The sequence below is a fragment of the Medicago truncatula genome, chromosome 5 (assembly GCF_003473485.1).
Source record: "Medicago truncatula cultivar Jemalong A17 chromosome 5, MtrunA17r5.0-ANR, whole genome shotgun sequence".
NCBI lineage: Eukaryota > Viridiplantae > Streptophyta > Magnoliopsida > Fabales > Fabaceae > Medicago > Medicago truncatula.
This window is the reverse complement of record NC_053046.1, coordinates 19,330,257-19,401,084: the sequence shown is the minus strand read 5'-3', so window position 1 is coordinate 19,401,084 and position 70,828 is coordinate 19,330,257. Positions and strand designations below refer to the sequence as shown.

The 70,828-nt window shown below is 32.8% G+C and overlaps 9 protein-coding genes across 12 annotated transcripts; 4 read left to right on the top strand and 5 right to left on the bottom strand.

Annotated features, from left to right (window-relative positions):
* Positions 1–14,103: 14,103 nt before the first annotated feature.
* LOC11408928 (pentatricopeptide repeat-containing protein At1g26460, mitochondrial) lies at positions 14,104–20,963 on the top strand. Of its 4 annotated transcripts, none has more exons than XR_003012327.1 (8): positions 14,104–14,814; positions 17,041–17,263; positions 17,363–17,842; positions 18,123–18,329; positions 19,732–19,869; positions 19,955–20,143; positions 20,266–20,339; positions 20,477–20,963. XR_003012327.1 is itself a non-coding variant. In XM_003614012.3 (7 exons), exons 1-6 carry the CDS (start codon positions 14,234–14,236, stop codon positions 20,138–20,140), a joined length of 1,815 nt encoding a protein of 604 aa, XP_003614060.2. In that variant the 5' UTR covers positions 14,104–14,233; the 3' UTR covers positions 20,141–20,143; positions 20,477–20,963. The 4 variants fall into 4 exon arrangements, 1 of the variants encoding a protein (XP_003614060.2); XR_003012328.1 differs by lacking the exon at positions 20,266–20,339 and adding an exon at positions 20,219–20,265; XR_003012329.1 differs by having other exon boundaries at positions 20,219–20,339.
* Positions 20,964–22,622: 1,659 nt separating this feature from the next.
* On the top strand, positions 22,623–25,746 carry LOC11408927 (pentatricopeptide repeat-containing protein At1g59720, chloroplastic/mitochondrial). Its single transcript, XM_003614011.4, has 2 exons — positions 22,623–24,978; positions 25,410–25,746. Exon 1 carries the CDS (start codon positions 22,811–22,813, stop codon positions 24,506–24,508), a length of 1,698 nt encoding a protein of 565 aa, XP_003614059.1. The 5' UTR covers positions 22,623–22,810; the 3' UTR covers positions 24,509–24,978; positions 25,410–25,746.
* An 8,118-nt stretch (positions 25,747–33,864) lies between these two features.
* Positions 33,865–37,870, bottom strand: LOC11414021 (triose phosphate/phosphate translocator, chloroplastic). Its single transcript, XM_003614007.4, has 12 exons — positions 37,487–37,870; positions 37,126–37,197; positions 36,738–36,803; positions 36,541–36,619; positions 36,095–36,215; positions 35,505–35,600; positions 35,305–35,417; positions 35,127–35,204; positions 34,820–34,936; positions 34,595–34,694; positions 34,241–34,341; positions 33,865–34,142 (listed from the first exon to the last, which is right to left on the bottom strand). Exons 1-12 carry the CDS (start codon positions 37,744–37,746, stop codon positions 34,116–34,118), a joined length of 1,230 nt encoding a protein of 409 aa, XP_003614055.2. The 5' UTR covers positions 37,747–37,870; the 3' UTR covers positions 33,865–34,115.
* A 6,333-nt stretch (positions 37,871–44,203) lies between these two features.
* Positions 44,204–46,867, bottom strand: LOC11414020 (uncharacterized). The gene is made up of 5 exons (XM_003614005.4): positions 46,647–46,867; positions 46,481–46,553; positions 44,792–44,843; positions 44,616–44,685; positions 44,204–44,512 (listed from the first exon to the last, which is right to left on the bottom strand). The coding sequence occupies exons 1-5, from the start codon at positions 46,758–46,760 to the stop codon at positions 44,426–44,428; spliced, it is 396 nt and encodes a 131-aa protein (XP_003614053.1). The 5' UTR covers positions 46,761–46,867; the 3' UTR covers positions 44,204–44,425.
* Positions 46,868–49,474: 2,607 nt separating this feature from the next.
* Positions 49,475–51,705, bottom strand: LOC120580637 (serine/threonine-protein phosphatase 7 long form homolog). Its single transcript, XM_039834666.1, has 4 exons — positions 51,646–51,705; positions 51,053–51,486; positions 50,570–50,660; positions 49,475–50,451 (listed from the first exon to the last, which is right to left on the bottom strand). Exons 1-4 carry the CDS (start codon positions 51,703–51,705, stop codon positions 49,609–49,611), a joined length of 1,428 nt encoding a protein of 475 aa, XP_039690600.1. The 3' UTR covers positions 49,475–49,608.
* An 892-nt stretch (positions 51,706–52,597) lies between these two features.
* On the top strand, positions 52,598–55,158 carry LOC112422066 (uncharacterized). The gene is made up of 2 exons (XM_024784798.1): positions 52,598–54,260; positions 54,344–55,158. Exons 1-2 carry the CDS (start codon positions 52,598–52,600, stop codon positions 55,156–55,158), a joined length of 2,478 nt encoding a protein of 825 aa, XP_024640566.1.
* Positions 55,159–55,758: 600 nt separating this feature from the next.
* LOC11418088 (putative fasciclin-like arabinogalactan protein 20) lies at positions 55,759–56,886 on the top strand. The gene has a single exon (XM_003614004.1). The coding sequence runs from the start codon at positions 55,759–55,761 to the stop codon at positions 56,884–56,886; it is 1,128 nt and encodes a 375-aa protein (XP_003614052.1).
* A 1,518-nt stretch (positions 56,887–58,404) lies between these two features.
* On the bottom strand, positions 58,405–62,167 carry LOC11427779 (14-3-3-like protein GF14 iota). The gene is made up of 7 exons (XM_003614003.4): positions 61,890–62,167; positions 60,698–61,004; positions 59,951–60,038; positions 59,740–59,849; positions 59,503–59,651; positions 58,961–59,007; positions 58,405–58,743 (listed from the first exon to the last, which is right to left on the bottom strand). The coding sequence occupies exons 1-7, from the start codon at positions 61,960–61,962 to the stop codon at positions 58,738–58,740; spliced, it is 780 nt and encodes a 259-aa protein (XP_003614051.1). The 5' UTR covers positions 61,963–62,167; the 3' UTR covers positions 58,405–58,737.
* A 4,862-nt stretch (positions 62,168–67,029) lies between these two features.
* LOC11417609 (neurofilament medium polypeptide) lies at positions 67,030–68,418 on the bottom strand. The gene is made up of 2 exons (XM_024783819.2): positions 68,256–68,418; positions 67,030–67,754 (listed from the first exon to the last, which is right to left on the bottom strand). The coding sequence occupies exon 2, from the start codon at positions 67,595–67,597 to the stop codon at positions 67,061–67,063; it is 537 nt and encodes a 178-aa protein (XP_024639587.1). The 5' UTR covers positions 67,598–67,754; positions 68,256–68,418; the 3' UTR covers positions 67,030–67,060.
* Between the last annotated feature and the right edge of the window lie 2,410 nt (positions 68,419–70,828).

Sequence of the window (70,828 nt, the reverse complement as noted above, 5' to 3'; positions counted from 1 at the left end):
CTTTTCCAACTCAGCAGCAGAATACTCTCTAGCATATTGCAGTTGTTCTTCAGTAGGAATGAACATTGGCATTACACTAGGCTTGTCATCCTTAGCCTTCTTAGCTTTCTTAGGACTTGGCTCTTCTTCCCAAGCTCCTATCTGTTCAGCATATTCCTCCATGCGCTCCTGAGAAGTCTTTAAACTCCTTGTTTTCTTGTCCCTGATGGTTTGAAGAGCAGCTTCCCTAGCATCAGGCTTTTTGTTTCTTTGCTTCTGAACATCTTCAGAAGCAGGAACTTCTTCAGAAGCAGAAACATTAGCTTTTGCTTTCTTAGGCTTTGGTGCTGCAACCTCAACCTTGGTCTCTTTTCTTGACCTCTTCCCTTTAACTTTGAGAGGTGCTCCTCCAATCTTCTCAGGAATAGATGCAACACTGATGATCGTACTAGTAAGCTCAAAGTGAGCTTTGATGAACTGATACAGAACCTCAGGATTATCCTCTTTGGAGATTGAGGGGAAATCCGTCATTAGATCTGATTGAACAGTTTCTACAGCCAAATCCTCTTTGGAAGTGACTACATTATCAGTTAGCTTCATAGACATCAGAGTCTTTCCATTAATGATTTTTCCAACAACAGTTCCTAGCTCTTCATCTGAAGATACTCCTGTTTCTCTGAGATACTTCAGAAGCTTCCCTTGAACAAAAATTTCAGAGAGTAGCCTTCCAAAGGGAATCTGTGTAACACCCCGTTTTCCCAACGTGAAAATTTCATTTATTTAATCAGAGTAATTCACCTAAACGGAATGTCACATTCTTTTCTTAAAATCATAAACTGTATAAATAACTATTTATCCTTTAAAATTCAATAACTAAAAAGTCTTTAATACTTCGCAGCGGAAATTATTCAATAATCAAAACAGTCTTTGGCACTAAGGCCTCTTTATAATTATCTCATAAAAATCCATTCTAAAAACTTAGTCATAACTCTTCAGAAACAATACGTAAGGAATAGAAAGCAATAACAAATTCCCATCCCGTTACGTATCAGAGCACCTAAAGACACTTGAGCCACCACTCCTACTAATCATTAATACCTGCAAGTTACTCATACGAAGAGCAACATTTTCAAGCAGAAGGGGTGAGATTTCACAAAACAATAATATCAAGCATATAATTCAATAATTATATTTAACAACACAAATAACTTCATCTATTAGTAATAATAATTCTTCATGTAATAATTCTTAATAACTCAACCAACTTCTAATTATCATTTAACACATATTAACCAAATCGTAACAAACATAGATCATCACATCATAGTCATAGTTCATATATAGCATAACAACATCTTAATCCTAATTCATATACAACATAACAACATCGTTAATTCATAATAATAATTATTCATCAAACATCTCATTATCAATTCATTAATAAAAGACAACTTATCAATTTAACATAAACATCATCAAGTACACTTAACAACTCATAGATATCATCATGTAATCATCATCACTAATAACTTTAAAACAACACAATATAATCATCTCTTATTAATAATAATAATTATCTACATCATAGCATAAACATCTTCTTATAATAATATAACAACAACGTAACATGATATTCACTTAATAATAATAATAATTATATATACATCATCTCGTCATAATATAATAATATAACAACAACATAGCATGATATTCACTTAATAATAATAATAATTATATATACATCATCTCGTCATTATATAATAATATAACAACAACATATTCATCTTCTTGTATTAATATAACAACAACGTATTCATCATCTTATGAAAATATAATCAACACATACTAACACCATAATCAACATCATAAATCTTAAACATAATCATCTTAAACAATATCATCTTAAACATCATAGCATCTTTGATAAACAATTACCAAGTAATCACAACATTCGATCATCATCAATAACATAACATAATATTCACTTAATAATATTAATCATATATAGAACAACATATTCATCACTTAATAGTAACAATTATACACAACATCATAACAACTTAACAATATCATAATCATTATCTTAAACAACATAGCAACGTAACAATATCATAATCAATATCTTAAACAACGTAGCAACATAACAGTATCATAATCAACATGTTAAACAACATAGCAACATAACAATATCATAATCAATATCTTAAACAACGTAGCAACATAACAATATCATAATCAACATGTTAAACAACATAGCAATATTTTAGTCAACATCATATAATTCACATCGTATAATCTTCGTAGGTACTTCTTTAACAACACATGGGTAGAAGACAACTCGACAACTCATAGATGATAATTCATCAACAACGACCTTGACTCGACAAATGCGACAATGCAACTTAGACACTTATATGCATGTGGTACCAATCGTCATCATAAGTATTAATATACTTTTATCGTGCGGAGGACAAAGCTCCTAAAACGTGCGGAGGACAAAGCTCCTAATCGTGGTGAGGACAAAGCTCAATGAAATGCTATGCATGGACTCTTAACAACAAAACACCGTAATCATCGTAATCAACATATCATCATGCATCCAATAATTTGGAGCTAAACGTCATCATTTCATCATATATATAGACATCATGCACTTAGTTAAATAACAGCAGTAGCACAGTCAAGTCACACAACAACAGAGAGATATCAATATATCAATTGCAATTCACAACATAACAATATTAATGTGAAGCATCAACAACTTAAACATCAAACATCTTCCACATAAGGCATATAAATATTTCACATAACCAACAACAACAACATAGGCGACACATAAACATCTCAGGATATAACAATATCAAATGATAATCAACAACAACTCATGTAACTTAGTTAAATAACAATAGCAGCATAATCAGATTATATCAACAGCTTAATACCAATTCATTTTCAACAACTTCCTGATCATTCAATAATAATTTAAGTAATGCAATCAATCAATAAATCACATTATAAACACTTAGCATTTCAATATAGCTTCACAATTCACAATCATTATCTTTAATAGGTCACACTATGTACCTAAAGTTCATTTCTAACCAATCCAAGCAACTCAAGTCTCACAATGCACTAAAAACACTCAATTCTGGAAGTGCTCGCGAGGCGAGAGCATCTGCTCGCCGTGGCGAGTACAAGCCAGCTTTCCAACTAAGGTTGTTCTAGGTTCAATCTCATTCTAAATCATTCTCTAATCAATAGTAGGCACCTAAAGGTACTCAAAGGCATCTAAGGTTCAACTCAAAAGGCCGAAACACAAAATCTAACATGCTCTCTGCCTTAGCTCGCTATGGCGAGTAAGGTTGCTCGCAATGGCGAGCAATACCAAAACACTCGCGAGGCGAAGGGGAAGGCTCGCGTGGCGAGCGATGAAGGTCATCACTCGCGAGGCGAGGATCATCACTCGCCGTGGCGAGCGATGAACAGAAGCACGGGCAGACTACGGGTTTTCTCGAAAATCCATCAAACAACATGGTTCAAAGCCTAATTTCAATTCCAGAATTCATCTAAATCATTATCTAAGGTCTAAGGACAGTTTCTACATCTTTTTAACAAGTTTCCACCGTTTATTCATTAATTCTACAATTTTAACCTACTTTTCAATTCCTCAAAAACTCATCCTACATCATGTTAAACCTAACCATTGATTCACATACTTAATAGAATTGCAAAGTTAGTCTCACCCTTACCTTAATACACAAAATCGCAGCCCTCCTCTAGGTCTTCTCCCTCTTCTCTTGGCTTTTTCTCCCTTTTTCCAAAACTGGTCGTACGTACGTTATGTTTTTCTAAACTAGGTCTCTCCTATTTATATAAATCTTTAACCTACTTATTTTTCTCTTAAATCCAAATATTAATATTCTATCCCAATATATATATATATATAAAATGTTTCTATAGCAATAATAAATAACAAATATATCTCTATAACATATATATATTTCCATAACAAATCATTTATATTTCCATAGCAAATGACATATATACATTCCTAACTCAAATAACATATATTATATTTTTAAATCAAATAGCATATATATATATATATTTCTAAATCAAATAACATATATATTTCTAAATCAAATAACATATATATTATATTAATAAATATATAACATATATCATAACAAAATATCACTCATCAAAATAAATCATATAAATCACACAAATCATATAAGTATATTCTAAACTCATTTAAAATAATCAAATAATTAGAGAGGGCGTTACAATCTGCCTTCTTCCATTCTTTTGGCTTTCCTTCAGAGCCCAGCACATGTGATGAAGGATGTACTTTGGCAGATTTATTCTTTGATAAGTTGCAAGGCAGTACAAAACTACCTTGTGATCCAAATATGGATAATCTGTACCTCCTCCCTTTTGGAAAATGCATTCTGACAGAATTTTCTTGAAAACCTTGTGAACAGGTGATAGTTCTGAAGATTTTCCCTTAGCATTTCCTTGGAACAGGACTTCATTGACCTTGTCCTCCCACTGGCTTTTAACAGCATCCACCTGATATAAACCAGTGTTTTCACATCTGCATGCTCTTGCAATGATGTCTGCAGTAATAGTGATCTCCATTCCCATCACAGCAGACCTTATCTCAGTTCCTTCAAACGGTTTCAAACCCATTTCTGTTCTTGATTTCCCTTTCAGCTTAGGGTTTTTCTTTACCATCTTAGATTCTTCTTCTTCAGCAGTTTTTCTGTCGAACACTTCTGCTCTAACCCAAAAGTCTTTCACCAGATTCATGTAAGAAGGACCATTCAGCATACTAACGTATTGCATCATATGCTGAGCGGCAAAATAATTAGCAATGTCCATCCCATTCCTTTTCAACGAACCAAAATCGATGGAAGATTCCACTTGAACGTCCAATCTATCCAAGGGTACAGTCATGGTTCTTTCCTTTAGAACATATGATTGATTGGTGTTGATTCTGATAGATGGAACTGAGCTAGAAGATGCCATTAGATTGATTGAAGATGAAAAGGGTTTCTAGGGTTTGAGAGTTTCTTAGCAGAGAAGGTTTGAGACGAAATGAAAGTGTGAGTTGTGAAGTGAGTAGTGTGTGTTTGTTTAAGTGTATTTATCAAAACGTTTGTAATTCGGAAGAGACAAACAATAGCATTAATGACAAATTGGGGGCGCGTGCTAGTATGTTCAAAAGCATATAAAACATCATTGCCCTTTTTGTTATACTCCAATACAAATAGACCACGTCAGAGACTCTTCAGAAAACTAACCTTTGGGTAATGGGACAGCTGTTACAAAAAGTAACTGCCAACGATCCCACTAGCCTTGCTATTCAGAAGCAAAGAATACCGCTCCTGAAGTTTTAGTGCTGACGTCATCTTCAGAAGCACATTTTCCTCAGAACCTCAGTTAAGAGCTTCTGATGGACCAGATGCTTCTGAATGGACATCAGAACCAAACTTCTTATTCAGAGACAAGCAAATTTTTTTTAATCAGACACAAAGTGCATGTTCAAATTTTTCTTTATAAAATCAAATCTTTCTTTGAACATAATCTCTAATAAAATGGTGCTTGATCTCAATATGCTTGGCTCTAGAATGTAGAATTGGATTCTTTGACAAACAAATAGCAGCAGTATTATCACAAAAAATGGGAATACTGTTAGCATTAATCTGATAATCTTCCAACTGATGTTTCATCCAAAGTAGTTGTGTACAACAACTTGCAGCTGAAATGTATTCTGCTTTTGTTGTAGACATAGCAATAGTTGCTTGTCTTTTGCTTGCCCAGGATATCAGATTCTCTCCCAGGAATTGACAATTTCCACTGGTTGATTTTCTTTCAATCCTGTCACCAGCATAATCAGCATCACAGAATCCAACCAACTTGTAATCTAGGGATTTCCTATACAGGAGTCCAAGATTAGTTGTTCCTTTCAGATACCTGAAGATTCTCTTAACTGCAGTTAAATGAGATTCTCTAGGATCTGATTGAAATCTTGCACACAAGCATACACTGAATAAAATATCAGGTCTAGATGCAGTGAGCTATAACAGAGAACCAATCATACCTCTGTATAGCTTCTGGTCTACTACAGTTCCAGTATCTTCTTTGCTTAAGGTGCAGGTTGGATGCATTGGAGTGTTCATCACTTTACAATCTTTTAGCTTGAACTTCTTCAGAAGCTCCTTTGTATATTTTGTTTGATGAACATATACTCCTTCTTTACTTTGGTTGATTTGAATTCCAAGAAAGAATTTCAATTCACCCATCATGCTCATTTCAAATTCATCTTGCATTAACTTAGAAAATTCCTTGCAAAGAGATGCATTAGTAGAACCAAATATTATATCATCAACATATATTTGCACAATCAAAATGTCTTTCTTAAGAGTCCTTCTGAAGAGTGTTGTGTCAACTTGTCCTCTTTCAAAATCATTTTTAATTAAGAAATTACGTAGTCTATCATACCAAGCTCTAGGAGCTTGTTTCAAGCCATATAGTGATTTCTTAAGTTTATAAACATGGTCAGGATACTTAAGATCCTCAAACCCAGGAGGTTGTTTGACATACACTTCTTCTTCAATGACACCATTAAGAAAAGCACTCTTGACATCCATTTGATATAATATTATGCCATGATTAATTGCGTAGGATAGAAGTAACCTGATTGCTTCCAATCTTGCAACTGGAGCAAATGTTTCAGTGTAATCAATGCCTTCTTGTTGACTGTAACCTTGTGCAACAAGTCTAGCTTTGTTTCTGGTTACTTCTCCTTGTTCATTCAGCTTGTTTCTGAATACCCATTTTGTTCCAATAATGTTCTTCTGAAAGGGTTTGGGTACCAGATCCCACACATCATTCCTTTGAAACTGATTTAGCTCTTCTTGCATAGCTAATATCCAACCATCATCTGAGAGGGCTTCTTCAACAGTTTTAGGCTCAATTATTGAAAGCAATCCTATCACAGATTCTTCTTGTCTGAAGTGTGATCTTGTTCTTCTAGGACTATCTTTGCTTCCAATGATTAGCTCCTCAGGATGTGAAGATTTGTGCTTGAATTTTGGTTGAATAACCTGCTGAGTGTTATCTTGAATGTCCTCAGAAGCATTTTCATTCTGTACTACTGGACTAGGTTCTGCTTCTGAAATAGACTCAGCTTCTGGAGTATGTTCAGCTTTTGGACTTGATTCAGCTTCTGAATTCTTTTCAGTATCAGAAGGTTGATCAGATTCTGATGCATCTTCAGAATCAGTTGTACCTGCATTACTTTCACTTTGCTCTGGAGTTTTACTTCCAAGCTCTCTATCATCAAATTTAACGTGCATAGATTCTTCAACACAATGTGTTTCTGAATTATCCACTCTGTACGCCTTTGACCTTTCAGAGTAACCTAAAAAGATTCCTCTTTGAGCCTTGGCATCAAATTTCTTCAAATAGTCTTTAGTGTTTAGAATGTAACAAGTACATCCAAACTGATGAAAGTAAGAGATATTGGGTCTTCTTTCTTTAAAGAGTTCATATGCAGTTTTCTCCAACATAGGTCTGATATAGATCCTATTTTGAATATAACATGAAGTATTAACTGTTTCTGCCCAGAAATGTTTAGCTAAATTGGTTTCATGGATCATGGTTCTAGCCATTTCTTGTAAGGTTCTGTTCTTTCTCTCTACAACCCCATTTTGTTGTGGAGTTCTAGGAGAAGAAAATTCATGGAGAATCCCATGTTTTTCACAAAAAGATTCAAATGGCTCATTTTCAAATTCTCCACCATGATCACTTCTGACTTTCAAAATTTTCAATTCTTTTTCAGATTGTATTTGAGTGCAGAAGCTGCTAAACACTTCACATGCATAATCTTTACTTTTAATGAATTTTACCCAAGTCCATCTGCTGTAATCATCAACAATGACTAATCCATATTTACTTCCATATAAAGATGCAGTGTTAATTGGTCCAAAAAGATCAATATGGAGTAATTCTAAGGGTCTGGAGGTTGATACAATGTCTTTGGATTTGAAAGTACTTTTCACAATTTTCCCTTTCTGACATGCACCACAAAGTGCATCTGAATGATAATCAATGTTAGGCAATCCTTTGACAAGTTGTAACTTGCTAATTTTAGAGATTAATCTCCAATTAGCATGCCCCAACCTTCTATGCCATACCCACTTTTTATCATTCATTGACAGAAGGCAAACTACCTTCTGATCAGCCAGATCAGAGAAATTAATCTTATAGACATTCTCAACTCTTTTTCCCTTGAATGTAATGGATTTGTCATCCTTGTTGACTAGTGTGCAGTTGGTCTTACTGAACATGACATCATACCCATTGTCATAAAATTGACTAATGCTCAATAGGTTATGCTTCAGACCATCTACAAGCCAAACATTATTAATTGAAATGGAGGAATTACCAATAGTACCTGTACCAATGATTTTTCCAGTTTGGTTGCCACCAAACTTCACTTCTCCTCCATCTTTCATGGTAAGGGTAAGGAACAAAGCTTTCTCTCCAGTCATGTGCCTTGAACACCCGCTGTCTAGGTATCATGACCTTTGTTTCTCTCTTGCCCTTAGGCACACCTGCAGTTTTAACCAATTCAGATTTAGGTACCCATATCTTCATGGGTCCTTTTGGGTTAGTTCTGGAGGTTTTACTTTTCCTCCCTTGTACCTTGGGGTGAGTGCTGAGTAGCTTCTGATCATTCAATACTTTAGGTTTAACACCTTTGGGTATTGTTTTCTCAGAAGCAGTAACTGCTTTGTTCTTCTGATCCTTTGGCTTTAGGATTTTAGATTCTGGTTTAATCAGACTCTGAGGAACAGGTTCTGATCTTTTCAGAATTTTAATCTTTTGAGTCTTAGGATCAGACTTTGTCATAACCTTGGACTTGAGGTTTTCTGGCTTTGATGTAATCTTAGCCTTAGAACCAGAAGTTTCAGGTTCTGACTGAACAGCAGTTACAGCATCAGTATCTTCAGGCACAAAGGTGGATTTCAATCCATCCTTGATACAATCACAGTAGCTCTTGAGACTGTACTCTTTGGATTTCTCCTCAGAATATCCAATCCCTTTGCCATTGTTTTTGTATGTGCTGTAGATCATAGAAGCAACTTTGCTTCTGTCTATGCCAGCCATAATAAAATCATCCAAGGCAATCTCATGTTTATTGCCTGAACCTTTATCACATTTTTCTTCTAGCTTCTGACAAAGAATCTTGAGTCTATCTTCATATGTTGTTGATATGAAGTTAAACCCTTTGAGTTCTTCTTCAGAAGCTTTCAGTTCCAATAGAGTTGTTTTTTGTTGTTTCATTAAATCAACATATTTTTCTTTTAAATCTGTCAACTCATTGGTTCTGTGTTCAAATAGTGATAAGAGTTCTTTTAGAGAATCAACAAGTTCTTGTCTGGGAATTTTGGAATATACCTCATTTTCATCTTCTGAATCTGATTCAGCTTCTGATACTGCTTCTGATGATACTGTTGCCACTAACCCCATGGCTGCTTTTGCATCATCATCTGCTTCTTCTTTATCAGAACCAGATTCACTGTCCAAATCTTCCCAGGTCGCCATCAAGCTCTTTTTGATTTGCTTTCTGAATTTACTGGAGCTGAAGCTTGATTTCTTGGGTCTGCTTTTAGACTTCTCTTTCTGAAAATCAGGGCAATCAGCAATGAAATGTCCAGGCTTCTTACAGTTGAAGCATCCCTTCTGATCTTCTTTCTTGGAGTTCTTGTAGCCACCCCTCTTGCTCAAAAACTTCTTCTGCTTCCTTGCCAGATACTCAAGCTTGTTAGATAGCATAGCCATCTTCACAGATTGATCTTCATCAGAATCTCCATCAGGTGACTCTTCTTCAGATTCACTGGATTTGTAAGCTTTGGAAGATTTGGAAGATTTTCCTTTAGATGGTAGAGCAATAGATTTACTCTTCTTAGAGGACTCATGCTCATTCAGACTCATTTCATGCACCTTGAGGGAACTAACAAGATCTTCAACACTTAAAGTGTTTAGATCCTTAGCTTCCTCAATGGCAGTTACTTTGGGTCTCCATCTAGAAGGTAAACTTCTCAGAATCTTGCTTACATGATCAGAAGCAACATAACTTTTCTTCAGTATTTGCAATCTAGAAACTAAAGTTTGAAATCTTGAGTACATTTCTTCTATACTCTCATCATCCTTCATTCTGAAAAGTTCATACTGATGAACTAGCATCAAAGCTTTAGCCTCTTTCACCTTCTTGCTGCCTTCAAAGTTGGCGCAGAGTGACGCAAACATAGCCTTCGCAGTGGATTTGTCACTCATCTTCATATATTCGGTGCGAGGTATAGAAGCCACAATGATTCCTCTGATTTTGTGGTGCTTCTTGTAAAGCTTCTTCTGAGCAGGAGTATGTATTCTTCTGTCTACAGCAGCTCCTTCTTCATCTAAATCCAAGTCATCAACTCCATCTTCCAGTATGTCACATAGCTCTTCATCCAAACCCATGATAAAGCTGTACATATTTGTTTTCCACCATGAAAACTCTTCTGGATCTCCATTAAACTTTGGAGCTTTTCCAGAGTCTGTTTTCTTGTCAGCAGTATCATAGTCATATTTGACACTTGTGTATTTTGTAGAAGTAGTTGATTCCTCTCCACCAGACATGTTTTCCTCGGATCTTGGTCTGTAACACGGTTAAGCGCTATGATAACAGAGCAAGCTCTGATACCAATTGAAGGTGAGAAAAACACAAGAAGGGGGGGTTGAATTGTGTTTTCTTTTTCTCTCTAAAAATACTTCTTCTGATAAAACTTCAGAAGCAGTTTGAGAATGCTTCTGATGAAATGATCAGAATCAGATATGCAGCGGAAAAGATCAAAGCAGAGAAAAGAAAGACAAAGACACAAGCAGTTATCCTGGTTCCTTCCACAAATCGGAAGTAGTCCAGTCCCCCTTGCACTTCCAAGGAGATTTCACTATAATCACGAAGATTACAAAATGCTCAATACTCTCTAAGTATGAGACTACTCAAAAATGCTCAAGCACACACGCAAGAGTCTTCCAATGCTCAAGCACTAAGCAAGAGTCTTCTAATGCTCAAGCACGCAGGCAAGAGTCTTCTGATCAAACAAAAATACAATGAAATAAGTTTGACTTGAACACTTGATATACAATCAGTGGTGTTCACAATACAATACGATAAAGACTCTAGACTTTTGAATTTCTAAGATGTATCAAATCAGTGCAGAAATTCAGTGTGCTTTGTAGAATCAAATTGATAGAGTTTTGGCGCTTTTTAACTTGTGTATCTCTATCTACAATCTTCAAGTCTTCACTCCTTTATATAGAGGTGTGAAAGAGACGTTGAGATGATTTGCACGTCTAAAGAGTCGTTGAGTTCCTTTGATCATTCACCAGTAATCCTTTGCCTGATTTGGGTGTAGTCCTTTGAAGAATTAGCTTCAAATTCATTCCCATCTTGAAGGCACAAATTCTGCAGGCATAGCTGTTGTCTTGTCTTGTAGCGTGGACAAAAACAGAGTAGTGGACGTAGTGGTTGTACACTTGTACTTTGTCAACTTTGTTAACGAAGGACAAATACTCAGTGCTATCCAAATGACCGTTGATACCTCCCTTTCAATTCTTCGTTCTTCTTAGACGAGGTTGAAATGAGAAACAGCTACTTTGGATCTTCAGTTTGAATTTACAAATCAATTGTAGCTTCTGGTGTTGATATCGCTTCTGATGAAAACCTTGCTTTTGATGACCTTCTGCTTCTGACGAGCTTCTGCTTCTGATGACGTCATCACTTCAGAGGTACTCTAGCTTCAGAAGCACTATAGCTTCAGATGCAGTTTTCTTCAGATGCATAGAATTCCTTTGCTCTCCATTGTTCTTCCAAGACCTATTGAAATTACTTGACTAGCCTTTGGTCCTGTACACTTGAACAATTATTAGCAATAACCAATTGACAATTTTTAATACCTTGTTATCATCAAAACTCATTAAGGTTCATTGTGAAACACATTTTGTTCCAACATATATATATCAACGGTATAAATGTTTTAATCAAATCACTTAATAATGCTCCTTCGAAAAAGAAAAAAAAAATCACTTAATAATGCTACTTTTTTATGTTAGTTTATAAAATATGTCTATATAAACATGTGTAAACAGTGGCAGAGGCATGTATAGCATAGTGGATGCACATCCCTGCACTAAATTTTGTAAAATTATTGGTACTATATGTTTATATGTTGAAATTTTGACCCAGCAGCCTACACTCATATATCATCCAATTAAAATGTTAAAAGCTTTTCTACCCAAAAATAAATAAATAAATTAGAAGCTTCTATATTCCACTCACATAGAACACGGGACACACTTTCACAATTTCAATCACATTTATTTTTGTCTCACATGTAGTTGTTTCTCATACATAATAAAATTTCATTAAAAGAAACACAAACACTACATAGAATAAAATTTCATTAAAAGAAACACACCCTACATACAATACAAACAACGAACCTCTCTCATTTATAGTTTATTCCATTGTTGATCTTTTAAAGTTTAAACCCCTATGGTAAATTTTAATTTTATATTTCCAAATCTTATGATTTATAATTTATTTATTAATGTAATGAGACGGAACATATTTTATTAATTAGTTAAGCTTAAATTTGTGTTAATGGTGATACTTAAGATGCTCACTTCGTTCGGTATGTCTGATAACCAAACTCTATTGATAAAAAAATGTTGCGCATCGGTGTTGTTTCGCTTCGATTCAGTGTGTTGCATCCTCTATAACTGAAGTATCAAAATCTGCAATTATATTTTCTTGCGAGTTCTTTCCTCTAGTATGATGTATATTTGTGTTCATATATATATATATATAGTGGTGCCCCCACTATTTGTATTTTCTGGCTCCGCCACTGTGTGTAAAGAAATTGTATACCCTCCCTCTGTGCATAGGAAATTGATCACCTAGTATCATTCCCCTCAAAACGGGCACGGAGTATCCGTTTAAACTTTAATGTATATATAAAAGGAATATATAATTTGGATTGGATTTTATCTTCCAATTATACTCTTCATTTAAACGGTTTAAATTGCAAAAAAATTCTTTAATTTTGTATAATATTATTTAAATTTGTAATTAAAAAGTCTGTTAAATCTTAAGATAAAAAGAGCATTATAAGAAAATGATAAAAAGAGCAATTCCACTAAAATAGGAACATAGGTTAAATATTTATTTGATTATGGTATATTTTAAAAAAATAAATAGCCAAACACAAAAAAATTAAAATTCGCATAGCGTTAAGTATGATAGAAAAGCAGAAAGAAGAGCATCCACTAACGAGTTTATTTCAGATTTCTTAGATAAAAAGTTGATGTCTCACACTTTCTAAATAATTTTTTTTCTCCAAATTGTACGTCGGAGAAAACATTAAAAATAGAAATAGATCATCAATATAATGAATGATAAAATGTAATAATCGACCAAATCAAGAGTTTTACATTAAAATAGTAACTAACTAAACATAATCCCAACACTGAGAGAGATAGTTAGTTATCCATGGTAAGCATTACTAACACAAAAGAAGAAATGAATGGGAGAATCATTCAAATCTTGAATCAAAACCTCTAATGCTCACCAATGGTGAATACATGTTATATTTTATGTTTTATCTAAAAGTAAGTCTATGAAATGCAAGATATATCTTAATTGTGTTTTACATATATTTATATACAATTTTAAAAAAGTGCATATTCACATAGTTTATACCTTATTTTTACTAGCTTATAACTTAATTTGATAAGCTAATTCAAGAAGCTGATAACTTATAATTTTTTATCTCAATTTTACCCTTGTCATCTTGAAAAATAATACACTAGTTGAACATATATATTTTTATGTCATTTCATAATTTAGTTCAACCACTAGTTTTATCTAAATTTGTAAAATCAATTATCTAGCTTATAAGTTATCTGCTATTTTTTACCAAACAAAGTCATAAACATTACCTCTTCAAAAAATATCAATAAAAGGGAGTGCTAATAGAACTCATACCACATTTCTTACAATAACCCCATCTTAGGCCCAAATCCTAATCAACCATTTCATTTCATTTCATCATTCATCACCTTTCCAAACAAAACAAACCCTAAATTCGTTAAAACCCAACAAAACACACTTCACTCCACTCTCTCAAGCTCCTCATCAATGGCGTCACAAATGTCGATTCTCTATCGAACGCGTTCTCTTCTCACAAAACCCAATTTCACAATCAAATCAATCTCAACATTCCCATATCTCAATCAAGAACCCGAACTTGTAGACCCCACACCACCACCACCAACAGAATCATCACTCCCACCAAATCCAGCGTCAGGATCCCCACTCTACAACGAAAATTGGCGCAACCCAGTTCCAAAAACTTCATCTTTAACCCAATTTGGTCATTTCACACGCGCTTCAGTTTCTGAAACCTATGATTCCAACGCGCTTTTGAATGTTTTTGGTGATTGGGTAGCTTCACAACGTTGGGGTGATGTGAAGGAAATGTTTGAAGGATGGGTTAGGAGTTTGGATAAAAATGGGAAACCTAATAAACCTGATGTTAATTTGTTTAATCATTATATTAGGGCTAATCTTATGATTGGTGCTTCTGCTGCTGATTTGCTTGATTTGTTAGCTCAGATGGAACAATTTGATATTTTGCCGAATACAGCGAGTTTTAATTTGGTTCTTAAGGCTATGCATCAGGCTAGAGAGACTCTTGCTGCTGAGAAGCTTCTTGAACGGTTAGATTGCATTATGATTTGTGATTTTTTATTTTTGTTTGTGTTGTGGATTGAATATCAAATCGGGTTGCTTGTTTTTAGTTTTGAAATCGTTTAATTTAGGATCTCATATGGTGAAAAGCTATTGGTTTACTGATTAAGAGATTATTTGGATTGACTTAGTAGAGTTTATTGGCTGGTATAAGTGCTTGTTAGACGATTTGGAAGAGCTTATGGTATGTTCATAAGATGTTTTCAGCTCATTTCCATAAGCTCTCCATGATAGCTTATGGTCCAGGTTGGATAAACAGCTTATTTGCAGCTTATAGCACAAATGCTTATCATGATAAGCACTTATGTATAAACTATTTCTATATCAAAACATTGAATAAAGTTAAATTGTTTTTGTAAAAGTTTAAAGCTATTTTCATAAGTTATCTTCAAGAACTTATGAAAATAAGCTGAAACAGCTTATGAAAAATATCATAAGTTGTTTCCAAAAGTTCTCCTAAACAGTCTCACTAAACTTATGCCAGTAGATAGACTCAAGTAGCCATTCAAAAGTTCTCCCAAACAATCTCACTAAACTTATGCCAGTAGATAAACTCAAATGAGCCAACCTAAACAGGCCCATAGTTTATAGCTTATATTATAAAAGTTATAATTCATTTTACGTCTTGTTAAAGAAATAGGAATAGCTTATACATAAATGATATGCATTTGTCCAAGAAGGACTAAAATCAATTATGCACATATATTATAATAATTTAACTTTATTTTATCTTTTGTTATAAAAGTAGTGTATAGATAAGCACTTATATGGTAAATGTTTACGCTGTAAGCGCTTAAGTTTTTTTTCTAAGCATTTTTAAACAATTTATGAGTATTTTTTTAGAGGATGTTATGATTTATTTATGTGTGTATGTAAAGGTTAATATGAGTGTTTACATTGTTTAATGTGAAGTCCAAATAATTTATGAATGAGCTCTTCTATGGGTGCGTTTGTTTGAGCTTTAAAAAAAAAAAAAGATTTTATGTTAAAAGAATCTAGAGATTTTAAAAAAAATCTGAAGTTATTTTTGTTTGCCTACAACCCATAAAAATCCTTTTTTTTTTTAAAATGAGTTTTAACTTGTACACGTGTTACCTCCTTGTTGTTGAAAAAGATAGATTTTGAGAAAAGCTAATCCTAATAGCTTTTCATTTTAGGATCAAAATAGATTTTTTTTGATAAAATGATTTTTCTAAAAATCCTAAACAAACATTTAAAAATGAAAAAAGTGATTTTTTTAAGAAAAAAATAGTTTTAGTTTGAAAAAATCTTTAACAAACGGGGCCTATATGCTCTCTTAGTATTTTGTATGTTATATTTACCCTATTTGATTAGTATTTGGTCTGTAATTGGCAGAAGCTCAAGCTAAATGATTTCCATATGATAAGCTAAATGATTTCCATATTATATGCTAACTTCTTAGTTTCGTTTTCTTTTCCCTGTAGCTAATTGTATGGTATGAAATGAATATGCGTATGATTCACACTCTCCAGTTTTGAAGTAATTGTTGATTTCATTAATAATAGGAAAATAACTGTGATTGTAAAGTATTTTCAGTTTTATAGGGAAAATGGTTGTAACAAATAACAATGTTAAAAAAATAGTTCATGGGTTGGCCATAACACTAACTAAACTATTTGTTTCGTCAATTGTTGTTAAAATGAAAATAATTTCTCAAGATTTGGTTAATCTTAACGGTTCCTTTGATTATAATCTGTGTCTTGCCTTTTCTAGAGGCTGGTATAGAGGAAAGCCCACTTTTAGAAGTCAGGCTCTTAAGAGTTAAGAACGATAACTTTAAAATGGTAATTTCATGTTTAATTCCCGGCTGACATTGGACTTACGTTTATGTGCTAATCTCATCGGATTTGGAAGAACAAATGTGGTTCTTTGTCATTTGTTTGGAGGTGAGCCAATTCCTTTAAGCTAGGTTTTTACGAAGGGATAGCCTCCACTTTAAATGGAGTTTTGCTTCCTAAACCTAGCGGAATGGGAGTATGGGACTTGCTCTTGCATTGTATCTACCTTTTATTATTATTGAACAAAAAAGTTGAAATGCTAATAAGTATATTATCCAAACCAATGTCAAAGTTATTCATAATTTTTTATTGACTCAAATTGTTTGTCTGTATAATTTGCATGTGTGTAAATTGAAAATTTTCTTCTTTATGCATCAAGCTGCGTTTTGTTATCAGGATGCTGCAATCTGGAAATGAAGCTTTTCCTGATGATGAATCATTTGACTTGGTCATTGGAATGCTCTTTGCAACAGATCAGATTGATACTGCATTCAAATATATAGATTCAACTCTAAAACATGGCAACAAGTTGTCAATGGATTTATTTATGAAATGTGTGAGGAGTTGTGTCAAACAAGGAAGGCTTGATACGTTGGTGGCAATAATTGAAAAGTGCAGGGTGAGTGGTTAATTTTGTTTATGCCTGATGTATTTTTCTCTAGCAGATTCACTATCAACTTGTCATTGTTTCTATATGATTTCTCATTGTTGTATGCAGGCAACAGATCAAAACAAAGCCCTTTGCCCCTCCTGGAAATTGTGCATTTTCATAGCTGAAGTTGCAATTCGAGCGGATAATAGCAAGTTAGCCTATTATGGCCTGGAGTTTATGGCTCGATGGATTGTAAAGGGTGAACGTGCAAGACCTCCTGTGTTGCTTTCTGTAGATGAAGGTTTAGCCGTGTCAGCTCTGATGACTGCAGGTAGAACCTATAATTCTGAGCTGCTAGGAGCAGCATGGGCTGTTTTGGACCGTTCGTTGCGTAAAAAGAAGCTTCCAAATCCAGAATCTTATCTCGCAAAGATATATGCCCTTGCATCATTGGGCAATCTACAAAAGGCATTTGGCACTCTGCATGATTATGAGTCTGCTTATGGAAATTCTGATCAAGAAGCTGACGACTTATTCTGCCCATTTACTTCTTTACATCCATTGTCTGTGGCATGCTCAAAGAAGGGTTTTGAGACTTTAGATACTGTATGTCTTTCTCTCTGTTGAAGAAAACCATCACTTTTGCCTAACCTTTAGGATTTGTTATTATTTTTTATGTTGACATTTTATTATTTAAAAGTTTCTGTTGGAAATAGGTTAACAAAAGTTTCATTATATATGTGTGCTTATTTCCTAAATATATATTTTCTTACAAAGTTCTGTATTACTTGGACATAAGCAGCATTTATATATTTACTATACTACCCATTTGCCACCTTGAATTACACATATGTAACTTGATCTAATCATGTTATTTTCTATTTAGGTTTATTTTCAACTGGAGAATTTAAGCCATGCTGAGCGTCCATACAAGTCTGTTGCTGCGCTAAACTGCGTCATTGTAGGATCTGCGAACATATGGGACCTTGATCGAGCTTACCAAACTTTTGAATCAATTGCTTCTACTTTTGGGTTGACTCATAATATTCATTCGTATAATGGGCTGATGTATGCATTTGGGAAGGTCAATAAGGTGATGGATCTTGCTCCCCACTCATCTTTTCTTACACAATCTTTCTGCCCATTCTCTTTAGTTCCATAATTCCGTTGCCCCTTTTCAAAGGATGGGTTGATCTTAAAACTAGTTTTGTTATTGCTTTGCATTCATGATAGTTCACATATAATGTTGTTGATTGCCCCTGTTAGGAAGGAAGCTTTCTTTTGGTATATTGAAAGAATTTCCAAAACTGGGCAGAAATGAATAAACAAGAATAAAGATTGATCAACAAAATTGTAAAAGAAGTTTTGCTTGTGCTTTGCATTCATGTTATTTGACGTATAAAGCTGTTGATTGCCCCTGTTAGGAACTTTTGTTTTGGTATATGAAAAGAATTTCACAAACTGGGCAGAAATGAATAGAATGATTTTAATAAGAATAAAGATTCATCAACAAAATTGAGAAATGAAGAATTCTTTGAATATCTTTCTGTTACCATCAATTGAATGGGATAATAGGATTGAAAGTGAAGATACAAAAGGTTTACAATGAAGATGATACAACCTTGCACTCAAGGCTACCCTAAAGGAGCACGCTCCTTTCACACTAGAACATTCTTTAGTCACTAAATTTAATAATTCAAAGCTATCTTTCCCCTCTACCAATTGAGAGCTTTAAAAACTTTCTAAGAATGACCAAAATAACAATTCCTAGCAATCACCTAACAAACGTATCAACTTAATAACTAAGTTTCTACTAACTAATTATCCAATATTCTATATATACAGTTTAAACTTAACAACTAAGTTCTAATCTTGGTAGGATCCAAATTTAAAGAAGGGAAGAAACTGTATCATTGATTGAAAAAATATATGTATTACAAAAGGAAAGACCCTCGTTAACTCCAAAGCTATTGCTCCTCAGAGAAGAGATGATACTCTCTTTTGCCCAACCTACAAGGTTTTGACTGAAACCCATTTGGGGTTGGCTTGGGATCTTGGAGTTTGCTCCTCCAGAGGTCTCAGGTTCGATCCCTCTGGTGCCAATTTCGGTGGGCTAAGTCCATACAGAGCTTGCTCTGGCTTTAAACGGGGCCCCGCAAGTGGGCGGTGGGATTGGTCCCCTCGGATTAGTCGATTCTTGGATCGGATACCGAGTTTTCAAAAAAAAAAAAAAAAACAAGGTTTTGACTGAACATAACACAAAATGATACTCTTTCCATTTGTATGGTTGTGTAACCCACTAACTTCCCCATAAGAAATTCTCCCATAATTTTCCTTCTCGGCCTCTTTATTGGGCTTAGGCCCAAGCCCGCTTTCTAACAATTTTTTTTATTAAATCTTAGTTATTTTCCTGCTTTTATTTTTTATGTGCTACAGAAGGGTCTGAAGTGTTAAACCATTAATTACTTATTACTACTTTAATTATTGTTTGGCAGGCAGATGAAGTTTCAAAGGTGTTTGGGTACATAGTAAATTCGGGTCTCAAGCCTAATGCAAAGTCGTATTGCCTGCTTATCGATGCCCACCTGATTAATAGGGATGTCAAATCTGCTATGGGAGTGCTTGATGATATGGTAACTGCATGATTCTGTTTAAAAAACTAATGAATCAAGTATATTTGTCCTGCAAAGGTCGTTAACATGTCAAATTTATTTGCAGATAGCTGCTGGATTTGAACCGATGAAAGGGACACTAAAAAAGATCAGAAGACGATGCATACGAGAGTTCGACACTGAAAGCGATGAACGACTGGAGTCACTCGCTCTATCTTACAATTACCGAATGGGTTCTGAAGGCCGACGAAACATGCTGTTTAATCTTAATTACAGTACTGAAATGGCTTGAATGGTAAGTTTTTACTCCTTTTATTGTATAATATATTTGAAAATAGTTATTTTTATGATAATTTAATTTGCATTGCAGTGCGCACATTTTGGTTAAGAGTCTTTATCTTTCACACACACTCACAGGTACATACGGGGAAGACTGTTATGAAGGGCTACCTCGCATTATTTTCTTTGTAACCCCTCACCTTTTCTCAATGGTGTGATTCTGTTCTTTGGCATTAGAGGGTTTTGTTTATCTTGTCACCACATGCATCTCCTTTAAACTGAATTGAATTGTCTTGGTACCAAAGCAACTCTTCATATTGATATATACAATACTATTTCTTTTTGGCAGGTGCACTTGTCTTTGATGGCAAAATGAATATTTTTATAAGCCAATCAGTAATTCTTTTATTGCATCCATTACCAAGAGAATCCCTGTATGTATATTAGTGGATGATACTCTGAGGTTTGCCGACGCAGATTGGTCCGAGGAATTTTTTTCGTTTCTGTATTAATGTGTTTATGAAGCGGGAAGGGTGTTGAAGATGGAATTTGCTTTTTAGGGATATCTGAGCAGTGAACTTCCTAGTATAAGTTTTTATGAAATAATTGTAGGACAAATCCAAATTCAGTAGGATAGATGATATTAAAGCAGACATCTCTTTTGTGGTTCTTAATTTTGTTTTTGGCACTTTGACAACCACTTCTAACCACTAGAAGCTGCAAGGATTTGAAAACCTTGTATAAGAATTACAATCCTAATTGTATGGACCTGTGGTTGTATTTCTTTCTGCTGCAAATAATGGCAACATTTTTAATTCAATGCATGTTTTATAAAATGTGTAAAATAACACTAGTTAGTATTGAATGTTAGTGAGTGGAAGGTGCACATAAGAGAAACTCCATCCTGTTGATAACTTGTTACATACTACAAGTTGAGTGTATACCAAAATAAGTTTTTCTGGTTAAGTGACTATTTTAGCTTTCTCATTAATGGTTGGCTATGCACTCAAGGGCCAAAGGCTGCTGTGCTGAGATATTGGACTCATTTGTTGCAATTTTTTTAAAAATGATTCTTAATTGTGTTTCATGCTATAATGTTATAACAGAGAAATTTTTATTGAGTTCGACAAATACGATATAGTTTGAAACTCCCTGTTCAATTATCTTAACGCTCATATCATGTTGAGTTTAGATTTTGGATGTAGGATTTAGATGGCGAAGAGAGAGGGGGCAATAGTTGTTCTCATTTTGATATTATCATAAACATTATAATATTTATGGGGTATTTTTTGTTCATTGAAAGGCTACGTAACAAACTTAACTTTTATGTTATTGAATAATTTTTGGTCATACGATTTTTTTTATGGAAAAATCACTATTTTGATATTTTAGATCATTTGTATGTTGGTCAAAAAATTGTGATATGATTTATTTTTTATTTATTTTTTGAATAAATTGTGATATGATTCAGTAAGCACAATAAATTTAATTTTTGTGCTTAGCTTAGTTGGTAGCACAATGCATTATTATATACAGGGGCTGAGGTTTAAACCCTGGACACCCCACTTATTCACCTTATATACAAGGTGAATTCTAATCACTAGGCTGATAAAAAAAAAATTAATTAATTTTTGTCTTGTCTCTTGCCTTTAGTTTTAATTAAACCTTCGATTTTGAAATTACCACATTTTGGTTTTTAATCAAACTTTCAACTTATATGATTTCAATTTTTGTCCTTCTCCATGCATTTATTTTAACCGAACCTTCATCTTAGAAACCACCATATTTTCTGGGCACAATATTTTTTTATATGTATTTTAATTAGACACGAGGGGTTAATGCTTTTAATATTAAAATTCTTAATAAACATTTTTTAAAATCAACAATTATATTTTGTAAAAAAAAATAAAAAACAATTATATAGACACCCCAATTTTATAGAACAGAAACCTACACATTATAAAAAATAAAACTTTAAGTATTAGATTAATTAAATATGAATTTTTTAAATGCAAAAAACTTAACAACGTAAAATGCAATTAAGCAGTTATTACTATTCAAAATATTCAAAATTATTTTAAAAAACAAATTAAATCTAGATAGCAACTTGAAAAGAATTTCTAATTGTAAAAAAATATAAAAATAAAAATAAAAAAACATATCAACAATTTGGTCCAAGTGGTAAAATAGTTAGACCCCTTAAACATGAAAATAATAAATAAATCCAAAAACAAATATTCTAGTTAAGAGAAGAGAATCTGTTTCTGTGACACAAAAGATCTACGCGGCACTGTAAACTTCTTATCATACCAAACAAAACAAAAACCTTAAAAAGAAGAAGTTCTTCCCTTAGAAACACTTCGACTATGAAGCACGAAAACGGACACGGACACCGGACATGACACGAACACCGACACAGTTAAATTTTTTAGAAAATCACAAAATATACCGTAATTATATGTGTCGGTGTCGTGTCAATGTCGGACACGACACATGTCTCACACGGAGATACGCCTTATCCAAGGAGCGTCCGTGCTTCACAGGACTTCAACCTTATCCACTTCAAACCAATCAGAATCTACATGTCCTTAGTCCTCAACGATTATGAAGATGAATAGAGAGTAAATCAAAGTGAACATCTTCAGATGAATTATTCAAAAGATATTCCTCACATAAACACACAATGCCTTTGTCCATTGCAACAACCAATACAAACACCAACATCAAACACATTAATCACTTGTTAAACCAATCTAATTCTATCTCTCACGTTAAACAAATTCACGCTCAAATACTTCGCACAATTCACACCCCAAATTCCTTCACATGGAACATTCTCATACAATCCTACTCCAAATCCACACTTCACAAACAAAAAGCTATTCTTCTTTACAAAGCAATCATAACAGAACAAGAAAATGAACTCTTTCCTGATAAACACACTTACCCTTTTGTTCTTAAAGCTTGTGCTTACTTGTTTTCGTTATTCGAAGGAAAACAAGTTCATGCCCATGTTTTGAAACTTGGGTTTGAGTTAGATACTTATATTTGTAATAGTTTGATTCATTTCTATGCTTCTTGTGGATATTTGGAAACGGCGCGTAAAGTGTTTGATAGAATGTGTGAATGGAGGAATGTGGTTTCGTGGAATGTAATGATTGATTCTTACGCGAAGGTTGGAGACTATGATATTGTTTTGATTATGTTTTGTGAGATGATGAAGGTGTATGAACCTGATTGTTACACGATGCAGAGTGTTATTAGAGCTTGTGGTGGTTTAGGTTCGCTTTCGTTGGGGATGTGGGTTCATGCTTTTGTTTTGAAAAAGTGCGATAAGAATGTGGTTTGTGATGTTTTGGTTAATACTTGTTTGGTTGATATGTATTGTAAATGTGGATCGTTGGAAATTGCCAAGCAGGTTTTTGAAGGAATGTCTTATAGAGACGTGAGTTCATGGAATTCAATTATCTTAGGTTTTGCTGTGCATGGGAAAGCCAAGGCAGCATTGGATTATTTTGTCCGAATGGTGAAGGTGGAGAAAATTGTGCCGAATTCTATCACTTTTGTTGGTGTGTTGAGTGCATGTAATCATAGTGGAATGGTTGATGAAGGGTTAATGTATTTTGAAATGATGACTAAAGAGTACAATGTTGAACCAAGTTTGGTGCATTATGGATGTCTTGTTGATCTTTATGCTAGAGCTGGACATATCCAAGAGGCTCTCAATGTGGTTTCGGAAATGCCGATTAAACCAGATGCTGTAATTTGGAGGAGTCTTTTAGATGCTTGTTATAAGCAACATGCAAGTGTTGAGCTAAGTGAAGAAATGGCAAAGCAAATTTTTGAGTCAAACGGGAGTGTTTGTGGTGGTGCTTATGTTCTTTTGTCGAAAGTGTATGCTTCAGCTAGTAGATGGAATGATGTAGGGTTGCTTAGAAAGCTAATGAATGATAAGGGTGTGAGTAAAAAGCCTGGTTGTAGTTTAATAGAGATAAACGGTGCTGCTCATGAATTTTTTGCCGGAGACACCAATCATCCACAAAGTAAAGATATATACAAGTTCATGAATGAAATTCAGGAGAAACTAGAATCTGTAGGGTATTTACCTGATTATTCAGGAGCACCATTGATTGATGAGATTAATGAAGGGAAACAGAATACTATGAGGTTGCATAGTGAGAGATTGGCCATAGCTTTTGGGCTTTTGAATTCAAAACCAAGCATGCCAATAAGAGTGTTTAAGAATCTTAGAGTGTGTAATGATTGTCATAAGGTTACTAAATTAATATCTAGAATTTACAATGTGGAGATAATTGTAAGAGATCGTGTTCGGTTTCATCACTTTAAAGATGGGAGTTGTTCTTGTATGGATTATTGGTGATAGATGCTACTGTGTGAGGTATATCTTGAAACAGAAGGCTTATATATATGCCAACATCGAATGGTCAAGATTTATAAATGTGTAACGTAGTTACAACAGAAACTCAAAATTCATTATTAATTTGTCGTCGATTGAACCTTTTGATGGATTCACAATCAATGCTTCTGTTAGGAAAACTAATAGAATAGAATTGTGATGGTTGAAAAGAAAAATATTGTGATAATTGAAGAGGGCATTGTAAGCACGGTGCTGTTACTTTCTCGGCCTGATCTTCTCTTGTCTTATGCTATCAAATTGAAGAGAAAGAATGGGTGAATGACACAATGCTATAGAAATTGTTCGTGTTATGGTTATAGCATGCTGCATATATGCACCTTTGAGTGCAGCTATGGCAATATCAATCGAGTACGGCGCAAGTGGAAATTAAATTTGAGCAATTTATTGTGTTACATTTTAAACCCTCCATTTCTGTAAGTAATGAAATATGTTATTTCTTTTGAAAAATGAAGAGAATATATGTTCAACTTAAATGCTTTGGCTCTCAATATCTCCTTTTAAATTTTATGATTATATCACCAAATAAGCATATGGATTTGACTCATGTACACTAAGATCTTATTTTACAGAGTAAAGTAAATGATTTCGACTGTTGATCAAGTTCTAATGCGTCCATGATATGTTTTACATGTGTTCGCAGTTTCAAATTTCAATCGTCAATTTATTATCAAACATTTAAAATTACTTAACTTACACTTGTTACTTGTGTTCAATTCATTTTAGAGGAACAATATCACATAAGCAATAACCACCATAAGTGGGATAATTCACTCATTTGTAATATCACTCTTTCCTTGTAGCCTGTCCACCATCGACATTCAATGTTTTTTCTTTTTCGGTTCAGGTAGAAGACCAGGATGCAGCAGGCTGTTAATAGGACTACTACAAGGAGCACTCCTGCCATTGTGAGGATTATGTCTTTGGTACCAATGTTTCTTCTGATGCCAATGTTTCAGAAGGTGCACCTTGTCCTGCATAAGGATCTGGAGAGGGACATGGATTTGAAGGACTATTTCCACATAGTTGAATGTACTCCACAAATGAGCTTGAGTTAAATTTTTGTGCTGATAAACTTGGAACAGAACCAGAGATTATTACGAGAAACATTAAAGAAATTAAGACTATATAGATTGTCAAAGGTGGTTGGAATTTCTCCACTAAAAGATTATTTGGTGACAAAAGAAGCTCTCTAAGCATTGAAATGTTTCCTATACTTTGAGGAATCCCTCTAAGTTCCCTTAAGTAAACCTAAAGAAGCAGGAATGCTTCCAGTAAAAAAAAAATTATGATCCATGATAAGATTTTGAAGCCTAAAGAATCCATTTTAAAATCTACCACCCCAGGAGTTAGGAATAGATCACCTGAGAGATTGTTGTGTTGAAAAGACATGAAAGTGTGAGAATTCAAGATAGTTAGGCTAATTGATCTTCGACCAATGAATAAATTGGAGCTCTAGTTAAGCCTATAAAGCTTAGTGGAATATCCAAAGCTCTCTAGAATTGTATTGTTTTTCTCCTTATTTTTACAAAGCCAAAAGTCCCACATAGGTCAAATTTGTGTGTTTATTAGTCTTTATATACTAATGTGTAATTTAGAATTGTGATTGATGGGGTAGTTGCAATAGGTGAATGATATTAATCATTTGCAGTTGTCATATCAGTTTTTATATATACTAATTGCAATTGATGAATGTTATTGAATAAAGGAATGGATTTGGGTTGATAAATATCATTTAACATCAAGAGCATATGACATTTCAATTTTTATTTTATTTTCAAATTTCTTCTCTATGCTGATGTAAGTGATGACATTAATCATACGAAGTTGGATTTTGTTTTTTGTACGAAAACATAAAATATATTTGTAACACTCTAATTTTACCAAATATTTAAATATGTCACTTAATTATTTCAAATCAACAATCTAATAGTATAATATTAAAACAAACAAATATTCTTGTATTGAATGTAAAAATTATTTTTGTTATTAATTAACTTTCAATTTATTACAAGATAATAAAAGTTGAAAGAGATTTAGTGAAAGAGATGATGATTTAAAAGAGTGGATAGCATGCATAGAAGGACGAATAGATATGTCATAGATTTTAAATTAGATGATTCGTTATTTTGATGGATAAAGCAATTTACAATTGTGCTAAATAGTATGATTTTTTTTTTTTGACATACTAGTTACAAACCCGTTCAATAACGTATTCGATAAAAAAAATTCTTCAAAAGAAGAGATGTTAAAACGACGGAATATTGTGATTCATCATAAAATATGTATGGATTGATTAAGAGAGCATATAATCAGTTTATAAGATTATGAATTGACATAATATTTAGGATGAAAACAATTGGAACCAATAAATGAACTAATGATATGTGAATTTACATATTATCCAAAATTATAAAAAAGAGTGTTGTTGTTATAGAGTTACCAAAAAATGATTGATACCCATATTTACATCAAATGAAATCAAGTAAAGAAGTAGCATCGGTGAGTGAAGATAATCTAGTCTAGGATTAGAGTTAAGGTGATCTGCTGAAAGTGCAGATCATAAACACCAAATTTTTATTTGGAAGCGACTTGAACGTGCATATTTTTAGGTGGCTTCTCTAGATCAAAAATTAACTTATCACCTACCTCTAAACATATGTTCTTGGCAAAATTTGAATCATTGGCCGCCTAAATATTTTTTGTAACTTGCTCCCTTCAAGCGACACTTATACCTATTTTGAGCTTGTTTGTCGATGAGTGTGATTGTTTTCCGTGTTCCTTTTAGAAATGTCATTGATATCTTATTTGATAAGTGCTAGGTACAAAACAAATTGCAGTGTTAATTAGAAGTTACATATATGTACATTTCTAAAACATTTATCAAAATATTATAAAAATTTACTGTAGGAAAAGAGCATGTTTTATTTTGTTTAAGAGATTAGGAAAACAACATTACAATTAACATGATACTAATTGGAACCAATGAAGGAACCAACAATGTGCAGATTAACGATACATAATAGTTAAGTTTATAAAAGAGATTGCAAGTTTCATAGACTAACAAAAAAAGGATTTTTGTCAATATTTACATCAGACAAAATGAAAAGAACAAATGGCATCCCAAAATTAAGATAGTTTACGACTACAGTCCAAAGCGATACGTCAAAATAATAGAAGTTCAAATAGTTCAACAACAAAGATCTACTTTGGAACAACTCGAATTTGCAAGTTCTTCTGTGACTTTTCGAAATCAAAGATGAGCTTATCACCTTCTTCCATCACTCGTTATCTGCCGAAATTGAACCACTGCCCACCCAAGTAATTTTGATAGCTTGCTCTATCGGCGGTAATGAGGTGGCAGTTATACTGTCTCTGTGTCGGGTCATCAATGAGAGTGATTGTGTTTTGCGCTTTCCTTTCAGAATTGTTCTTGACATCTCATTTGAGAAATGCTAAACAGGAAAATAACTACAATATTAGTCTAATGCATATTTACATGGATAAGATGTATACGAATATAGTTATATATAATTTATAAAATAAAGGTAGCATAATACAATCCAAACTGGTTAGGATAAGGTAGCATATATAGCTAGCACCATTTGACATTGATGTCTTCGAACATTTGGTGCAACTCACATAATACAATCCAAACTGGTTAGGATTGAATTTAGTTGTTTTCCAAATAGTGATGCAGTATGTTTCCTAACACAAATTATGCACATGAAATAAAGAATAATGCAATATGCATTTTTAATTTGTGCGTAAAAAAATTCAAAGCATGTTTGTGCATAAAAAAAGCAGACATTGACTAAGTTTATAAATTCAGCAATTGGCCTAACCTGAGACAGTTTGGAAAAATCGTTGTACGGAGTACGTTGAGAAGAAGTCGAACTCTGACTTAAGTTCTAACTGAATCTTTGACTCTGAGCTGGAGAAGTGTTAAGGTCACGACAACAATTCTAGAAACATGGTCAAAAAATAATCAAATCGGATTGTGAAATAATAAGTTATTCTAACACTGTAATGCAAACTTACTAAGTCTTAAACTTCTCAACAACCGGATGATGTAGGTTGATGAGCAGCCTCGAACCTGAACAATTGTTACATATATTTGGGTTGTCATTGACTTCAAAATGGAAGCAAAGAACTCAAGGTAAATAGATGGTAAATGATAAAGCTACGGAGTATTTTTTCCATAGTGTTACATCAACTATATTCCCACTACATAAGGAAATACATCTTTCGGGTCATTATAAAACTTATACAAAATCCTATCATCTGATGCTGACAAAATAGAAAATAATACCTTTTCTATTTAGCAATGTTTAGTTTTTTTGAATAAGAAAAAGATATGCATAGTTTGTTGCGATATAAAGGTGCAATATATATATATAAAAGATAAACATAATTTTTTTAAACCTCTATACCTTTTTTGAAGAAAAGACATCTACAATTTTACTTAATTAAAATCAAAATTTTATAAAAATTATACACATTAACGTAACAAAAAAACAGACACACATAAAGTATTACTCTAAACGCTAATATGTGTGTCTGTATATTTGCGAGGTTGAAGAAAGAAAATAAAAATATTTTGTATCATTAAATGATAGCGTGAATAAAAATATTTGTGAGGTTGTTATGACTAAACGATATTTAAATTAAATATATAAGTGATAAAAAGATAACAAAATTTCTTTGAAAAAAAGGTAATAAAATTAAATGGAACCTCCTTAAAAAAATTAAATGGAACGGCTAAAAAAAGTTAAATGTAAGAAAAAAACATATTGAAATATAATATTAGAAAATAAAAGAAAAGGTTCCCAACGTGAATTGAAAAGAGATGCTTGTGAAATAAATTGTTGAGAAGTAGTTTTTTGAAGTAGCATTCAACAACTTTTGGCCAAAGCTCATTCCATTCAATTTTATGCATTAAAAAAAGTACATTTTTTACTAATTTCTTAATTGATATTGTACTTGGCCTAACTTCTCCTTAAAAATTTAGAGAAGTTGAAAAAAAACCGAGTCAACCGGTATCTTAATCTCCTAGAACGGCAGTGTAGAAGCAACTGAATTTGGGATAAAAAAAAATTAGAAAATAGTTAAAAATAAAAAAACTGGAAAATAGTCAAAAGTTTTTAAAAATATGAAAATTGAAAAATAGTTAAAAAAAAATCGGTGAGGTAGCACTCAACCAAACAATACTAAAAAAAGTTATATGCTTTAGCGTAACAAAAAACATACAGATGGACATAAAATATTACTTTAAACGTTAATGTGTGTGTGTGTATTCGCGAGGTTGAAGAAAAGAAATAAAAGTATTTGGTATCATTAAATGACAGTGTGAATAAAAATATTTGTGACGTTGTGATGATTAAACAATAATGAAATTAAAATAATTGATAGTGTGTTTGACCTAACTTCTCCTTACAAATGTAGAGAAGTTGGAAAAAAGCCGGGTCAAACGATACTTTAATCTCCCACAACGGCAATGTAGAAGCAACTGAATTTGGGTGAAAAAATTGAAAAATAGTTAAAAAAAATAAAAATTATAAAATAATTAAAAAAATGGTGAGGGGCAAAATGGGAAATGCACCCTAAAATGATGAGGTGGCACTAACCACACCCATCATTAGGAAATTACCAAAATGCCTCTTTTAGGGGCAAAATGGTAAAATTATAGGGATTTATATTTTATATATAAATATAATATATAAAAATATAGTAAGTAGATAAATAGTATGATTTATTATTAAGTGTCAAATGTGACAATTTGTTTTCTAAGTGTTAATGGGGAGATTAATCTTCCTTCAAAAAAATGGGGGGATTAATCTATTATTCCAATTAAAACAGACAAATATTCTTGTATGAAAGTATAAATTATTTTTGGTATTAAATAACTTTCAATTTATTACAAGAAATTGTTTTTGGTATTAAAGTTTCCACAAAAAATAAGTATTATGAAAGAGTCTAATATTATAAGCTAATTGGGAATGTTTGAATTAGAATAAACCAAGGATCCAGTGATAGTGGCATACGGTAATCGATGATATTAAAAGGCGAATGAATATGTGAAGATAGGACCTTGAAATCTAGTAGTCTTAGTTTTGGGAATGGGAGACATTGTAAGAAATACTAATGGTAAGGTAAAAACCTTAAACTAAGAATGAAGAATAGGGTATGCCATTAGAATAAATGATGTAGTAAAGGAGATAAACTAAACTTGAGTGAGGGTTCTAAACGTGATGATGAATAACGAATGATGTCATTGATGAATAACGTGATGATAATAAGTGTTGTATGAAATTGACGAATGATGTCATAAATGATGCTTGTGAATGACAAATAATGACGATGATATCTTGTTTATAATGACGAGTAAATGATGAAAATGAATTATGTTGCAAGTGTGAGTTATTGATGATGTGATAATATGTGGTATTTAACGAGTCTTTCTTCTTGCATCATATCATATTATATGAAAATGATGAATGACGATTGTATATATGCTCAGTAATAAAACTCTAACAAACAATAAAATGATCAGCAGAAATCGATACCGACATGCATATAGATGATAGGAATGAAGCACATTTGCATATAAGTGGTGATATTTGAACATGGTGTGTGATGTGTAAATGGTATGTAAATGACGATGTATAACTTGATGAAAAGTTATGAAGATGCTTGTAAATGCTGACCATTGATATTATTACTATTTAAGTATTATTCATATTGAAGTATATTCTCACCCCCCTTTGTTGTTGTTATTGTTGTGGTGTTTGTACTCGTAGGGTACAAATACTCATAACAAGGAGCTCTAGTTGCGAAATGTTTAAAAGGTGGCGACGGAAGTCATCCTTCCGTCATTACTTTATTAGTGATAGTTATATAGTCGAACACGTGCTCTGGTCTGTAACACTAGGGTCAGGGGTTTATTGATTGATTTATGTTTTTGAAGTTTATTGTTTTGGAAGATTTGTTTATTTTACCTTGATAACGAGGATTCAAATTGTTTTATTGATTCGTTGAAATATTCCGATCCTGAATTTATAATTATTATTTTATGAAATTGAGAATTGTCGAGTATGTGTAACCTTTTCTTCAAATATATATATATATATATATATATATATATATATATATTTTAATAGTTCAAGGACTGGTTTTAGGGTGTTATAACAATTGGCTTTGCAGGAGGCACCTCATTAAAACCTTGAGGCAACTAATATCCTCCATTGTCGGATCAACATATCAAGGGAAAAGATAACAATTTGGTCGACATTCATATCAACCACCGCCCAATCAGCATACCATGTGATCGGGATGTCATTGCGAATAACCAACCGGTTAAGAGCGTCATTACTACCTGTACAATAGTAAATTGCTTATTTTAAATTAATCTCTTTTAAATTAAACATAAATATGATTGTTAAAGTTATGATTCATCTTTAAAGAAACATCGCAAGTATAGGTGTTTCGCGACAAAGTACTCGAACTTGTCACTTTTACATCATGGGGTCATGTCTTACTTTATTAAATAAAGGCAGGTAATAAACTAACAACAAACCGAGTTAATTCAAACAAATAAGGTAGAGGGGGTTTAAGGAAACCCTAATCGTTATTAAACATATGAAACAAGCAACCAAATCTCGTATTGTGAATGACAATTAAAAAACATGCAACCCATTAATCTCTTTTACTATTTTTACTTTAATAAATTCCGTTAATTATTAAGTTGAATGACAATCTCTGTGAAGACAATAACTCACTACTTTATTACCTGTAACGATTTGGGGCACTTGCCACTTCGTCCATCATTATACTTATCTTTTTCGGTGATACCAAGAATATAACAAATATATATATATATATAATAGAAATTCTTATCTCTATCTTTCTGAATGACATCAATAAAATAAATTATTTGCTCAATTGTTCAAATTGACCCAAAATATACGTGATGTAAAAAAAATATTTCTAACCATGTAATTTGAGTTTTTTTTTTTTTTTTTTTTATCTTATAATTTAGGCATAGTAAAAAAAAGTGACCTAGACATTGAATTTTTTCATTATTTTTTAGAGGAATGTTTAATACGTTAAAATATGACTTTACAAAAAAGATAGACTTTTTCTGACTTCGGACGAATCAATTATTATTACAACTTACAAGGTCAATTTTAACAATTAACCCTATTTTTTTTTGGTTAAATATGTTTTTGGTCCTTATAAATATATCAATTTTTCGTTTAATCCCTCTAAAATTTTCCTTCAACTTTTAGTCCTTATAAAATTTTCAATCACTAATTTTGATGTCTAATTTTAAGTTAATTTTTATATTTTTTTAATGAAATTGTGCAGAAATGTGTAGATCATATTGTAAAAATCTCTCCCAAAAAAACTTAGATTTTTTTTAACAAAATATAAATTAAATATGAATTTTTAACCGTAAAAAATGTAAAAATTATATTTAATTTATATTTTGTTAAAAAATTCTAATTATTTTTTGGAGATATTCTTATAATATTATAAATTTTTCTGCAAATTTTCATTCAAAAATATGAATTCTACGTATGATATAGTTTACTTTAAAAGAGGACCAAAAGTGAAGATAAAAAACTTTTAGGAACTAAAAGTTGAAGAATTTTTTTAGAGGGACTAAAACGAAAAATTGATATATTTATAGGGACGAAAAACATATTTAACATTTTTTTTTTTTTGAGAAATTAATCCTATATTCTTTCCTTAAAAAAAAAAAACCCTAAATTTTGTATAGTAAAAAAAAAACCTAACCTAATAATAACCAAAGTTTATGTTGCCTACAATGTTTAGTAACGATATGCATACAGCCGCCAACATCAGGAAGTATCTCACCATCATCAGCACCATCATCAGTAAGATACCACTGACGAAGGAAACTGGCGTCACCACAAAACAGCCACTTCACGCTGCACCGTTGATATATATTCCATTGGATCTCTTAGCCGAAATCCTATGTAGGCTACCCGTCAAAGTCCTCCAACAAATCCGCTGCGTTTGCAAGTCGTGGAATGCTCTAATCTCAGATGATTTCGTATTCGCCAAGAAACATCTTTCCATGTCAAAGAAACGTCAGCACCTCATCACAGCCACATGGATCAAACCAACAAAGTTAATTTTAATGTCTTATGAAATTGTTATTATTTTCATTAGTTTGTTAGTATGTTTCTTTATATACTTGCTGCTAACCGCTGCAAATGCAAATTTCTCGAGGTTTGTGTAAAATCAGCTTCTGAATGAACCGAGCATGTTATAAGTGGGAAAAAATTTTGGCAAAAATTTTTTGGTTAAACTCTGCACTGAAGTTCTGTAGATACCATAAACTAAAATCCACAGGTAGTGGAATATCATGAACAAAATGAAGCAAAACAATTTTTCTACTTCTAGAAGCTTTCACTATTCATGTAACAAACAATGAAAAATGTTTCTAAATATTGGATTCTCCAAATTCTTCTCATAAATTTATGCCAACTTGATCCAATATTGCTGATAAAGGAAAGAGCATCCATTAAGATGCAAGGGCTGCAGCAGCTTTCTGAAATGGAATGAAGATATTAGTGTTGCATCAAGATGACAAGAAACATAAGAGAAATAAATAAAGAAAATATTGTAGGATTTTTTATCAAAGTTTACCCGTTTTTGCTCTTCGATGTTTGCTTTAATCACTGAATATATGGCAACTCCTGCAATTGCAATAGCAGTACCAATGCCAGTTTGTGTCGATATCTTGTTGCCTACAAATGTTACCAAAATTTTAGAATATAATCGGAGAGTTATTATTTATTAAAGTGACACTGATGACAATTTTATATCGTTTTCGCGAGCTGACTTGAACTCTCTTTCTTGATATTACAATTTAAAACTCTTAAACACTGATCAAACACCTCAAGAACAAATAGAATAGAAGAGTATAGTATAACAAAATCAAAGTTAGAAAAAGAATATGATGGATTGTATTTTCAATTGATAAAAAATAAAATGAATTACCAAACACAACTATAGAGAATCCAATGACAAAAACTCTCTTCAACACATTTCCAACTGCATGTGTTAGTGGTGCAACACGTTCCAAAGTATTAGTAGCAAGCTGCAATTATAACATCAAAAAGTTGTTAAAGTTTTCATTATTTTTACAAAAATTTCAGTTTGCAAAGAAGAAAAGTGTCGAACATAGAAACAAATTCGCAAGTCTTAACTAAATCACCAGGATACCTGATTGTAAAGATGGTAAAACATTCCAATCCAGAAAAGATCAGACAGAAACTTTGTCAGTCCAACTTTTGAAATAGCATTTCTAAATCCAAATTCCATCAGTTGGGGTCCTTCAATCTAAGAAGCATCCAAAACCAAATCAGTCACAAACTGAAGAAAAATCAATAGTAAAATTACAAGTTTAGTCTCTATTTTGCTTTTATAGTGACTAAATCTAGGGACTTAAAGATCTCATTTGTTAATAAGGACTAAAAACATTTAACCCTAAAATTAACCTTTCACTGGTTTTGGTAGCGAATGAACTTACAAGAATTGCCGGGGGAATACAAAAGGCGAGCGCAATTACTGAAATATACGCATATACATTTGTACTGTCCATTCCAGTCTGTAAAATTTTAAATAATTTGGATTGTGTGAAAATGGTATATAACATTCAAATCCAAAAAACTTATGAGCAAAAGTAACAATGTGGTAAAAGATGTTACCATTGCTTTCTTAGAATATAGACTTCTGTATGTAAAAGCTATATTTGAAATCATTGCACTAATGAAACCAGTCCAATTGAAAGACAGTTCAGTTAGTGATGCCATTGATACACCTAGAGTGAAAATCATATTAGTATGATAAGATAAGTAAGCTCTTATTTGAATCAACCAGAAAGAAATAAGAAAGGATAAAAGCTTACCTAAAACCACAGGAGTCAAGGATAGCCACAGAGACAGTGGAATATGTTGGCCTAAGACAAACTGGGAAGCTGAAGCATTGAAAAATGGCTCCAAAGCTACAAAGAGTGATAAAAATTATATATTAAATACTCAAGTCAATGAGAATTTCATGATTAGAGTATGTTTTCTCAAATACTCAATGTCACGAATATCAAGACCTAACTCAACCCTACAAAACCGGCTTGTACGGTGAGGAGTGTCTCCTCTTTATAAATTCTTCTCAAGAATCCTATCTATCTGATGTGGGACTAAATCCCCTCGAGTGTTGGCCGCTAACACTCAAGTGTGGAACTTCTTTTATAAATAATATGATTGTGTTTGGATAAGTCTATTTTTCACCTCATTCACTCTAAACCATGCTAAATCCCTCCCCTCTATTTCAACCGGACCGAATATAGTTTTAATCTATTCCCGCACTTGAATTTCCAATAACTAGTTTATCCTAAGACAGAGGAATGCAACCAGACAGAGAAAAGATGTTGACTAACTTCAATGTTAACAACAAGAACATGGGTGTGTAAATAAAAACAGTGCAAGAAGTGTTTAATACCTTTTATGGTATGCGTAAACGATACAGCAACAGCAGCAAATGATACATTGGACATGACATGACCAAGGGCATGACAAAATGCCACTGGAGTCAATAGTAACAAGAGCTCCTTATTCATTGGCTAACAAGAGGAATAAACATGTTACTGAAATTTATACTATGCCTTCAGAGTTGAGACTAAGAACCGGACCAGTCTGGATTAGGAACCAGCCAGCTGATTGAACCACGAATTGATCAGTCTGCCAGCTGATTTAACCTTGGTCGGTTCTTAGTCCCTTAAAACCGGACTGAACTGCGGTTCAACCAGTTTATTACTCATCGAGTTCAACCGTGATTCAACTGCTTTGACCAATTGATCCTTATCCGAAAGTCTCACTTGTTTGATCTCATGTCCGGTTTTCAAAACATTGATTTAAAGATAATAATACACAGGAAGTATAACTCACTGCACGTTTTGGTAGGCCTAAACCCCAGCTAAAAAGGCAATATACCACCCCCACAAGGAGATGTACAACAGAAACAAAGCTGAAAATAATTTGAAAAATATTAGCATAATGTTATGTGAAGGAACCAATAAATAAAAAGCTACAAATTTAGAGTTATCTTGGCCTAATTATGAAGTTAATCATTGAGGAAAACATACTATGGATATGGAAAATAATTGTAGACTTTCTTGTTGAGTATGTTGAAAATCACATTTAAGAAGTACCTGCATAGAAGTAGGACAATTTCAGAAAACATATTGCAGGTTTGCAACAATCTAGCATAAGGGCAACCTGGTGCACTAGAGCTCCCGCATATGCAGGGTCCGTGATCTTTTAGTCATATGACAACAACTTTACCAGTTGCGCCAAGGTTACCCCTCTGCAACAATCTAGCATGTGCAATATAAATGTATAAATGATGATTTCATTATTTTAATGTTCCTCATTTGGCATTCCGATTCTCTTTTCACTCTTCTTTAGTGTTTATATAAGTACTAATCCTTGTCTCAGATTTCTCATGATCATATAAAAAGGATGAATGCTTACCACATAAAGAAAAAGAAACCAGTAACCAATGCAGGAAATTTCTCACCAAAACTCTTTGAGGATTGGACAGACCTGTAATTGGACATCAATAAGCAAAAGAATTAAGAAAGGGAAATATCAGAAAAAGTTAAACACAAGGTTTAAAATCAAAATTACACTGAATTATGTGATTTTCTCAAATTATCAGCGATGTCGATGTGTCAGTGTCGTGTTTGGTATCCGTGTATTCGTGCTTTATAGTTGGATACATATCTTAATTAAGTACTTATAGGATAAACGCTTATCGTACAAGTGCTTATATATAAAATATTTCTATAACAAAAGCTAAGAAAAAGTCAAATATGAAGTGTGGAACTCTAACCCATTAGAGATTTCAATTTCACTATCATCAGCATCTGCTGCTAAGGCTGTAACAACTGGAAACCTTCTTTGATTTACTCCAAAGGCCTTCTTCACCAATGGAGAGAACACCAAGCTTGAATTTATAGACTCATGTTGAAGTGTTCTAGACTTCAACAATCCATAACTAGTTGAACTTGAAACTCTTTTTGGTAACAGAAAAACTGAAGATATTTGAGGTCTTTGAACTGATATGAGAACTGGGTTTGTTACACAAGACATTTTCAAAGCTACAATAATGAACTTTCCAATGAAAAATAGAATGAAGTTCTGATTGTTTATTTTGGAAACAAAATTGAACGTTAAAACCAAGGTTGGTAAAGAATGACACTAATAATAATGTAGTTTAATATAGTTGGCAAGTTTCCCTCTAAAAAATATAGTATAAATTATTGAGAAAAACAAAAATCCTATAAGAAATAATTTGTATTCATTTTAGATTTGTTTAATGTTACAATACATGGTGCATCTATAGTCTCTTTTCGGAGGAAATTATTTTTGTTTTTATTTGAACATCTTCTTAAGAGAAGATTCTTTGGTAATTTGGAAGTCAGTCGAAAAATGATTAAAGTATAATCAAAAATTATTGTAACCGTATTTAAACTTGAAATATCTTGAACAATTTGTATTTAATTAAAACTCACAAAGCACATGAGTCAAACTATTTACACTACCAAAAAAAAAACTATTTAATTTATGAGCACTGATATTTGAACAACTATTTAGTACAACATTTTTGACAACCTTTCTTTTCTCTCTTTTGATTGGTCAAAAACAATAGAGAGAGAAAAAGTAAGAGAGAGAGTCAGAATATAATGTGAATATGAGAGAGAAAGTTGTTTAAAGGTTATCACAAAATGGTTGTACAAGTATCATTTCTCTTAATTTATCTATATTCTAATTTGTTTCCTAACATTTGGAGGAATTTATAATTTCTTTAAATATCGATTTAAACGAGTAATTAACATAATAAAATATATTTTTTAGGCATGAAGTCAAAAGTTGACAAGAGAGGCATGTTGCATGACGTAAATAATCTAATCAGCATAAATGTGGGTAACATAGCTTTGTTTACAAAAACATGTGAAACTTTTTATTTGTCAAAAATAAAAAAAGGAAAATGTTAACCGATGTCTCTGGGACACTCGTTAAGGATATGAAAAAGGAAATTATATAGTGGTTAAAGCATTGAAATTGTATAATTAATTTATATAAAGTTAAAAATAGTTTTTTTTATGGTAATAATTCTCTTTTATGGTATGTTTCACCAGTGTTCGAAGGCATCGGTTAGCGGGATAAAAAAGAACATGTGGATTTTTTTAGCAAAAGTGACTGTTGTCTCCATGTAACATTTTCAATATTTTTAAAAGTGTGGCCGTGTTTGCCGCCGGCATATCCCCCATTCTATGTCTATTATTATACTATGCCCCATTATATGTCTCTATTTTCTATTTTTAGGAGATATGTCTCTATAATAAAATCATTAATTTAGTCCCTAGTCATTCAATTACAATTAGGAGATTGACACCATATTTTAGGCCCAACATTCTATTGTTATTAGTTTTTTTTAAGTGATTAGTAGCTAGAAATTCACCTTTAAATAAATAAATAGGGTGTTTAAAGTTTAAACTCTGAGCACTGCATATACTATTAGAGTGATGCTAAACATCACGAGAAAATTCACAGCAATTGTTTCAAGAAAAGCTAATTGCAATGGTTACAAAAAAAAAGAGGAAAAAAAGAGGCACCAAAATTTTTAATTAAGAGTTACCTTTTAAACGTGTCGAGATAATTCGTGAAGAATATTATCACTATAAACATCATTTCTGATACTATTATACATTGTCCTTTACCACCATTTGATTAATGTTATTGAAAATATTTTTTAAGGAAATAATTAAAAGGATACAACTTTATTAACTCGTCCAACATACCAAAAACCTTAAAATCGGCATGATAATTATTTGGTCTTAGAAGAAGAAGAAGTGTGTATGGTCATAAAATAATGAATTGAAGACAAGAACATTTAGAATGATAAGCAATCATCTTCCTTTAAAAGGTTGAATATTTTTTTAGGAGGAAGGAAATTTTATACCTTACTAAAGGTTCTAGCATATTTTGTATGAAGTTTTAATGTTGTGCTAGATGAAGCAAGATTAAATTGTGAACCTAGCTATCAAACTTACCAATAATATCTGCAAAAGTTTTTCCATTACTGAACCTGCAAAAGTTTTAATGTAGAACAATTATTAAAATCTATGCCATATGGAAACACATTAGCCTTAGCAGCTGTATTCAAATTGTTATTGTTTCCAACATCTACAGTTGAATCACCAAAAACATACAAAGTTGGCACAAGGTTCTTTGTGAAATAAGAATTTGCTAACAAAAGTTGAAGGATTAGAAGATAAATAACCCAAAAAAATTTAAAGATAAACATTTTTTTTAGCACAACATATATGAAGATGGTGAATGATGTTAGGACCTTATATTATGATTTACCAAATCTTTAAATTAAAGATTGTTTGTTTTTTTCTTCAAAAAAAAAGATTGTTTGTTTTTATTTAAATAATATGATGATATTAATATATTTAATCTTTATTTGCATAAGTAAAAGTTGTTTTTTTTCTTACTCATTTTTGCTCCCCCTTGTATGCCTCTTACACGCCCTACATTTTTTTTCCTTTAAAATTACCCTATTTGAATTCTATGCGTGTTATTGTGATTTCAGATTCTAGAATCCAAACTCAATGAGAAAATATAAACCAAGAAATTGACTAACACTCCTTCCACTAAATAAAATTCTACAATAACATAGTTCAACTAAAAAAAAACAACAACAATATAATTCAACTACACCACCAACAACAAAAATAAAAACATCAATTAAACACAAACAAGATCATGGATGAGCCAAACAAATTTCTTCCTCAGGATCAACCATGCATGTCCTAATTTCTTTGTATGTACTAGGGTGAATGAAACTTGCCTAAATAACATGAATAGATATAACAAAGGTAAGATCTAGGTTGATTGATCCCTTGGAACTATACTAACCAGATATAGAGAACATGATTATGGCATGATCGTCATTTTGAAGTTTCATGTTAGTGAACCAAACACGTCCATCTAAGCTAATCGATGAAAATCGATACTCAACTTTGACCACCTTTTTCGCATTGTCGTGGTTAAGTCTGAAGGTGAGAAAAACACAAGAAAGAGAGGTTTGAATTGTGTTGGTCGCATTTCAATTCTCTTTGTAGATACTAGAAAATAGATAGCAGCGGAAATAAAAGAGATAAAGGATAGGAAACAACACAAAATATTTATCCTACTCCACCCCACAACCATAGATTACGTCCAGTCCCCTTAAATTTACAAGGGATTTTTCCACTATAATCAAATTTTGATTACAATAACAATACTAAGACAATCTAATCCTAGATTTCCTTACCTAAACCTAGAGGACTTCCTAATCTCAATCTAGAGATTTACAAAAACAAGTTGTGTACAAAACTATTGTGTTTACACATACTTTAGGAGTAGTAAACACATTTGAATCACACTACACTTAGAGTGCATCTCTTCTGAATTTTTCTGACTGTTTCTAGACATGGTATATACTATAAACAAGTATGTAGATAATTACATTAGTATATGAACAGGTTAGACTTTGTATGTATCTACGTGAATTTCCATCTTAAAAAATTATGGTAATGGTTACAATCGTATATGAACATGTTAGGCAAGTGTCGTAACCTTATTAAAAAATTCTTGGCCCTTTATATATAATTAAAGCTAGATGTTTGTTGCTTGAAGAATCCTTGTCCTTGAATGCCTGAATAAATGATGAGATATCCTTGTAGAAAGTAGTTAACGTATTAGTACAAAGAGTCGTTAGAAAGGTTATACAATTTTTACTAGTTCGAGAGCACAGTACACGACGTTGTACTATATTGTGTTACGTACTACTTGCATGTTTTCTTCATTTTTTTTCAAACATAATCTCTTTTTGATGAAGGAACTTTTAATAGAAAGTAGAAGATGGACAGTAGTTTTCAAGTTTTTATGCATATTTTGGTAACTGGTTTTTCATTAGTTGTAATTGGATTTCATATAATGGTAACTCGTGTTGATTTACATATAGATTTTATAGGAAATGGTACCAATATTCTTATCGTAACTGCAATGACGATATTGTTAGGATGCACATCTTCTTTCTGGTTTGAATTTGGGGCATCTTAGTTGTGTTTGCAAATTTTATGTGATGTTTGTCATTTCGTCTACAAATTAAAAATATATATATTAGCAACTTTTCATCAATTTAGGCTTTGTAGTGGAGAGCTTTGAAGGGTTATATGTTTTGATATATATATTTTTTAATTTTTGAAAGAACATGATAAATGATCGCACTTAATTCATTTTTAAAAACATAACCTTAGAGTTTGTTTTAAGAGTGTATGGAATATTGACAATACTAGTTATCATGATTTTAGTTGGTCTTCAATTTTTAGTTTTTATGAATGATGCATAACCATATTCATTTCTACTTTTCATTGTTAAACCCTCGAAATGCAATTGGAATGATGCATAACCATATGCATTTCTACTTTTCATGGTCGAACCCTCGAAATGCAATTGGAAAATGAGGAAATCTTACTTTGACACACATTAATGAAAAAACGTTAAAAGAATATGGAATCAAAGTTAGATTTGCCTCTTGGTCTTAACAATAGTTAATTGTAAGACTTAATTGGGACAACTTTTACGACAACGTATATTATTCTCTCTTCAAGTCGATGTGCGTGGAAATCGAGGTCAATCAAAAGATATAAAAAACAAAAAAAACAAAAATAAAATCATATGCATATATGAAAGTATGTTGTTGGTTATCACATGAGTTGTTCATAAATCATTTCTGTTAATCTTTTAATTGGATTTCAAGACAATAGTGTATTGTTTTAACCATTTCCACAATAAAATTTCGTGGTGGATCAATAATTAATAATAGTTCTCTAAAAAGCAGGCTAATAATAACAACTCACTCAAACAAAAACAATTATACACAAGACTTGTATTCAAGTTTATGCTCACATTTTTATTTGTATTGTTCACGCTATTGAAAGTGAAATGACATAATTTTCTTTTCGTCACAAAACGTCAAGGTCAAGAATCCAAATTATCAAAGGGTGATGGTGTCCCTTGTAATCATTGTTTTATTAAATAATAATACCTGTGATATAGTGATTTCAGTATCTTTATTTAGAATTTACTTTTTTTAGGGGTTATTTAGAATTTACTTGGTGACCATTCAAATTTAGGCAAAAACACCAGAGCAGTTGAAATGACTAAATTTGTAAGACTTGTACTTTAGGTTTAAGAGCTATGGTTGAACAACCAAATTCACCGGAACGACCGGTAATTTTGTAATCGACCGATAGAATCATGGATGTTAGAATAATGAATCTTCTAGTTTATTGTAGAAGGGGATCTTGTTTGATGGCATTATTATTGTGTGGTTTATTATTTATCTTAGGCTTAAATATGATAATCGTTCCTGTAATTTGGTTCAGTTTTGATTTTTGTCCCTGTAAAAAAATAACTTTGAAATACATCTCAGGAAAAAAAAAAATTGTTTGAAAAAGGTCCCTGGCCCCACTATTCAGCTGATTTGGCATGGTTTTTGCCACATGGCAGTTGCTGACTGTGTAACTTTTGCCACGTGGCGTGTCACATAATATTAAAAAATTTAAAAATAATTAAAATTCTGAAAATTGTTTTTAAAATTAAAAACAATTTAAAAATAAATTTTAAAATATTAAAATAATTTTCTGATTTTTTTTTTTTGTATAATTTTCAAAATAAACTTTTTTTTTTTGCAAAATAATATATATTCAGAAATTTCTGAAAAAAAAGTAATTCTTTTTTAAAATTAAAATTTTCGTAAAAGAACAAGAAATTAGAATTTTTTTTTAAATTATAATTTATTTTCAAAAATTTTAAATTTATAACTTTTGAAAATATAATTCTCATTAAGTTTCACATTTTTTTTTCAAATTTTAATTTTAATGGTTTTTATGTCAAAAAATTAAGTTTTCGAAAATTTTAATTTTCAAAGATTTTTTTCAAAAATATTTTATGATTTTTAAATTTATTTTCAGATTTTTTAAAATAAAAAAATTAATTTTCAGAATTTTATTTTTAATTTTTTTTAATTACGTGGACTGCCAGTCTGCCACGTGGCAAATACCATGTCAAGTCAGACATGAAGTAGGGCCAGGGACCTTTTTCAAAAAAAAAAAATTGTAAACATTGTATGTCTCAATTTGGAAAAGCAAAATGAATGAAAAAAGTTATTTTATTTCTTTTAGATAATTTCTATTCTCTTGTCCTTTTAGCCTCCATGATCATATCATCAACACAAATAATCAATTGAAAGAGTTGATGAAAGAAAGATGGATTTATTAATTTATCTTAGTTCAGAGACAAAAACAACGAACTAGATTACATAAAATAAAGATGACCATTTATTATTTAGGTCTATATCAATGGTCAAATGCTTCTGCACCAAATGCTACTTAAGGCATTTTGGGGAATTAACAGGAAAAGAGAGGATGTTGAAACTCCAAAAATAAAAAAGAAAACCGTATTATTTAATGAAAAGTGATGAGATAATATATATACCCTAAAGTTTAAATGCTTTATTATACCCAAATCATTGCAGTCAAATACATTATTAAGCAGCCCAAACTGAGATTATTATTCTGAGGACAGAATTATCGGAACCACAATAAGTTAACAGAATCGATGAAGAACCACCATCGAAACATAATCCAACCCAAAATTAGGGGAGAAGACGATGACGGGATATAATAATAACCATCTTTACAAAATTTGTAGCTCAGGATTCGTCCTTGGAAAAGAAACTTTGAGGCAAGCTGAAATCTTCTTCATTATTAAGCACATCGATCTCATCGTCGTCTGATTTCTGAGGTAGAATGATAAACAATTCAAACGCACTATGTTAAAACATAAAGGACAAACTAACATGTTATGTGAATGAGAAGAATCGAAACTTGTTGATAGCATACCAGCATTTCTATGTTGTAGAACCGTCCCAGCAATTCAAGGACCTCGTCAGCAGTGAAGTGTCTGTCAAAACTGAATGAAACATATATAGTTGTAAGATCATATATCAGAATATAGATATCAGGCACATCATGATCTTTATAATCAAACAGACTTAAAAGTGGAAAGAAGAACAAACCTCCTCTTTAAATATTCCATCAGACCATAAAGGACAAAGTGACGATGTACTCCTTCATGAAATGAATATTAATTGTAAGCATAAAAATGGATGAATCTCAAACCCGAGAAAAAATAAATATATGAAGAATCGTGATCTCTTATGAGTATTACTAGTCTTAAACTATCTAACAAAGGAAAGATTCAAAAGAAAAAAGTGATCCTCTGTCTTAACACAACTACTCAAATAAACAGCATCAAATAAAAACGAAACAAGCACCGATCACATGTGACACAGGTTCAGGTATGAAAATAAGTTCAATCAACGAGGCTCAATTCATTATTGTTCTTGTAGTGTAGCCTCAACAAATGCTTACTCTTCACTTGACAGGTTCATATGTGAAAGTGGACAAAAGCTTTTCAACCAATAAAGACAAGTAATTGATGATTTCATATTGTTTGTTACCTAACCTCCAAACTGTAGCCAAATAACACTTTGCTTAAGGTGTGTTTGAATAAACAAATCAATCTAGCGTACAATGAATAAATGCTTAGTATATAAGAACTTATTTATGAAATATTTCTATAATCAAAGATGAAATATGATTAAATTGTTTTCAGATAAGTTGTAAGATATTTCCTAAGCTATTTCAAGGAGCTTATCGATATAAGCTAAAAATAACTCAAGACATATCATAAATTATTTTCATAAGTTCACTCAAACATTTTACACAGATGCATGTGACATAAGATAACCCCATATAACCTGTAAATAAATTCTTCCAAATGCACCACTAGTCTGTACTCTCTAAAATGGTATCGAAGTCATTTAAACCAGAACATAAAAAAGGGCCTGAAGCTTGGACATGGGCCTAACTACATTTTCCCAATAGGGTTTGAGTGTCAATTACATATAAATCAAAGGTTTAGATATGATTTTAGTCCCTGCAATTATTCCGCTTTTGGTCCTATAAGTTTTTTTGTTTGGATTCAACCTTTTACACATTCAAAACCTATTGTTTTTAGTCCCTAATGTCACCTTATTGGGCCACATGGCATGATTATATTGGGCCATGTATGATGCCGGGGCCTAAAAGCAAAAGTTTTTGAAGTTGCAAGGAATAAACCCAAAAAAAACAAAAAATACAGCGATTAAAATAGAAAAAGTTGTAATTGTAATGACTAAAATCATAGTTAAACCTAAACCAAAAAATATAAAATATTCACGTAGATATTCTGATTTGACTCCTCTAAAGTGAGTAAATAGCAAAGTTCAAAAATCAAGGATTGATATTGTAACCAGCAGTGATTTATCAAGTGAGTTCATATATAATATGAATTATTGACTATGAAGCACAGACACTTCTTGGATTAGACGTGACCCGGTGTCAGACACCGACACGACAGCGACACAGATATTTACACTAAGTTATGTGATTTTCTCAAATTATTAACATTGTCGGCATGTCAATGTCGTGTCCGTGTATGTGCTTCATATATTATTGATTTTAACTACTAAACTGAATTGATCAGAGCCTGCCACAGGAAATTGAGTATAAGATATTTTTTAACCAACTATTAATTAGAGGTTATATTAATTTGTTTCTTAGCTTACAAATTGAGCTACCTATTTGGGACAAAATTGAGTTTCATATAAACTTCATATGCACATAAAAACTCTTAAATTGAAGACAAATAAAAAATCAAGCACCTTGAAGTTTCAATGGAGGATAAATTTCAAGAGCTTCCAATAGTCTCAGCTCCAATTCAACCTGGTCTATGTCCTATCACCATGATCATAAATCAAATTCAAAATAAATTCAAAATTCAGATAAATTTAAATTGAAATTAACATTGAAATTGAAAGTTAGAGAGACCTTGTTGAGAGATGAAGCGGAGGAAGGAGGAGGTTTGCAGGGAGAATGAACAGACATGCCATCTTGTTCCTCCTCTTTGGGTTTCACAGCTTCTTTGCCATTGCTCTTACTCATCACTGCAAAATGGGGGAAAACAGAGACGTTTTCTGATTTTTGAAGGGTTAGGGTTTTGGTGTTGTGAAAAGCCTGTTAGGGATTTGTTAGCCCGAGAATAATTTGGGTCGGTTGAAAAAACCCATTTATGATTCATAAAATCAAAATTATTTGAATTCAATTTGAACTAATATATTAAATTAAAAGGAATTGACTCACATTTAACTTTATGGATTCAACTTCCATTGTCGATATGATGATAAAATAAAAGTATCTTTGTAAGTGTTTGTTAAGTTTTGAGGTATGTTCCAACGATCACGAATCATAGAGTCCAACTCACCTAAACTTTGTGTAAGGAAAAAAGAAACCCAATATTTTAAAAAATAAATGATGTTTGTGTGATCACTTTACCACAACTTTCTCTCTCTCTCTCTCAAAAGAATAAGGTTGTCTCAAAAATTGTCATAAAATGATTGTATAAATATTATTGCTCATTTTAAAAATATAATCAAACCAACCCCATGAGTTTGATCTAGTGGTAAAATGAAAAGGTTTTGGATCCAAATTATTTGTATTTCAACCTCGGTAGTGCCTTTTAAAGAGAGATACATGTAACTTTATTGGGTTAATTGATTACATGATCCCTTAACTTGATTTTTTTTTTTTTTTTTGTTTCAAAAGTTACATCGTAACTATAGAAAGTCTCAATATGATCATTTATGTATTCTGCCGTTATCCATTTTTATCAAAGGTAAAACATTTAAAAACTAATGGAGATGTCCAAAATAGCTAACAACAGAACACATGAGAGACCATATTGAGACCTTTTAAATTTATATAACAACTTTGAAACAGAGGATTACGTTAAGGGATTGAATAATCAGTTAAGCCAAATTTATTTGTAGGTGGTCTATGAGTCTTAACTTATTTTCTCCCTTGAGCCGGGACATCATCGTTTCACTATAAGGATATGTGTAATCTAAAAGATGTATTTGACAGAACATCACAGTAAAAGACATAACAACAAATGAGAATTTTTTCAAGGTATTTGTTAATATTTGTAAATATAATGTAGAGAAATCTAGAATAACATATTGTTTATATTATTCCTTAGCATATTCCATTATAATTAAATGTTTTTTATTTTATAATTCCTATATAATACAATCTTCCTAGTGCAACCCAAACACACAATTTTCAGTATATGTCTCTTTTTTTTCCTCTTATTTAACATGGTATTCATATCGTGATTGTCAGATGGATTCACTGTCCTCCAGTGAGTTTTTTTTTTCCGATACAAACCAGTTTTCCTCTCCTCCACTACCGTGACATTTTCCGGTTTCCAGTTTTATCACTTTCTGCACAAACAACTTTTGCTCCCGCCACCCATTTCAGTGACCACTATGGCAACTGACCACACAATTTGACTTGCAATCCCCTATCTGATCAGCCCCCGAAAGTGTTGTCCCATATCCTCTTTCACAGACCCACATGTGTTGTTCTTCTCTTTGGCGCATCTAGGCGTGAAAGCATGTCTGACCACCATTTCGATCATTGTTTGTCTCTCAAAACTTAAAGTTTTATCCTGGTTCCAGATTCGGTCTCATATTTGGGTTTCGATCAACGAAAATACATATTCATATTCAAAATGACATTTTTTTATTGATTTGCGTGTTGTTTCTCTCTTAGGGGATAACTATGGTTGACTCTAATCCATCTACCACTTATGTTACTACCAAAATTACCACCTCTGATGCTAACAAAAGTAATTTTACAACTACGCTAACACTAATTTAACGGGTCAATTTTAAAATTTAGATAACAATAGTAAAATTGAGAGAAAATTTTAAATTATAAATTCAAACACCACTTGAACAGACTTAACAAAAAAGACTATAAACGAAAAAAAATAGTATCAAACATGTATATTTTAAGAGTTTCTACGATATTCATTAATAAATTGTTGTATTTTGCTAAAACAAATCATTAAATCAACGATCATTTTTGTAAATCAAAAAATAATTTGTCATTTTTTTCATTTTAATTATAATTTTTTTCTCAAAAGAAACTCATTTAATATTAAGCAAACATTCGTTTAAAATTACATTTTTTTTTGAAAGAGGGAATTTTTATTTTATACATATTGATACATTCTTGTCAAATTATTTAATTTACCGTAAAAATATTATATTTTAATCATACTGTTTTTTAAAATGGAAGATTATTGAAAATCAAATGATAAGATTCATATTAGAAATTTTTTTTTTTTTGCCCTTATTTAATTCCAAAAATACAAAAATGCCCTAGTTTTGAAAAAAATTGCATAAATGCCCTACTTTTCAGAAATTCTGGTACCTTGCAACCCCCACTTGCGGGGTACCTTAAAAAAATTTTAAAAATTAACTACCCCGCAAGTGGGACTTGCGGCCTACATTTTTTTTTTTTTTTTTAAAATTAAATAACTTGCGGCCTATATTTTTATTTTTTTTTTTTTAAAATTAAATAACTTGCTACCCCAACTTGCGGGGTATTTAATTTTTTTTTAAATTTTTTTAATACCCTGCAAGCCCCACTTGCGGGTTTGTTTTTTGTTTTTTTTTTTAATTTTTAAAATAAAAAAAAATAATAAAAAAAAGAAGGAAAAAAAATAATAAACATATTAAATATCATGATATCTACAATTATTATAAATGCCCGGCTATCCCACACCCTCGTCTTCGACGATTTCTTCCGCGATTTACTTGAGGGTCATGTTGGTCTTCGTCGTTGTTATCTGCAGCTGATTGTATTTGACTACCATAACCCAATGACAATGACACATCGTGTTCCCTTGTTGGCCATCCCATATCCAGAAATTGATCACTAGAGTTCAACGAAGCCGGAGAAAAGTGAGATAATAGGTTTGTTGGTGTTGGTGGGTGGTTGTAGTTTTGGTTGGTGTACATTGGGTATTGTGGGTTGCTGTAGGGGGGGTAATTGGTGTTGGACGGTCCAGCTTGGTTTGGGTCATTATAGGAGAAGTAGTTGTTGTTGGATGCGCCAGCTTGGTTTGGGTCATTGTAACCATAAGTTGACTGATAATGGGCTCATATGCATTTCTCGGGGAGGTATATGGTGGTGGTTGGATGATGTTTTGTTGGGGGGTGTCGAGAAATTCATACATTACAGAACCATGAATGTTTTGGGTTGTATGTGGTTGGGATTGATGATCTTGTAGTTGAGAAAAAATGTCTTGATCCCAAAAATCATCATGAATTGGTGTTTGGTTGTTGCGAATTTCAGGTTCATGTTCCGGCTCTTCTTCTTCGGCTTCGTCTGGATCTGAATTTGATGGGTTTGTTTCAATTGAAATCCTTAGACGTGGGTTGCATGTGGTTGTCAACCACTCAATATACGCATGAGTGTGGGTGAGTGATCTTGGCCGCATGCGTGGTAAAGTATGACTCCGTCGGTTGTCCCAATGTTCGCTCTCTTGTGGAAAGCGAAAACCATTTGATTTGTACCACGTCTTGAACCGTTTGTCTATTACATGGTACTGTGTCATGTCTCGTGGGGGCCCTGGTATTTCTTGTGGCAGACCAAATTGGAGCTTGACCCTATCAGTTGGATGCCATTCAACTTTGTCAAAACATATAAGGTAACTTGTTGCAGTCCACTCCCAATATTCTTCAGGCAAGTTGTGTGGAACATTCTTGTATGGTCTCCATTTAAACTAGCACAAGAGATAAGATGTAGTGTAAGGTTAACAATTTTGATATATATATATATATATATATATATATATATATATATATATAAAGTCATAATTAAAAAATCAATTATAATATTACATCATGGGGTAGTATGTCATCAAACTTTTTTCGGTAAGAAATAGTGTCATGGCTTGGATTTTCATAGTATCTTGAACCTGCACCTGTCCATCTAACAAATGATATAAACAATTTAGTAACTAATTTATCAAATAATAATATTAATAAGAAGTGAGAAAATGTGACGAAATAAATATTAAAAAAAAAATTGATCACGATTACTTTAATCCAAGCGGCCACTGGAGTGGGTTATCATTTTTCGGAGCGATATAACTCAACCGACAATATCCCCAAACTTGTAACAGGAAATGACATCCTGTTAGTGCTTTTATATTTGGGTGTGATGCCTCACACAAGCCACGATAAAGTTAAGTCAACACTGCCGATCCCCAACTATAGTTTCTTGTTAGATTAAAATCCATTAACAAATACAACCAGGAGTTGTGCACAAATAATCCAGTTGTATTAGGAAACAAGAACCCTCCAAAGAGGTATAGTAGGTACCTCCTAGTGTGTTGTATTTTTACCTCCGGAGGAGATTGTTCACTGAAGTTATTATCGACCAGATTATCCTTTAACCACGACAATGAGAGGGTAAAACCATCAGTTTTATTTGCTGGAGGAGTTATTCCCAACAATTGAGCACAAATGTTCCACGCAAGATTTGGAGGAGCCGTAACAAATGGTCCGCAAAAAGGTAATCCGAGTAACATATATACGTCTTCCAACGTGATTGTGCATTCACCCGTTCGAAAATGAAAAGTATGTGTTTCAGACCGCCACCTTTCTACAAGAGCGGTTACGATGTGTCTATCGATTTTGTAACGCCCTATTTGAGAAACCTCAAAAAATCCGGTTTGACGTAGATACTCTTCAATATGAGGACTTGGTATTATGTGTTGTCTTGTACGGGTGACGAGAGGTGCACCCTCTGCATCCTAACAAAAAAAATAATAAATGAATACAATTAAAACATAATCAAAATATAAATTTAAAAAAACATTATATATTGAAATTAATATTGAACTATAATATTAAGAGTAGTATTAATAATTAAAAAATGAAAACGACATTAACAAATTAATATTTATATATACCCATCTTCTGATATGTTCTTCATTGGATCTGTGATCATTTTCCAACCACAAGTATGCCATTACTTTATATAATTTGTTTGAAATATTGGTTGTATGTGAGTGAGTAAGGAAAGGAATGTGAGTGAGTAAGGAAAGGATTGAGATAAGTAGAATATGTCTGAAGAGTTAAAATATAGTTCTAGTATTTATAATGTAAAGTTATGTGTAAATAGGGGAAGTAGTTGTGTGGTATCGTAATGAATGAAGTGAAGAATTCAATCCATATCTTTTACTAATTCAACACCTGCAAAGCAACAACACATGCAAAGCAACAGTCTTAAAATAAATATAGAAGTGACAACTGCATCAATAAATATAGAAGTGACTACTGCATCAGAAGCACAGAAGCATGGTGTTCAACAAGCATGCTACTCAACAGTATCATATTAATCAAGTAAGATATGACTATTGCATGCAAAATACATTAATTTCTTGGGAGAAATTTTTCACCAAAATGACACATGCATGGTTGATCACGTGATGCATGCAGTCCATGAAAAAGCAGTACGTGTGGGGGCGTGGGGCAATTTCCAAGTAGCTAATGTCCAATCCAGCTGGCGCGTGGGGCGCGTGTTGTCCTACCTCGCAACTCCACACAGCGGGGTACCCCTTGGACGGTGCGTGGGGGCGCGTCTGCTACTAACCCGCAACTGCAAGTTGCGTGGTACCCCAACCAATTTTTTTTTTTAAAATTTTTAAAATTTTACCTCACAAAATATTATAAATGTGGTCTGCATGTTACAACTATATTGCATCAAACCACTCTACTTCATACACGCTTACTCATTCTTAAGACCAAACCAAATCAATGGCATCAAATATAAACGTTTTTGTGTACTATAATGGAGAAGTTAAAAAAAATGATTCCGGTATTTTTTTTCAAAGTCAGTATACCAAAGGTTTTAAAGTCAGCATGGCTAGTACTTACTTGCATCTCAAAAAAAGAATTGCGGAGAAAATATGTCTCGGAGATAATATGGTTGTGTCTGAAATTATGTGCCGGAATCCCATGTTTGTTGGAGCTACCGCAATCCACTACCAGGCGTTAAGAATAACTGATAACGACGATGTCGAGTTTATGTTTAACGTACATAAAAGTCATAGTTCGTTGTCCTACATAGAGCTTTATGTTACGTTTGAGATGAAGAATCCAACATCTAATTTTGAGTTAAATTACCCCTCAAGTTCTAGTCAACACCAAAATCTACCACAACAACAATATAACACACAACACTGCAATCCCTCATCGTCATCGTCCCAACCGCACTACAACCCGTCATCGCAACCGTTTCAATCACAGTGGTCACAAAATGTGTACGAACCACCACAACTAATAACTCAACCTCATCCCTCTCAACCCGAAACTTTGAACGATGAAATCAATATATTCACCTCCCAATTCCAAGACCAACCAACTGATGAAGTTCAAGATGATGAAGACAATGATGATGAAGAACTCCTTGCCGCACAAAACGGTGACGAGAACGAAGAAGACGATGATGACGATCTGCCACAACTACCAATTTTACCAATTAGAGCTTCTTACAACCCACCAAGGTCCATGCGCAACGTCAACGATGACCACTCAACTGAAATTTACCATTCAATGGTTCTTCCGGTCGATCAAGGTATTGCCCCAGGGATGCAATTTCATAACAAGAATGATTGCATTCTCGCAATTAAATATTATCACATGAAAAAATCAACCGATTATATTGTGAAAAAATCAGATCCTGAAAGGTATGTCATCAAATGTAAAGATACAAAATGTGGTTTCAAATTGCGGGCCTCGTGGAGGAAAAAAACTGATAAATGGGAGATTGGGAACATGAATGATCATACATGTGTCTCAACAGAAATGACACAAGATCATCACAAACTTAGTTACAATGTGATATGTGAAAGTGTTAAATCACTACTATATATGGATGCCTCAATTACAGTGAAGGTTATAATTGCACACATCCGAGAGAAATTTAATTACACAGTTTCATACAGAAAGGCATGGAGAGCAAGGAATAAGGCGATTGAATCAATTTATGGTAATTGGGATGAGTCTTATGAAGAACTACCACAGTGGTTGATGGTCATGGAAAAAGATTTGCCAGGAACAATAATTGATTTTCAATCAGACCCATCAACAGAAGTGGCAAATGAGACCGTCTTCAAGCGTCTCTTTTGGGCCTTTCGTCCGTGTATCTCAGATTTCGAATTCTGCAAACCAATTGTCCAAATTGACGCAACTTGGTTGTATGGTAAATACAAGGGAACATTGTTGTTAGCTGTTGCGCAAGATGGGAACAACAAGATATTTCCCATAGCTTTTGCAATCGTGGAAGGCGAGACCAAGGAGGCATGGAGTTTCTTTTTGAAAAATTTAAGGCAGCATGTCACCCCACAAGAGAACATATGCCTCATTTCTGATAGACATGTGTCGATAAAGAGCGCGTATGATGATCCACAGAATGGATGGCACGATGCTCCGACAAGCCATGTTTATTGTGTCCGACACATTGCACAAAACTTTATGAGATCATTCAAGGATGGAGAACTAAAGAAGAAAGTTGAATGCATGGGTAAAAATCATATCTCTTTCCACGTAAATTCGACATTTTATTTGTTTAAAATGACACATCTAACTTTTTTCAAAACAATGCAGGTTACGCCATGAACATCCCTACATTCGAATACTACCGTTCTGAAATTGCTGTTGCAGACCGAAAGGCTTTAGCATGGGTCGAAAATATTCCCAAACAAAAGTGGACTCAATCACATGATGATGGTCGACGATGGCGCCATATGACAAGTAACTTGGTAGAGTCACAAAACAACGTGTATAAGGGTATTCGAGGACTTCCGATCACAGCTATCGTGAAAGCATCATATTACAGGTTGGCGGCCTTGTTTGCTAAAAGAGGACATGAGGCAGCGGCAAGGGTAAATTCTGGTGAGCCATTCTCCGAAAACAGCATGAAATATCTCAGGAATGAGGTGATTAAATCCAACAGTCATCATGTCACTCAGTTTGACCGGGATCGATATACCTTTTCCGTCCGTGAAACCATCGATCATAAAGAAGGATTGCCAAAGGGAGAATACAAAGTGGACCTGCAAAATAAATGGTGTGACTGTGGACGGTTTAGAGCGTTACACCTACCATGCTCACATGTCATTGCCGCATATTCTAGCTTTTGTCACGACTACAAGACTTTTGTCGATAACAAATTCACGAATGAGTGTGTATACGCCGTATACAACATCCACTTCGACGTGGTTCACCACCAGACATATTGGCCTAATTATGAAGGACCGAAGGTGGTTCCCAACAAGTCAATGCGTAGGGCAAAGAAAGGTCGTCCACCAATTACTCGCATTAGGACCGAGATGGACGATGTGGAAACTGAGAGAAGATGCGGTGTTTGTAGGATGCCTGGTCATTCCCGCAAAGATTGCATTAATATTAGACATCAGTAGAAATTTAGTCTTTATTTTGTTTATAGGATGTCTAGTGATTAATATTATTATTATTATTAATATTATTATTATTATTATTATTATTATTATTATTAATAATTACGAGAAAAAATTAAAAAAAAAATCACATAAACTAACCCGCAAGTGGGGCTTGCGGGGTGTATTAAAAACATTTTAAAAAAATTAAGCATACCCCGCAAGTGGGGGTAGCAATCTATTTATTTTTAAAAAAAAAAAAAAATTCATACCCCGCAAGTGGGGGTAGCAATGTACTTAATTTTTAAATTTTTTTTAAGGTACCCCGCAAGTGGGAATTGCAAGGTACCCGAAAATTCTGAAAAGTAGAGCATTTATGAAATTTTTTTCAAAAGTGGGGCATTTTTGTATTTTTGGAATTAAATAAGGGCAGAAAAAAAAAAATTCTTCATATTAACCATCTTAGTTCTTACAAGCCTCAACCAACGAAATTACAACAACCTCCTCACTCATCACCAATCGAAATCTTCCACGTGTCAAACTTTTCCCTCCAAAAACAAAACGAAACCATAACTACTACATAACTAACACCAGAAAATCACAAACTCGATTTTCACATAAACAATGGCTTCCATCACCACCACCACCGTTACACTCTTCACATTCTCTCTCCTCCTCCTTTCTCTCTCCACCGTAACCTCCCACCCTTCCTCCACCATCCTCGATGCCGCCGAAATCCTCACCACCGCCGGTCACGAAGCCATGGCACTCAACCTCGAACTCGCTTCCCATTCTCTCATCGCTCGCCGTCAATCTCGCTCCCTAACCATCTTCGCTCCGACGAACTTCGCTTTCAGCCAGATTCCTCAGCTTCCTCTCTCTCTCCTCCGTTACCAACTCCTCCCTCACGCTTTCTCTCTCCACAGCCTCCGATCTCTCCCGTTCGGCGCGAATGTCGCTACTCTTCTCCCCGGTCACTCCCTCACCGTCACAACTACTTCCGACCGTAAACTCTCCATCAACAACGTAACGGTTAATCCAACGCCGTTGCTCGATGACGGTTATCTCGTTATTTTTCAAACGGAAAGCTTCTTTGATCCTTATTTTCAGCTTCCTCGTCCTTCCGGAGCAAGTTGTTTTTCATCAAGAAAAATCTCCGGCGACGGCGGTTTTGGATCGAAACGGTTAATCACGGATTCGTCAACGTTTCCATTCAAGGAAGCTAGCGGTGTTTTGAGATCGAGAGGTTGTTCAGTTATGGCGGCGTTTCTTGATTTACAGTTTCTAGGTCTGAAAGAACGCCCTGATCAGTTAACCGTTTTCGCGCCGATCGACGAAGCTATGGTGAGTCACGTCGGAAACGTGACGGAATATTCCGATATACTTCGCCGTCATCTCGTGCCGTGTAAGATTGTGTGGAATGATTTGGTTGTGTTAGAGGAAGGAACGTTGATTTGGACTTATCAAAGAGATTTCACATTGAATGTGAAAACTAGTGCTGGTAGTGATTTGTTTTTGCTTAATAATGGTGTTCCTGTGGTTTTTCCGGATTTGTATGTCAGTGATTGGCTTGTTGTTCATGGAATCGGAGATATTCTTTTGGATACTGTTAGATCAGAAGAAGTTTCAGTTCAGGATGCAGAATCTACTACATTTGAGATTGATCATCATCATCACCGTCACCGTGATCATCGTATTCATGATCGTGCGTATAATCCTGCAGAACATTCTCACTTCTCTGTTTTTCATTAGGTGATTGATTCATGACTATATTTTTTCATTTACATTTTAGTTTTCGATTCAGAATTTAGTTCGTATTCGTTTCATTTCGCGCTTATGCAAGCAGGATGATATGATGTATTGATTAGGAAAGAATAAGAATTTTCTGCTGTTAACTGATTAGCAAGCTATGGCGTAGTGTGTACTGTTATTGATGCTTTCAATTTGTAATAAGAATGGAACCTCAATAAATTTTAACCATTTGTGTTCATGTAGATATAAATTTCATTGGTTACTTGCATGTATAGTTATAAACTTACTTTCATGTGTAACATAGGCAAGAATTTGATTATTAGATCAGAAGACTAGATACCAAAGTTTTAAATTCAAGTGTCAATTATCGATGTTGCGAGAAATTAAATGTGGTTGATGCAGTCTGGACTAGGGTCTCAGACCTTTGTGGAAAAATCGTGTCGGATGGCATGGTTTTGAATTGCAGTTTGCGATCGGAGTTGTAGTAACCAACCGACATTGCAACTACAATTTCGATTGCATTGGCCATGTTTTTTCGCAATTATAAATAAGATTCACAACAAAATTGCAACGATTTCTACTACCCAGCTTATTATTGGTTAACATTGTGCATGATTACCACAAGAAGCAATATAACTAGAGTTTAGCACACTGATTTTTGAGTACCAGAGTTCATATTTATGACTTCAAGTGTAATGGAAACGTAGATTACATTTTACTTTTATGGTAACATCCCTCTGTTCGATATGATCTCAAAAATTTCCAAAATTAGTGTAATGGAAACGTATCTATTACAATAATAGAGTAAATCGTATATGATGAATGACTTCATAATTTAAACTTTTCTTTCTATATTTGAGTTGCACGGTTTAATTTCATGTGTGTTTTTAAACCCAAACGAAAAGTAGTAGCAATGCCTTGTCAAGAGAAGCCACGAGCTAGTCATAAATAATTAACTACTCATAAAATATCGAGAAGCACGTTAGTTTATTTGTAAGTATTGTTCACTATAACTTCCCATAACACTCGAGTAACTAACTACTAGAGAATCAAACCGCTGAACTGAGCTAATAACAGACCTAGCATAACTCCCCCGTCCCCACAACTCTACAAGAAAAGAACCACAAAATTTCAGTTTTTTAGAAAAACTACAAATCCAACAGCCCTCTATATCTCTACATTGTGGTTGGTGACATTGGTGACATTACCAACCACAATGTTCAAGTGTGCAAAACAACAAAAAAATCTTGTGAAAGAAAAGAAAGAAAGTCACATGTGACATTGTAGTTGACCAATGTCACCAATGTCACCAACCACAATGTCACCCAAGTGCTACCCCTAATTAAGCCACCACACCCTTATGATAAATATATTTTTGTGATATTAGATTGAAGTTGCTAGTTGTATTTTCACCAGATAAGAAAATGTATTTCCAGCATCTTGTTTTTCATTTAAACGGATCATGGATTTCAAGTTCAAATTACACCATTCAGTAAAACAGCCATGAAAGCAAAAAGATTTTAATCAGAAGAACCAATTCATACTTGATGAATGCAGAAAAATTTAAAAGGTCAATATGAATTGTTCATTGCTACAACTGATCACTTTACTTAAAAACAGATACGGCAATAGAAATAAATAAGTTTGAAGGTAAAAAAAAAAAACAACACAAAGGCAGGTGCAGATCTTCCGGCTTCGGTTGGATAACTAAGGGTACGAGAGCTATGAAGTGGCCAAATTCCACCTTGTCTAGTCCAAATCCATAGCAAGAAAAGCTTAAAAATCCCCTCTTCACTGAGTATCTTAGATACATCACTACCGAATTGGGGCCAGAGATCCAATGAAATATTATCAATGCTGCAAAAACATAATAATGTCAAATTTTGCGGTAGAAATTAATGGATGTTTAGAAAACAGTGACTTCAGAAAATATGTAGATACCCTTTTTTTCACTTAAAAGAACTTACTATTCTACAGTAAAAATTGACTACTATAGATCTATAACTATGGCTTTGCATACATATTTCAGAAAACAAACAAATGTAAATATAGCCGAAACCAATCTTACACATACCTCAGCCTCAGCAGGTTTGGCTTCTTCAGCTTTTATGGTCTCCTCACCTGTAAGAGAGTATTAACCTTTAGAACCTCTCTAGTAGGAGCAGTTCTAAGTGTATTATAAACCAAATAACAAAAGCTTAATTACACAATTAACTAGGAACGATTCACAAGAAGAAACTCACTCTAGAAACAATATGACTAAGGTTTTCTGGATAATTTATCCAATAGCAGGCACAGTTTCTTACTTTATACTCGTCCTAATTTTTAGACAAGGTTGGGGTAAGGATGCAAATCGAGTGGATGATTACTCTTGTGGTGATTAAGGACGGGCCAATTTGGTGGACAATGGGAGCATTTGTCCCACTAGTATATGGAATGCCAACCTACCCAACAATATATACCTATACTCTCAATGTGTTTGGTTCGACATCCAGATTAATAATCTTGCATCTCAGGGCATATATCCCTAATTTTTAAAAGCAAAAAAAACTGGAGAGCTTGAAAGACGTACAACACAGATGCATCTTAAATCAAGTGTTAGTCATTATCCCTTACCTCCATCCTCTGGTAAATCAGAGGTCCAGAGAGTCAGGTTGTCTCTTAACAACTGCATGATCAAAGTGCTGTCCTTGTATGACTCTTCACTCAAGGTATCCAACTCTGCAATCGCCTCATCAAAAGCTTGTTTGGCCAAATGGCAGGCCCTGTAAGTTTTATCACCGCCACTTAGACAAAAGAGATATAAACAAAAGCAACAGAACCATGCAAAGTAGGAGAGAACCAATTACTTACCTTTCAGGAGAGTTCATAATCTCATAATAAAAGACAGAGAAGTTGAGTGCAAGTCCAAGACGGATTGGATGTGTTGATGGAAGATCAGTGTTTGCAGTGGCGGAAGCAGCCTAATAATCAAAACAGTTGTGAAAATCAAGAGACAGCATAATATACAGATAAACATAAGAAACAATTTATTAATGAACCACTTTAGTGCTGAAATACAAACCTCGTATCCTTTCAGTGACTGCTCAGCAGCCTCTTTTCTTTCTTGGTCAGTCTTGAACTCAGCAAGATACCGGAAATAATCACCTTTCCTGAATCAAAAGAAGCATAAGGAAATCAGGGATGGAAAGCCAAAGTAGTGAGCCAGTAAGAGATTTCATATCAGATGAGGGTGAGCAGAATATGTTAAAGAATATGAGAATATGTTATAATATCTCATATTATCTTTAGAGCAACTTAAACTATCTTTAAGTCCAGTTTCCATATTTCTTAGTTCTTATCATGATTTCTTCACTGTTTGATTCTAGTTAGGAGTTTAATAAACAAGGGCCAGTGTTCTATATATATAATCCATAATTAACTAGAATTCAAATTCTAATTTGCTTCCCTCTTTAACTGAAACTCTATAACTTGAGCATAATATAAACACACAAATCCAATGACTCATTCATAGCAGGACTCCCTGTAGAGCCGGGACTTAATCACGAAAAGGGTACTCATCCACCAGGTGGATAACAAATTTGCAAGGCAAACCAAAAAAAAAAGCAGTCAAGAAACCACCAGTCACAGATTCCATGTTTGTCAGATCTGTGATGACATCTTTGAATCCAAAATACTATGTCTACTAAAACTAAAAGTAAGAAAGTATTCCATACCGAAGATAGAGATAAAGCTAATGGCCAACAGGTCAGAAAGGATTTGAATCAATCAATCAAGTAGTACAAAAGCAGTGTAGCAATATATGACTCACATCTTATGATAGAAAACATTAGCTTCTGCCGAGGTGGAAGCAGGAACCAGATGCTGGTCAATAATTGTCAGAATGTCACCACAGATTTTGGAGAGTTCCTCCTCAACCTTTTGGCAGTAACTCTTGATCATTTTAACATTGTGTTCATTACCCTTAGACTCCTCTTTCTGCTCAATTGAGGACATAATGCGCCATGAAGCTCTTCGTGCACCAATGACGTTTTTATATCCAACTGAGAGGAGGTTCCTCTCTTCCACAGTTAGTTCAACATCAAGTTTTGCCACTTTCTTCATGCATTCAACCATTTCTGCATATTGAATACAAATTTTCAGAAGGGTCGACAATATTATTTGAAAACTATAAACAGTTTGCAACATCAAATAACTTCCAGGTGCTGTGTATTATGCAATAATTAAGTTCAGGTAATATACATTATCAATTATCATCGAGTACAAATCAAATTTTCTTTACCCCAGTCCTAAATCAGAAAAAATTGAACAAAACAAAACTTTTAACAAATTAATCTTCTCCAGACAAGGCAGAAACACGAGTTTAATAATAGACTGGCGAATTTGGGTCCATGACATCACTTTGGTAAGTCATTTCTGTTTCCAAACATAATTCACATCATAATTTTTGTTGAATTAGCTTCTTAAAATTGAACAATTTACTTTAAAAGTTAAGTACATAATCTCAATTTCAACGTCGCAATCAAAGGGAAATGTTCCAACACATCCATAATTGATTAGTTATTATGAATGTACACATAACATAACATCAACTGTTGAATTTCTTACCAATATTGAAGATAACATATTTTACCAAATTTCTCAATTTAAAAGATCCATTTTTCTTTCCTATCTAAGCATCAAATCAAACAAGTAACACAGAAATCCAACACAATGACACATCAATAAACAATTAATAGTCTAATCTAATTTAATTCAAACAAATTAAAATAAAATAGTAATTAAATTTAAATTTATCCAATCTAGAAAATGATTGATCTATAAACAATATAATAAATACCCAAATCTAAAAATCAAATCTTTTACATCTTAACACACATTTCAAACCCAAATCACAACAATAAACAGATCTAGAACAATGTCAGCATAAAAAACATAAAAAAAACACAAACCCATTAAAAAAACAACAAAAGAGACAAAAATAACAAAATTAAAAACATAACCTTCATATCTTTCAGCTTGTTCAGAAAGCTTGGCCAAGTAAACTTGGGTCTCTCTCTCTTTTTCAGCGGACATTGTTGTGTTGTATTGTGTTTGTTACAGAGAGAGATCAGAGAAAAACTCAAAGGAGGCAAAGAAGAAGAAGAAGAAGAAATGGGATGGGATGTGATGCGAGAGAGAAGGGTGAAGTGGTTATATAGTGGTTCGAAAATCGAGCTTGTTGTAAGGGTCAAAGGAAGACTGAAATCTCAACCGTTAGATCTTGTTGTTTGAAAGAGGAAGCGCGCAAATCGTGATTGATGGGTAAGGTAAGAGCAAGCGAGTGGGAGAGAGACAAGACAACATTGCTTATCTGTGATAATAACTAGGATGGTTTTGTTTGTTTGTTTTTTTTTTTTTTTAATTCAATATTTCAGATTAAGAATGGAATCCGTCCTAAATTATAAGCAAAAAAAATAAAAATGATATTTATTAAGAAAACTAAAGTATAAGAATTTGTAGCATAGTTTTTTGTGTTTTCTTTGAAATAAGTTTTATGGGAAGATGTAAAAACAATTTTCATTGGCAATTGGTTATGGAAAAAATAAAAGAGAGGGAAAATTAAATGTAATTTGCATTTAATTTCATGAGAATATGAAAAAGTTTTTATTGGAAAAGATGATTTTTTTTTAAAACAAGATTAAATAAAATAAAAGTTTATCTTTTTTGCTTATATTTTAGGACTGAGAAAATTAGTTTTTTTTTTTATATTTCAAGATGGAGGGAGTAGGGATTAGTTTTATTTTTCACTTGCAAAGATCCAATTAAATTAGAGCAAAATTATGATGAAGTGACTCAGCATAATTGGTATAAAGAGGATTTAAATTTGACATCTTAATACAAACTCATTTCGAGGTTTTAATGCTAACATATGTTTGAATCAATCTTTTTGGAAAAATGCTAACATATGTTTTTATGATTACACTCTTGTTTCGGATTACCATAAAAAATTAATTTTTTTTTGAGAGAAAAAAATTAATGGTTTGTTTCTCTAAAAAAAAAAAATAGTTTGTAAATTATACGGTTAATTCCTTCAAAATCTAAAAAAAGAAAAACTTTATTCAACAAAAGAAAATCTTTTTTATTCTTTAACATATATGTCTTATGGCCACTTATTATCATGACTCATCTTTTAAATATGGAATCTAATTAGTTGAATCATGAATAAATATTATCTATTATTTAGTTATTTAAGTTGTTTAATCATAATTTTGAGATTTTTTTTTATTACATAGAGGGCCTAAGCCGGAAAAAAGAAAAGTTTATATAACAATAACATGAATGATAGAAACTCACATTACATGAGTTGTTATTAAATCTTGTCAAAAAAAAAATGAGCTGTTATTAAATGAACAAACAAAATCGAACAAGACTCGTAATAAACAATATCATAACTCAAAGAGTTTTTGAGAAAAATCATAAAATCCTTCTTAAATTGATGTTTTAAGGATAACAAACTTCATTGAAATAAAGAGATCAAATTAAATCATGTGTGCTCGTTTTCTAACAAGTTTTTTTAAGTGTTATTTATAACATGATATTATAGATGCATAAATATCCCAAGAAACATCAACGACACAAAGTGGTAAGAATTAAGAAGAACTACAATATTGAAGAACAAGATTGAGTAAGGAAATACGAGATTAGAAGTTTATATATGCCAATCTTAAAAACAAAATTCTTCAATAAAAAAGAACTTCAAAATATACACCAGAAACATTTTAAAGTGGCTAAAATAGAAAGTTCAGAATTGGTGTTCAACATTGATTCTCATCTCAAAAGTCAAGATCAAGCTTTTTGATGAAAGGAATGGAAATCAATTGTGCTTGAGGATACAGATCAGGTAGATTAGAATTTCAAGTTAAGGGATTCAAAAGATTGAAGTTCTAAAGATCAAAAGCATGTCATAATGACATCAGAAACACAAATTTAGAAAATGTCAAACGAATTAATGGAAGAAACATGCCTAAAGGTGCACAGAAAAATCAAAAGCTGGAAAGCAAAGCATGAGGGTTAACGACTAATTTCAAGAGTTCTTGGTCGTGAAGGCAAACCACTAAAAGATAAAACAATGGCTAGTTCTCGATGGTTAGTTTTTGACTTGCTCGCCAAGACAAAACTCTATAAAGGGTATCATTATTCATATGTAGAGTATAAATCTCTCTCATACCCAAGATCTCTCATTTAGACATTAGAATCAGATCACAAAAAGATCAAAAGAAGAAAATCAAGATTACTTGAAAAAGATCAGAAACATCTTCAAACTTGAGATTCATTCTCAAACATTATATTGACATCACAAATACACCAAAGTATCCACTATATCTTTGGCATACCTTTAAGTGTATTTGAAAAGTTCATAATCACCTTAGCATGATCTGATTGAACTTAAATAGAAAAGTTCATATTCATCTTTTGGTGATCAGGTTGAACTTAGAGAGAAATAGAGAAAAGTCATCGTGAGATCAAATTGAAAATTGTGGATTCAATTTCTAGACCACTATAGATGTATTGAGACAATTCAGCTGCGTTTTTTATGGCTAAGAATAGTAAAAGTGGAAGTCGAAGCAAACATTTCGACATTAAGTACTTAGCCATAAGAGAACGCGTTAAAGATCAAACAATTGTTATTGAGAATATTAGCTATGAATTGATGATCGTTGTTTCGTTGACTAAAGGCATGTCACCGTCAAAATGTAAGGATCATGTAGAAAGTACGAGACTTGGTTCCCATATCTGATTTTCGTTGTAAGAACGATTTTACATTTATGAAACTTTATTTATGATATTTTCTCATATTTGATCTCTGAAGTGTATGCATTTGATTGTGAGAAATTTCGTTTAAATTTGGAATAAACATAAATGATATGAGTTTATTCATTAAGAGACATAATATATTGTGATACATAGAAGATGTAATACCCTTGAACCCCACCATTAATATTTAATACAAATACAACAATTAATTCATATTGTGATCAAGGTGCTACGTCATTAAAACTCAAAACATGAATATTACAATTTTCATTAAAATTTCACAACGAAATAAACAACAATCTCCAAAATCATCTCAAGGTCTCAACATCACAATCCAAATCTTAGAATGCATTAAACTAAAGCAACAAGGTCTCCATATAAATCCAGCATAGCATATAAATAAAATAACTCCCAAAAGATCCTAATCATAGCCTAGACTAGAATCCAAAAGAAAAGAAAACGAGGAAGCCTCAAGCTAATCCTCGAAACTCACTCCATCTCAAGCGTCCTCAACCTGCACGTCTACACCATTTTTACAATGGTGAGGCGACAAAAGTCACTGGAGGGTAAATTTACATTCAACATTAAGAAACTACAAATTCAAGTATAGTATAATAGAATTTCAAATATCACATATACATACTTGCATAAATCAACAACATTAATCATACAAGAGTTTCTTACGTCATTCTTCATTTATCATAATCATCAAATTACACCAAACCAAATACTCATCTCTGCTTGTATTCACATAAAGCACATAATCCACATAATGCATATAATTCACACCATTCACATATTTAATCTCATTCACATAATTCACATCATTTACATATTTCAACTCATTCACAAAATTCACATACTTGCAGTAGGAATCATGAAGCTTCTTCCCATTTCCTCTCAAAATCAACTTGCAGATTTTTTACGAAGTCCCTTCTTCCTCAGCCTTTCAATTCTCCGTTGTTCAAGTTGGGTTTAGTTGATATATACAAAGCTCCAACTTGAGGGGGACTATTACATTTTATGTTTTAGCTTTATTATAAGAGATAACTTGTGGAGCAAGTTATCCAGTAGAGTAGCAATTCTCTAGTTTCTAGTTCACGGTACTTAGCATACTTTCCCTCACTTGTATAAATATCATTGTACTGCACTCTTTTCATCCTATGAGAATTAAGAGTTTCATTCATTTCTCTCTAATCATAATAGTTGGAATGTCAGGGAAAGTTGCTTAAGCAATTGAAATGTGACCCTGAATTGGTGCAAGAAGTTCTTGATTATTTAGAATAAATTTTGTATTTCTTTCGGTGTACTTGTAATTTGAAGTTGCTTTTGTATGACTTATTTTTGCTGCATATTTGCACTTCAAGAGCATCAATTTTGATTTTCTATTACTATGCGCATCATAGGAGTATTGTTTTTATATTACTATGCACATCACAGTGGAGTATTACTTTTATGCATGGAAGGAATAAGACTATAAACACATGCTTGCAAGTTTCTTCTACTGTCAATGTAAAACGAAAATAAAAGAAGGCCATGGTTCTAATGTAAAACGAAGATAAATTTGCATAAAAGGTTCATGATGCACATCACATTCACTACCATGACTTTTCAAAACATGACTACGATTAAATCAAAGGTCATGATGATAATTAAAGCATACTAGGTTCGAGAATTTTAATAAAAAATAGAGTAAATTACACTCCCTTCCTCTCAAAAAAGCTGGAATTACACTCCCCTCCCCTCTTTTATGTTAAAATATACGCCCCCTCCCTTGAAAAGTAAAATTTATACTCCCCTCCCCTATAAGATGCTTAAATTACAGCCCACTCCCTTAATAATTAAATATGGACTACACTTTAATCTATTTTCACATAAATAAATATTTTTATAATATATATTAATTTTGAATCACCATTTAAAAATATAAATTCGTTTCTTTATAATCTAAATGTCATTGGCAATTAAATTTAAATATTTTGTTATTAATTTTATAATTTAGAGTATAAAATTCACTTTTAAATAATCATACTTAATCGACTTTAGTAATTTTTTACATATTTTAAATTTATTTTAGGTTGTTTCATATTTTATAATAGGGTTTAAAACTATATGTTAATGAAATTGTGAATAAAAAATAGAGAAATATATGTATTCAAAATTTGATTATATTAAAATGAACCCACAATGCTATTTTTCTTTGAAGTGTGTCAGATTATTTTTTTTGCTAGATTATTAGAAATAAAAAAAAATTATTGAGGAACTAAAGCGTAGATTTTAACTTAAGAGGGGGGGATGTAATTCAAGCTTCTCTCAAGGGAGGGGAGTGAAATATATTCTAATATGTTTTGAATAAGAGGGGAGGGGAGTGTATATTTTAACATAAGAGGGGAGGGGAGTGTAATTCAAGCATCTTTGAGGGGAGGAGAGTGTAATTTACTCTAAAAAATATGGAAGATAAATTTTTGACATTGCCTTCACTAGTTTTTTTTTCTTCTTTTACTTCCAAATCGTCATCTTCTTCCTCTACTATTGCGTTAACATTAGGTTCCAACTCATTTTCTCCAACCTCTTCCTCTGCAACTTCAACAAAATCTGATTGTATCTCATTTACTCCAACTTCTTTTGCAGCTGCCTCAACATTTACCTCATCTTCTTCCTCTACTACTCCCTCAAAATTTGGTTCCAACTCATTTTCTCTAACTTCTTCATCTTCATCAAAACCAGGTTGTAACTCATTTCTTCTAACTTTTTCTGCTTCTGCCCCAAAATTTCGCTCCACAGTTTCCAAAACATAGTCTTCATCTTCAACTATCCCTTCATCAAGAGAATCTTCTACAAACTCTACAAAATCTTCTACTCTTTCCAATTCACATTCTTCATCTCCTTCCTCTGCAATTCTCTCAGAGTCCATTGAGTCTTCCACTCTTTCAAATTCATATACCTTGCTATCTTTATTCGTACTTCTTATCTTTATTTATAGGGACTATATGGAAAGATACTTGAAAGACTCACAAGTGTTTTTTGTGCTTAACATTAAATGACATAATTTTATACATGGCTCAAGATGGCTGTTTTCAAGAAAGAAACATGCAATTACTGATAGAGGAGGCGTAAAAGGCATAAAGGGCAAAGTTGGAAACAAGTTATTTAATTCCACATAGAAATCACAAAGCGTCTATAATTTTGCTGCTTTTTTTTTTTTTTCTTTCTAAAACGTCAATAATTAAGAGATGGAGGGAGTAATTTTCATACAAACATCACCCACACATACCCAATCATTTATGAAGAACATTCATCATGAATTCAAAAACATTTAACAACAACATCATAATTTTCACACATTTAAGTCAAAGTCTCAAGAACAACTTATTCTATATCATCAAATATGAGTTTAAGCACATAAACAACTTAAATTCACAAAGTTCATCATACCCATAATTAACATAATCAATTAGCACGAAAATCAACTTAACATAACATCAATTTCATGAAATTTCATAATCAAATATGACTCAGAACCACTCTATCACTCATAATCTTTAAATGATAAATATAAAATTTCCTCTTACCTTAACCCTTCAAAAGTTACTTTAATCATATGGTCATTATTTAATCATATTATCTTTCACCATAAGACACTCCTCTCATTTGAAACATATCACACACACAATGTATATAAAATATTGAGGTGTTACATTATGCACTTAGAAATGACATATAATTATTTTTCGAAATAATTGATTCAATTTTTCTCACAGCTACACATATGCAAACGACACTTCTGAACCCATGGTTGGCGACATAGGTTCCAAGTACAATCTTCATCAGTAGAGCAGAAAAATATATCTGTGATGTCATATAAAAATAAAATAATATTACTAAAAAGAAATAGATGATTATCTATATGATAAAGAATGAAATTTGAAAAAGGGGTGAACAAGTACATACTTGCATTGGTTACAAGAGCACTTAAAAAAAGAAAGATGATTAAGGCATGGGAAAATTTGAGAATTTCAACCATATTTAACTTTCTTCTTTGCATATAATAAATAGAAAATTGGATGATCATTTTATAAGTAAAATACCATTCATTTGAAACTTCAATTTAATGGTTTTAGAATTCACATAGTTGCAAGAAGTCGTTCATAAAATAATAATTATTGTAAGTGTCTATTAGGCACATCAATATGTTGTATATATCTTTTCAACTTATCCAATTAATCACTTAATCTTAGTAAAAATCTCATATGAAACTTTTGATGATCATCAAATGTCATTACTTTCTGTTTACGAAAGTTTCATTAATATATATATTTATATTTTTTTTAGCCTTTCAAGACAAATAAGAGAAAATTTTCAAAAGAGAAATAATATTGTTCAATGATGAAAAAATAGTTGTAAATGAGACATCCATTGGTTGAACCTATGTAACTAGCCTAAATTATCATTTATAAATTTAGGATTTATTAAAATTAAAGAGCAGGTAGATAGCATATGTAACAGCCCGATTTTTCGCTATATTTGTTTTAATTACTTTTATTGTGTGTTTATATGTGCTTGTGTGTGATCATTCATCAGTGGGTGCATTTTTGTGGATTTCTGTGTTAGAAGGGTAATTTAGTCATTTTGGACTTAGAGGTATTTTGGTCATTTTGTGAGAACGGGTAAATTATAAGTTTTTGTGAGAATTATTTTTAGTATTTAGTGGGAACCGTTATTTTGCTAAGTTACTAGAGTAATAGTCAATAGTTTACCGTTGAGTGACCGTTGGTAGAATTTTATCGTTTAGTGGCCGTTATTAGTGGTTTACCGTCGTTTGTGTAGAAACATTTTAGAATTAAGTTGGAATGAGTTAAATCCATTAAGCTTAGAGTTAGGCCCATTAAGGGGACTTACTATAAAAACCTTGTCTTAGAGGAAATTTCCTCACATTTTCATTTCATAAAATATTTTTGAGAGAGTTAGAGAGAGAAAGTGGGAGCAAGGAGAAAAGGGTTAGAGAGAAGAGGAACTTGAAGAATCAAGGATTGGGGGAGAGCTAGGAGCTAAATTGAAGCCTAAGCTAGGGAGATTAATCTAACTAAGGTAAGGGGGTTAGAATTCATCATAATCATTTATTGCAATTTTTCAATTATTGTATGAATAAGTGCTTAATTGGGTGAATTGATTAATTGTTCATAAATGATGAAATTTATGCTCTAATTATGATGACATATTTGAATGTATGAAGTTATGGATAATTGAATTATTGTTAGTTGAATTTCATGTTCAAAGTATGAGAAAAGGGTATATGTTGAAAATATGCTCAATTAGTTGAATTATGATTCGTTGTTGTTGAATTGTGATAAGTTTCATGATCAATTGATATTGTTACTGGTATGTGATGTTGTTGATGATAATTCATGGCTTGGGTATGCATGATTCATGATTTGTTGTGGAGAAATGAGATGTTGTTGGTGTTTTGGTAAAAATTAGTGAATTGGTCCTAATGTCAATTGTTTCCATGTGTGTTGAGTCTTTGTGAGTCTTTTTAGTCATATTGACCTATAAACATCATTTGGAAACACATTTGGGCATTGATGGATCAAAATTGAGGATTTTAGGTGAAAAGGGGTTGAAACCCGTAACATTTTCTGCAAAACTGTGAACGTTCGCTTAAGCGACCAGTGAGCGAGCTGGTAAGCGAACCTTACTGGTAGCTACTGGAACTCGTTCGCTTAAGCGAACCATGTGGTCGCTTAAGCGAACTGATGAGCGGCCAGTAAGCGTACCTTACAGGTGGCTACTGTCACTCGTTCGCTTAAGCGAACCAGGGGTCGCTTAAGTGAACAGATCCAGTTTCAGCCACTTTTGAATTTTGTTCCGGGTCTTAGAGGGCTAATCCGAGCTTTGTAAAATGATTCTTTTAACATGTTTAACTACTGTTTAGGCCCCTAAACCTACTGGAACATGATTAGCTTGTCTAAACTTGAATTTTTCCGTTGAGTCTTAACTTGGAAGTTTTTGAAAATTGTAGACCTTTGTCGAAAGCAAACTTTTGCAAACAATGGAACTTGCAAGTTGAACCTACAACTCATATAGACTTAGGTAAGACTTGTAAGAGTAGTCAAACATCGTAATCATGTAAAAAGTGATATTTCGG

What these genes read in the sequence shown, in the direction of transcription:
- LOC11408928 (XM_003614012.3), top strand. Translation starts at nt 14,234, where the DNA reads ATGGCGTCACAAATGTCGATTCTCTATCGAACGCGTTCTCTTCTCACA. An exon ending in GCTGAGAAGCTTCTTGAACG is followed by an intron (nt 14,815 to 17,040) that starts GTTAGATTGCAT and finishes TTTTGTTATCAG; the next exon opens with GATGCTGCAATCTGGAAATG. An exon ending in CATTTGGGAAGGTCAATAAG is followed by an intron (nt 18,330 to 19,731) that starts GTGATGGATCTT and finishes ATTGTTTGGCAG; the next exon opens with GCAGATGAAGTTTCAAAGGT.
- LOC11408927 (XM_003614011.4), top strand. Translation starts at nt 22,811, where the DNA reads ATGCCTTTGTCCATTGCAACAACCAATACAAACACCAACATCAAACAC.
- LOC11414021 (XM_003614007.4), bottom strand. Translation starts at nt 37,746, where the DNA reads ATGTCTTGTGTAACAAACCCAGTTCTCATATCAGTTCAAAGACCTCAA. An exon ending in TTTACCATCTTTACAATCAG is followed by an intron (nt 34,695 to 34,819) that starts GTATCCTGGTGA and finishes TTATAATTGCAG; the next exon opens with CTTGCTACTAATACTTTGGA. An exon ending in ACATCGAAGAGCAAAAACGG is followed by an intron (nt 34,143 to 34,240) that starts GTAAACTTTGAT and finishes ATTCCATTTCAG; the next exon opens with AAAGCTGCTGCAGCCCTTGC.
- LOC11414020 (XM_003614005.4), bottom strand. Translation starts at nt 46,760, where the DNA reads ATGAGTAAGAGCAATGGCAAAGAAGCTGTGAAACCCAAAGAGGAGGAA. An exon ending in CCGCTTCATCTCTCAACAAG is followed by an intron (nt 46,554 to 46,646) that starts GTCTCTCTAACT and finishes TCATGGTGATAG; the next exon opens with GACATAGACCAGGTTGAATT. An exon ending in TCCTCCATTGAAACTTCAAG is followed by an intron (nt 44,844 to 46,480) that starts GTGCTTGATTTT and finishes CATTTCATGAAG; the next exon opens with GAGTACATCGTCACTTTGTC.
- LOC120580637 (XM_039834666.1), bottom strand. Translation starts at nt 51,705, where the DNA reads ATGGCATACTTGTGGTTGGAAAATGATCACAGATCCAATGAAGAACAT. An exon ending in AAAATACAACACACTAGGAG is followed by an intron (nt 50,661 to 51,052) that starts GTACCTACTATA and finishes ATCATTTGTTAG; the next exon opens with ATGGACAGGTGCAGGTTCAA. An exon ending in ATGACATACTACCCCATGAT is followed by an intron (nt 50,452 to 50,569) that starts GTAATATTATAA and finishes CTCTTGTGCTAG; the next exon opens with TTTAAATGGAGACCATACAA.
- LOC112422066 (XM_024784798.1), top strand. Translation starts at nt 52,598, where the DNA reads ATGGCTAGTACTTACTTGCATCTCAAAAAAAGAATTGCGGAGAAAATA. An exon ending in GAAGAAAGTTGAATGCATGG is followed by an intron (nt 54,261 to 54,343) that starts GTAAAAATCATA and finishes AAAACAATGCAG; the next exon opens with GTTACGCCATGAACATCCCT.
- LOC11418088 (XM_003614004.1), top strand. Translation starts at nt 55,759, where the DNA reads ATGGCTTCCATCACCACCACCACCGTTACACTCTTCACATTCTCTCTC.
- LOC11427779 (XM_003614003.4), bottom strand. Translation starts at nt 61,962, where the DNA reads ATGTCCGCTGAAAAAGAGAGAGAGACCCAAGTTTACTTGGCCAAGCTT. An exon ending in ATTATGAACTCTCCTGAAAG is followed by an intron (nt 59,652 to 59,739) that starts GTAAGTAATTGG and finishes TAAAACTTACAG; the next exon opens with GGCCTGCCATTTGGCCAAAC. An exon ending in TGATTTACCAGAGGATGGAG is followed by an intron (nt 59,008 to 59,502) that starts GTAAGGGATAAT and finishes ACTCTCTTACAG; the next exon opens with GTGAGGAGACCATAAAAGCT.
- LOC11417609 (XM_024783819.2), bottom strand. Translation starts at nt 67,597, where the DNA reads ATGGACTCTGAGAGAATTGCAGAGGAAGGAGATGAAGAATGTGAATTG.